Consider the following 72089-nt stretch of genomic DNA (forward strand, 5'->3'; position numbering starts at 1 on the left):
CCACATGAATTGGAAGACTCTTTGAGTTATCAATTACCTTGCACCCAAAATGAATCTATAAATTCAATGTAATCCCTACCAAAATCCAAATAGGCTTTTTTTGCAAAAATTGATAAGGTAGTACTGAAATTTGTACAAAATATGAAAGATCTAGCCTACCTATAAAAACCTTAAGGAAAAACAAATGTAAACATACACGACTAAATTTCAAGAGCTTCTATAATGTTATAGCCATTAAGACAGTGTGACAGTGTGGTAATGGGAACAATAATAGACAACTAGATCAGTGGGACAGACTATAGAGTCTGGAAGTAGATTTATACACAAATGGCTGCTTTATTTTGCAAAGCAATTCAACTGCGAAAGGAAGGTCTATTCAATAAATGATGTTAAACATCTGAGGAAAAAAAAACACTGACCTCTACTTTATACTGTACATAAAAGTTAATTTGAAGTAGATTGTGAATTTAAAGAAACCTATAAGGCCTCTAAAATAAAACTTGGAATATCTTCATTTACTGAAGTAAATTTCTTAAACAAGACACAAAGAATACAAATCATAATCTTAAAAAAAAATCACTTCAATAAAACTAAGATCCTTTAAAACTCCTAAAAGGAAACATACGCACTGATCTCCTAGACATTGCCCTTTGCAACGTTTTTCTGGGTAGGGCTCCTCAGACAATGGAAATAAAAGCAAAAATGAACTATTGAGATTATATCAAGCCAAAAAGCTTTTGCACAACAAAGAAAACCATCAACAAAATGAAAAGACAACCTCCTAACAGGAAGAAAACATATGCCCATGATAGAGCTAATTAGGGGTTAATATCCAAAACATGTAAAGAACCCCTGCAACTAAACATGAAAAATCCCCAAATAATCTGATTTAAAAATGGTTAGAGGACCTGAATGGACGTTTTTCTACTGGAGGCCACAGCATGGTTGGAGTCGTGGATCAAACCAGGCCCTGACTTGTGTCCCCTTTAAAGTCCGGACGCCTTGATAAGGGGTTAAGGACAGGAAAGTTGAGTAACACTGAGGAAGGGTCTGTGCTATGTGTCGTGCGCTCGCCTACGTGACTTCCCACACACTCTCCCTACAGAAGGGAACAATGTGGTCAGGGTCATGAATTCTTAGTTGGTCCTTGTTGTTCCTGTACCTCCCATAACCCACTCCCTGGTTGATTGTCTTGCATCAGTAGTAGCTAATAGCATTAGCTGGGACCACCTGGCATCAGGAGATTTGTTTGTAGTTAATGTCAACTTGTTATAGGAACTTGCGGTCATCTGACTACATACTGATGTATTACTCCTCCTATTGTGGTCTGCCTTATAAATGATTATAAGATGTGGAATAAAATCAGCACTGTTGGACATCATCCTCAGTGCTCCTCCTGCCCCCATCTCTTTGTCTCTTAATTTCTTTTCACCCTCCTCTTTACCCTCACATTCCTGGTCGATTTGTCGCGCTGGCCACGACATTTTTCCAAAGAAGACATACAGATGGCCACCAGACACATGAAAACGTGTACCAATCATCAAGGATATGTAAATCGAAATCAAAACCACAATGAGATATCATCCCCCACTTGTCAGAACGGCTACGATCAAAAAGAGAAAAAATAAGTGTTGATGACCATGTGGAGAAAAAGGAACCCTCATGCACTGTCAGTGGGACTGTAAATTGTGCAGCCACTACAGTAAATAGTATGGAGATTCCTCAAAATGTTAAAAATAGAAATACTGTAAGACCTAATAATTCCACAGCTGATTATTTTCCAAAGAAAGCAAAACCATTAATTTGAAAAGGTATGAACGCTTATGTTTAATGCAGCATTATTTATAATAGCCAAGAAATGAAGCAATCTAAGTGTCCACTGATAGATAAATGGATAAAGAAGATGTGGTATATATATAATAAAATATTACTCAGCCATAAAAAAGAATGAGATTTTGCCATTTGTAACAACATGGATGGATTTAGAGGTATTATGCAAAGTGAAATAAATCAGACAGAGAAAGACAAATACTATATCATTTCACTTATGTGGAATCTAAAAAAAAAAAAACAAATGAGCAAACAAACAGAAATACTCATAAATACAAAGAATAAACTGGCAGTTACCAGAGGGGAGTGAAGGGATAAACAAAATAGATGAAAGGGACTAAGAGGTATAAACTTCCATTTATAAAATAAATAAGTCATGGAGATGAAAAGTACAGCATAGGGAATATAGCCAATAATACTGCAATAACTTTGCATGGTGACAGATGGTAAATACACTTATTATGCTGAGCATTCCCTAATCATAGGATTGTCAAATCACTGCATTGTATACCTGAAACCAATATAACATTTTACATCAACTATACTTCGAAAAAGGAAAGAAAAAAACTTCAAGCTTCTGCCCATCAAAAGATATCTTTATCTTTAAAATGGCAAACTACAGACAAGAAACTATCATATAGAGATATATAGATATGTGACAACAGACTCATATCTACAGTGTGCCACAATTCTTACAAATCACTAAGAAAAGGTAAATAGCCCAGCCTTTGTGAAATGAGTAAATGACTTGATACGTCACCTTTTGATACAAGGTATTCAAAAGGCCAAAAATACAAGAAGGATTCCCAACAGGTAACTCAACAGGGAAATTCAAATCAAAACAACTAAGAGATATCATTACATACTCACTAGTACTAAGGCTGACGTTAAAAAGGCTGACAAAAGCAAACAGTGGAGGGAGTGTGGAGCAGGTATAAACATTGTACATTACTGATAGGATGAAAAACGGTTCAACTACTTTTGACAACTTGCTTGATAGTTTCTCATGATGTTACATCTGTATCCTACCCTATGGACTACCAATTCCATGCCTACATATATACCAAAAAGAAATGAATACATAGGTCTACAAAAATACTTGTATAAGAAGGTTCATAGCAACTTTATTCCTAATAGCTTAAAATAAGAAAGGATTGGTCCATTAACACAAAAATGGATTAAAAATTGTGGTGAATTCATTTAATGGAATATCATAATGCAATAAAAATAAAGTCCACTACCAACAGACATAACACAGGTGACATCAAACACACTCAGCTAAAGAAACAAAACACAATGTATGTACTGTATGATTCTGCTTGTATGAAGTCCAAGAACAGATGCAACTAACCTACTGTGATATATACATCAGATCAGTGGTTACTTTGGGAGTGGGGGTTGTGAATATCCATTGGGAAGGAGTATAAAGGAACTTTCTGGGGGCACCTGGGTAGCTCAGTCAGTTAAGCAGCCAACTCCTGATTTCAGGTCAGATCATGATCTCAGGGTCATGAGATCAAGCCCTGCAAAAGGAAGTCTGCTTCTCCCTCTCCCTCTGTCCTTCCCCCCTACTTCCCCGCCACTTGTTCTCACTCTCTCTCTCTCTCTCTCAAATAAATAAATTCCTTTAAGTTAATTTAAAAAAAAAGAAAAAAGAAAAATAACACCACACAAATTGAACCAGGAAATGAAAAAAGGGAAACACTTTAAACTGGTTTTATAAAGTCATGCCAAAATATAAGGGCAATATCTCTCATGTTTAAGTTTTTAGTCATAGAAACCTTAACAAAATTTTTGCAAAATCATACTTACCAGTAAGTATATAGAAGATAATACAACATGACTAAGTTATATTTATTCCAGGAGTATAACTTTGGTTTAACATTTGACAACCAATCGAAATAATGGCCACATTAACAGAAAAAATACCTGACCAACTCAATAGCTGAGCAAAGCTTTTGATAAAATTCAATACCCATTCATCATTAAAAAAAAACAAAAACTTTATCAAACTAATAAAAGGCAACTTTCTTGAACTGGTATTATATCTATTATCTTAATTAATGACAAAATTCTGGAAGAATCTCCCTGCTATATAGAAAGGTACAAGGATACTGGCTATGACCCCTTCTATTAAACATTGTTTAGAAGTCCTAACGGAATAAGGCATAGAGAAGAATAAATAGCATGGGATTTAGAAATGGAGAACTAAAATTATTATGCCAAACATCATAGTTGTGTATATGGAAAATACAAGAGAGTCTATACACTAATAGAATTACTAAGTGGATTTAGCAAGATCACTCTATATGCGCTCACTATATAAAATTCAATTATAATTTTCATACAAGCAAAAAACAATAAGTTAAAATGTAAGTAGATAATTATACACTATTTATAACAACATCAGAAAATATCATTATTTAGGGGAAACTTGAACAGATATGCAAATTTTTTTACAGAGAAAACTATAAACATTATTAAGAAAAACTTCAGAAGATGTAAATGAGAGGATACAGCATATTCCTGGATTTCAAGCTTAAATGTAGATATGATACTTTCCCTCAAATTTATCTAGACTCAATGCAATCCCTATCAAAATGCCAGTGATTTTTTTGGAAAATTGACAGATGCTAAAGTGTGTGTGTGTGTCTGTGTGTGTGTGTGTGCCTGCACATGCACACAAATGCAAAGGTCCAAACTAAACTCAAAGAAAAAAGAACAAAGTTGAAAAATTTGTACTTACCTTACACTACAAGGTACCAAAATTTATTTAAAATTTCCTAATTAAAACAATGTAGAGTTGGCACAAGAATATACATGCAAATCAAAGAAAGAAAAGAATTCTTAAATAGACCCACTCATTTTGGCCACTTCATTTATGACAAAGATATCACTGCAATTCAAAGAAATTGATGGTCCTTTAATGAACTACACTGGATTAAATGGATATTCATATGAATAAAACTTGATTGTTGATATTCTTCCGCCCCATGTTATAGAGGAGGACAAGGAGACTCCAAGAGGTAAATGGTGTCACTAAGATCATGTAGCTAATAAACCAGAGCTACATAAGATGTTGTTGGTCCTGGTTATGAGCCAAGAGCATTAGATACATTGTTTAATTTGATTCCTCCAAATATTCTTTTTATGAAGATTTTGTAGATAAGGGAACATACTCCCAGAAATTAACTCCTCTAAGTCTACATGTGAAAAGCAGAGTAGTGACGCCCTCCTCCCAAAGATGTCTCCATCCTAATCTGCAGAACCTGTGGGTATGTTATTTTACATAGCTAAAGGACCTTGAAGATGTGTTAAGGATTTTGAGATGGGGAGATCATCCTGGATTACCTGGATAGGCAAAATGCTATCAAAAGGGACCTTACAAAAGGGAGGCAGATGGGTCAGAATCAGAAAGGAGATGTGATCATGGTAGTAGAGGTCAGAGAAAGAGGTTTGGTACATTGCTGGCTTTGAAGATAAGGAACTGGCCTTGAGCCAAGGAATATAAGTGATCTCTAGAAGGTGGAAAAGACAAGGAAATAGATTTTTCTTTAAAGCCTCTGGAAAGAGCACAGCCCTGCTGACACCTGGATTTCAGCCCACTGAAAACCATTGCAGATTCCTCACCTCCATACTTATAAGGTAACTAAATTGTGTTTTAAGTCACTAAGTCTGTGATAATTTGTTACAGCAGCAATAGGAAGCTAATACACATACCCAACTAAGATTTGATTCTAGTGTTTTGGTCTCCAGAGTCTCTGTAATTTAGTCACAAGATGAGCATAGTTACCATAATGAGCAAAGCTAAAACATCTGTCAGAATGGTTTTCCTTGGAGAACTCTTTAGTATGGCTTAATTGATCATGGTAGCTCTAAAACTGAAATAATACAGGCAAACTACTAAAGCCTTATTTGATTTGTGTAGGTATATAAACATACTTAGCAACTGGTAGAATCCTTTTGAAGTGAGAGCTCCCTGAAAAGTCTTGAACTCCCCCCCCAATATATGTATAAATTTAAGTATACAGACAAACATGTATAATGTATACATATATACATATACATACCTAGGTGTGCATCTATACACACAGTATAGACACATTCATGAGCATCTGTATAGATATGCATACAAATACACACATATATATGTGCATGTGTATGAATAAAATATCTTTGAAGGAATATATTAAGAAACTATTTTAAAAAGTTTGCTTCCAGGTGCCTGGGTGGCTCAGTTGGTTTAGCAACTCCTTTGGATCAGGTCATGATCCTGGAGTCCCGGGATCGAGTCCCGCATCAGGCTCCCAGCTCCACGGGGAGTCTGCTTCTCCCTCTGACCTTCTCCCCTTTCATGCTCTCTCTCACTGTCTCTCCCTCAAATAAATAAATAAATAGATAAAATCTTTAAAGAAAAAAAAAAGTTTGCTTCCAAGAAGGGGAACTGAGTTCCAGGAGGATATAAGTTTGGGAGGCTTTTCGTTAAAATTAATATCTTTTTATATATTTTAAATGTTGACCCAATAGAAGTGTTTGCCTGTTAAAAAATACACACTCAATAGAGACTTCATTTGTTTTTGTCTAGGATCCTCAACCATTTCTCCCACCCAATACTCACTGCCTTTTCTCCACTCTATCCTGAGACTGTGAGGCCTTGTCTGGCTATGGCCCTTATCCCTGTCCACCATGGAAAGCGAAGGCCTCCAGGTCAGCCCCCAGTCCCCATGGCCCCCCGCACAGATAGAGTTCCTCCTCCTGCCCTCTTAGCCTCCCATCATTGCTTTATGTCCATACCATCTACCAGTATCTGGTACAGTTTACATTTTACACCCTTATCCTGATGACTGTTTGTTTCCCCCCACTAGAATGTAAGCTCCGTTAGGGCATGGATTCTTGTCTCCCTTGTTCACTATAGTGACCTGGCACAGATAGGAATACCTGGACATAGTAGGCTTACAATAAATATTTAATACAGGAATGACAGAGGGAGTGAGTGAAGGAATGAGTGATCATTTGGTACTATGCTGGGAACTCCAGTTTCACCTATGTGAAAAGAAATGAGCAGAGGGAGGTGTGTTCCTTATAGCCAGGACTGGGTAGAAAGAACTTTCTATGGGGGCATGTCCCCTCTGGACGCAGGTCTCCTCCACTCACTTCTGCCCCCACGGAAACTGCTGCAGCAGGAGATCAGGAAAAAAAAATGCTAGAAGCCAACTAAGTAGGTATAGGGCCCCCATGGCTGGGAGACCGCTGGTGTGAGAAAGGGACAAAAAGACAATCACATTCACAACAGGTAGTAGAGCACCATGAACATCTTAATAATGAAATTTTACAGTTTCTTAAAGGGGCAGGAAAACCTACAGAAGGAATAACCAAGAAGGATACTCAGAACTTTGCTGTGTGATTTGTGTTAATCATGGAAAATTTTTCAGGGGATAAGGTCCTAGCCTTTTTTATATATAAGTGTATCCCTAGAATAGGTTTATAAGAATATCACCTATGAAAAATTACAAATCATTCAGTTAATACTTACCAAGCACTCATCTGTGCCCTGGCCATTGTGCTTGTCCCCGGGAAAACAGCACTAGATAAGGCAGATGAAGCCCTCACAGAGTTTACCTTTTTTTTTTTTTTTTTCCTTATTTGTCAGAGAGTGAGAGAAAGAGAGAGAGGACACCAGAGCTTCTCTCAGGCAGAATCTCAGACCTCCTCACAGAACTCCTGAATCAAGCCCTATGCTAACAAGATTTCAAAGATTTGTACACACACTCACGTGCACACTCTTCAGGACTGCTTCTCAATGCCAGTACTGCGTTATGTCCGTGCTCTGTTTGGAGCAAACCAGAAAGCAAACCAGAAGTGCCTTCCCCCCAACCCAGTGGTCCCCTACCCTGGCTGAGGGGAGCGGGTGGGTCCAGATCCCTCAAGGCTCAAGGGCACTGAGTCTGAGGTGTGTACTTAATGCTTTCCTAGGCCTTGTTGGGGAGAGGAGGGGGCAGTGGAAGGGGAGTAAGGGGTTCTTGGTTGCCCACTGTGGTAGAGGGCGCCCTCTATTGGCTGTCTCCCCTTTCCTGTGTCACAGTTCTACTTTTCCCACCCGCATTCCTTGGACCTCCCAAGTCAACTGCTGCTGTTTGCCTTACGTCTCAGGGTGCTCTGAAGGGACCCCAAGCTAAGACAGCAGACTCCTCTGAGTATGGGACATCTGAGTAGAGAATTGAAGAAGGATGAAAAAGAACAGGGAGAGGAGCTCTCCCAACAGAGAAAAGAATCAATAAAAGGCCCTGAGGCTGAGAAAAAAAAAAAAAGTGTGGCCCTGGAGGACCAGAACTGAGACCACTAAGGCGGGAGCATGGTGGGAAACTGTGTGGAGAATGGGTGTCACAAGAAGAATAGAAGGAGGAAGGGTTGAGATTGACACCAGTGCACTTATGCAGGTGCAGATGAGCATGGCTTCAATGGATCCAGGGCAGCAGTGTTAGTACAAGGTTGAAGGGGCAGATAGAAGAGTCTTGACTTCATTGCTAAGTGTAGCCTGAAGATATCCACCACTGTTTAGAAGTAGTCACATAACTACTAGTAGCCTACTGTTGACCAGAAGCCTTACCGCTCACCAACAGTCAATTAAAAATAGTTTGTATGTTGTATTACATAGCTTATTCTTAGAATAAAGCTAGAAAAAAAGATTTTAAGGAAGTCCTAAAAGACATGCAGTACTGTTCTGTATTTATAGAAAAAAAATCACATGAAGATGAACCTGCATGGTTCAAACCCATGTTGTTCAATGGTGAGTTGTTATTTTTCTGAGGAAAAGCACAACAGGGCTGGAGCAAAACCTGTAACCTGTATGAATTGATGGAAGGTAAGACGATGGCAGAGTAGTTTCCAAGCATGTTCTGCTGAGTGACTTAAACAGTTTTCTTAATTTCAGGATTTCTCAAAGCCTTTCATATGTGCTTAGTGATTCACCACAAGGAAGATATGATATCTCACACTTCCTAATCTTATTTGATAGAGATCATGCTTTTTGAGGTTTTCAATTTTTTAAAAAACTCTCAGATTACCCCCAGATAAGAAAAATTACCTTAGATCACATTATCAGTGTGTATCAAACCTAGGAAATGACAATAAAAAATAAGTTTTTAAGAAGGGACCATCAATATGGTCATATTGATGTTTTAGAAAGCTAATTCTAATAGTAGAGACTGTTTGCTCGAACTGATAGATACAATAATGGGATTTTAATTTTTTTTAAGATTTATTTATTTATTTATTTATATGACAGACAGAGATCACAAGTAGGCAGAGAGGCAGGCAGAGAGATAAAGGGGGTGGGGAAGCAGGCTCCCTGCAGAGCAGAGAGCCCGGTGCGGGGCTCGATCCCAGGACCCTGAGATCATGACCTTGAGCCAAAGGCAGAGGCTTTAACCCACTGAGCCACCCAGGCACCCCAATAATAGGATTTTGAAATGATCACATAACCTCTGCTAAGAACACATTCTATTCTTAAAAAATTCTTGTCAAGTTCTCCAGTGCATCTAACCCAAGTCTTTCTTGCTGCAGATTAAGTGCACATATCATTCTTGAATTCTTTATCACTCATATTCTTTTTTCGGATTATAATGGAGTGTTTTCTTCTTTTGCTGACTGCAGCAAAACTTATTAAATAACAATACACCAGAGAAGCTCAGGTGGTGAACACTAAAATAAGATGATTTCCAAATTCAGTTTTTTTTTAAAAAAAGAATGAACAATTCAGCTTCCTGTGCATTTGCTCAAGTCTATTCCTTTCTAGATACAAATACTCTATCTGAATACAGATAGACTCTTTCTTGCACAAACCATTCTATTTTGCCTCCTGGACACTATTACTTGTTAATATTTGCACAGAACACTGTGTTATCCAATGACTGGGTTCATGTTTCTCGTCAACCCCCAATGAGAATCCCAGACAAAGATTGAGGAGAGCTGGAGTCAGGAGTCCGCGGCCACCAGCTAGGCCACCAGCTCGGTGACCTTGAGTAGGACACTGTCCCTTCTGAATATATGAAATGCAACTGTTTAGAGTAGGTGGTCTCTAAAGCCTATGGCTTCTTTGTGAGTCTGAGAACGGCTCTCTTATTCTCTTGGCTCTTCTGTCTACAAAAGAAGCAAATTCCCAGGACTGTGGAGACCTATAGATGATTGCTCCTTCAAGGCTCTGGCTCCAGCACACTCACAACAGACATTACTCAGCACTGAAAATTTAGTAATGATCAATTTTCCCCAATCTCTTTTAGATCAAGTGGAGTCTAAATATGGAACCCTTCTGGTCTATACCATTCCTCAAATGGCTGCACAAAACATTTCCCTTTCCTTGGAATAAAAAGGTGACACAGTTTCTTAAATTCCACTTGTGAGTGAAATACATGTAAATCCGATGCATCTCCCCAGGGCCCTTCCCTCTAGTTTGAGCCAATCAGCCCAAACTAGAAAATGCCAACAGAAGAATCCAAGTCTGAGAAGAAAACTTTTGAATTTTAGTACAATGATTATAACTTGTTAAACTAGAAATCCCCTATCTAGCCCACAGGTGAGGTTGGTTTTTGTTTTTGTTTTTGTTTTTTTGAAATTTGAGCAAACTTATGAAAGTAAGAATTCACATAAATACCCAGATTTCCCATTGCTCTTGAAAAAGTCTAAAAAATCCACCAATGCTAGGACCCCATCACCTTGCTAGCATGTAACTCAGCTGGTCCCTTATCATTCTCATTGTTTCCCTGACATGTGGCCAAGGGCTTTCATCATGCTTTTGTGGTCTTGTGGCTGTTGTTTAAAAACAGAAGAAATTTTCTCCATATTGGTATTGGGGAAACAAGAGATATACCAAGAGGATTGATCAAGAAAAATGAAAAACAGCTTATTTCTACGGGGATGAAGGGGACATAGCTTTTTGTTGAGACAGATGTGAGCCCACTTGACTCTTTCATCTGCTTGGCCCTAAGGGCATTTAAGTTTAAGATAGTTTGGGAAGCCTGGGGTCGGGTAACCAGCTGTCCCTTCTCCATGAATCAGTCTTTCCATCTGTGAATTAAGCTGGTTGGACTAGATGGCCCACCCTGGCTTTGATAGAAAGTGTAACATCCTGTATTCCAACAAAGTCAAGAAGCTTCTGATCAGGACAAGACAACCCAATTTGTGTTCTGCTAGGGTAAGAAAAGGCAATACTGACACCCAGTGGTCCATTAACCAGCTCTCATCTGATGCCCCAAAGTTCCTGAGGACTGCTTTCAGAGCTTAGTCTCAGACAGAACCTTCTTCATGCCCTGGAGGCATAGGAAACAAAGGACTGCCTAAAGCCAAAGACAGGAAAACAAAACAAACAAACAAACAAAAAGCAGGCGCTGTCTTATTTTCTAAACCCTTCTGATGGGGATCTGGCTAAATCCTGGTTTGGCTTCAAGATATCCATTATATCACAAGCATTTGTATTCAACAAGATATTTGTCTTACATAATGGAAACAAATATGCTTTTGAAAATGCAAGACATATTTCCCAAGAGGTAAAAGCCCAAACACCCTGAACTAGTCTATAATGATTTCTTTGATTTATTAATTAGTCTCCTGAGCCCTGAAAAGTAAATGATAAATATCTGGAATGAGGAGGACAAGGACTCTGTTTGACTAGTTTGTGAACCTCTCAGCAAGACCTCAAATCCTTCAATTTGGAATAATAATGAGGTTACTGCAAGTGTGAGGGCTGAGGCAGAATTGGCTGGGAAAACACATTTTGAGAGCTTCTGTCACTTTCAATGGGCTAATAGTTACCAGAGTTTTAAAACTAGCAAGGTCTAAAATGTAACCTTTGATGACATTTAGTCTGACTGCTGAACAAAAGAAAATAAGTGAAAAATATATTTTAATAATTATTACTTCCCATCTAAAGCCCTTGATTTTGGAGGGAAAAAAAGCGGGGGGGAGATCAGCAACCTGGCCTTCCAATCATAATGTAAGCCGCCATCTCCATGCAATCCTCTAAATTAAACTTCAGAGCATTAGCACTGGCAGGAAGGGAGGGAAAAGTAATGCTGTTACAAAAATATCTACAGATCTTGTCTTTTTATTAGTGGAGAAACCGCCAGCTGGCATCATGGCACAACTGAAAGGCTCAAAATGCACATTGAAGAACACATAGGGTAAACCGGTTCATAGATTCTCTCCTCCTCTCATAAACAACAAAATCAAGGAAAAAAAAAAATACCGGAAAAAGAAAAGATGTGTCACAACCAAACAAGGGAATCTAATGTTATAATCTCTAAAAGGCAAAAGAAAGAAGATGACTCCTTTCTTATTCCCAGAGGATACAAAAAGTCCTGAGAATGTCCCCCCTGCCCAATCCTCAAATTAGCAAGAAATACAAGAAGAATGCTATCCTTTTTGTCTCTTTTGACCCCAAGGTCTGGGGGGTGAGGAGAAATGAAAAAGTGAAGAGTTGCCTTTATGCACTTGTGCTGAAGCATAGGCTGCTGGACTCCATGCTGAATTGGGAGAACCATCTAGAAGATATTACCCTGTGCTTCATTAAGTGGAACAGTCCCAGGCACAAGAAAAACAAAATTTAAGGAACAGAAACCAGTTCCTCTAAGAAAGAGGGTACACTGCCCTGGTGGAACTCTCTCTTCCCCTGACCATGCCTGCAGACTAAAAAGAGGGGGCTGGAACACAACACCTGGGCCTTCTAGCAGTAGCTACAGGGTAAGACAAGTCTCGGGTGAAGGTGGAAAGAGGGCTGGGGAGAATTCTCTCCAACTGACCAACAAGTGTGGTATTCTAGAGAGCAGTCCTCTTAAGCAGGAGTAATGCAAAAAGGAACAAGGTGTTAACCTGAAAAAAAAAAAAAAATTCAGCGTGATAAAGCAGTTAAAAAGATTAATATCTTAGTTTCATAGAAAACATAGCCCAAGGATCATCCTAAAGAGCTTTGTCCAATAGAATATATTAATAAGATTACTTAAAAGCAATAAACAATAAAGTAAACCTCTCAAAGTCTAGCCAATAAAACTACAGAATCAAATACAAAGAGATATGGTAAAACTAAGGAAGTGAATAAGAACCAAACTAAAATAATACCATTTAAAAACTAATGAATAAATTAGAAGCAGCAAGAAAGAGAATAAATACAATTGAAAATGAAATTCAGGACAGAAGACTCGAGATAATCACAGTAGATAAGGAGGGGGAAGCTAATGAGAAGCAAATAATAGATATAAAACAGAAAGTTATTATATTCTAAAAAGAGAATAATCTCTGAAGTAGTGTTGTGAGTTAAATTGTGTCTCCCCCGCCCAAAAGATGGAAGCCCTAACCCCGGGTACCTGTGAACGTGAACTTACTTGTATATAGCATCTTTACAAATACAATAGACTTAAGATGAAGTCCTACTTACTAGGTGAACTCTAGTCTAATCTGAGTAATGTCCTTCTGAGAGAAAACAGAGATGTTAAAAAAAAGAAGATCATGTGAAGACACAGAGACACATAAAGAAGGATAGTCAAGCGAACACCAAAGCTGAGATCGGAGTGATGATTCTACAAATCAATGAAACTCAAGGATTGCCAGCCTTCATCAGGAGCTAGGAGAAGGGCATAGAACAGACTCTCCATTAGAGCCCTCAGGGAGAATTAACACTGCTGAAATCCTGATTTTGAACTAGTAGCTTGTGCAACTGTTAGAGAATAAATTTCTGTTGTTTGAAGTTATTGGGGTTGTGTGTTAGTTTGTTAATGCTGCACTAGAGAATGAAAACAAGTATCAAGTTCTACAAGTATTTTGTTCTACAAATAGAACAAAAGAACAAATCATTTAAAGTATTGGGGAGGGGGTGCCTGGGTGGCTCAGTGGGTTAAGCATCTGCCTTCAGCTCAGGTCATGACCCCAGGGTCTCGGGATGGATCCCAGCATCTGGCACCCTGCTCAGTGGGGAGTCTGTTTCTCCCTCTCCCTCTGTCCCTCCCCCACTGTTCATGTTCTCACTCTCACTCTCTCCCAAATAAATAACTCTTAAAACAAAACAAAACACTGGGAACTAAGATTGAGAAATGGAATAGAAATATTGTCAATCTTAGAGAAAGAGGACTTCTACTACCCCCATTTTGACCACTAAGTTTCTAAATGATTAAGTTCTTCTTTCCAGCTTACCTCTTAACTTAGGCAAAAGACCTCGTGGGCAAAACATCCCCTGATGGGAACGGAAACTATCCCAGGGAGTAGTAAGGATTGCCCTGAGCCAGGAAGAGCCTGCCCATGCTTGATTCCAAGACAATGATCACCTGACTTTTACTGCCCACCCGCAGGAACCCACCGACCTTAGTCCCACATTTTCCTTATATAAACCTGGAAGTATCTTCAGCACTTTGGAGACAGTCTTCAAGACACTATTCTGCTGTCTTCCTGGTGATGGCCTCATGGAAATAAATTCCTTTTTCATCACCATGGGTTTCTCTGCCTTCGGATTTTGTCAGTGGCGACTGGCTGAACCTGATCTGTGTGGGACCCCCAGACCCCAGGTGCCCTTGCATGCTGTGCCCTGACTACGTTAGCAGAAGTATTTAAGTATAATAAGATATGTAACAAGTAGCTACTAATAGTTTGAGAGAAGGACACAATACTGCTTATAATTTAAATATGTTTAAAAAAATCATGAGTCCAAACTGTTCAATGTTTTACCTCATTTTTCTTCACATTCAACATTCTTAAGGATGATAAAGATGGAAATGGGAGCCACTGTCCTAGATATCAGGAATTCAGCAGGAAGAAGACATGGTCCCTGCCTTCCAAGATTTATAACCTTGCCATGAAAATAATAAATCTAATATTTGCACACTTCATTAGGTTTTTACATTGGCATCATCCTAGATAGCTCATATCCTTTCCTGAAGTAAGCATTGACCAAGCTGCTTTAGACATGTCATGGATTCCATGTAGCAGAGCTACGAGAAAGGTCCATTATTACCCTCATTATACATTTTATGAGGAAGAAATATTTATCTAAAAGTTATTAACTTCAGTTTTACTTTCATCTCTTTTTGCCTGTTAAATTCTAGTAAAATTCAAATTAATAGGTTTTTGTGTGGGAAAAAAAGGGTGAGGGAATAGAATCCAGTTTTAGCTCAACTGTTAATTAGCTGTGTGTGAGAGTTAATTTTATGTGTCAGCTTCACTGGGGATGCCCACATGATACAATGTTATTTCTGCGCATGTCTGCAAAGATGTCTCTGGAACAGTTTAGGGTTTGAATCAGTAGACTAAGTAAAGAAAATCACCCTCACCAATGCGGGTGAGTGCCATCCAAATTTGTTGCTGACCTGAATAAAGTCAAAGAAAACCAAAGGGGGCAGTTGCTCTCTCTGCTTGAGCTGAGACATCTGTCTTTTCAGGCTCGCAGACATCTGCATTCCTGGTTCTCAGGTTTTTGGACTCAGATCAGCCCCCTTTGGCCCCTCAATTCTCATATGTTTCTACTCAGACTGAATTACCCCACTGGGTTCCATGGTCTCCATCTTACAGAGGCAGATCATGGGACTTCTCAACCTCCCAGGACCCAATTCCTGTAACAAATCAGTGAATCTCTCCTCCCTCTTTCAGTATGTGTGTCCATGTATGGATATAGATATATCCTATTGGTTCTATGTCTTTGGAGAACCCTAATACACTGTGTGACCTTAGACATAAGACTACTGTTGTTGTTGTTGTTTTAATATTTTATTTATTTGAGATAGAGGGAATGGCAAGGGGGGTGGGGTGGGGAGATGGCAGTGGGAGAGGAAGAAGCAGATTCCCCGCCAAGCAGGGAGCCCTGACACGGGGCTCCATCCCCGGACCCTGAGATCATGACCTGAGCTGAAGGCAGATGCTTAACTGACTGAGCCACGCAGGCGCCCCCACAGGGCTGCTGCTCTGCATCTTGTACCAGAGGGATAGTGCTATTTGTCCCCCTATCAGTTCCCCTTTCCTTCCTTTCATTATGGAATTCCTGGGTTTTAGGTGGGCACATACAGATGAGAACTTGGATTCCCAGCCTCTTCAGCAACCGAGTGTGACTACATGACTATGTCACAACACAATTAGTTTAAGTCGATTTGTGGCACTTTCTGGATAGTAACCTTAAAGAGAAAGGGTGTGTTCCCCCCACCCCGCTCCCAGCCCCTGCTACTGCTCCCAGTATCAGTGTGATAACTGTAGCTTTTTGCATCAGTCATCTGATGCAGATCAGTCATCTGATCCTGAGGTTGGGGCTCCTTTCTAAGGAGACAGGAACAGAAAGCTGGAAGAAGCTTAGACCTCTATATGATCCTGGAGCCACCACCTCATCTCTGGGTCTGTCTGGATCTGAACTTTACAGAAGAGAAAAACAGATGTCTATCTGATTTAAGCCACTACTTTTGCATTTCAGTTACAGCTCATCTAATCTCACAGATGCAAATGACTTTCCTTTATATTTTTTAAAGCAGTAAGAGCCCTTTACTGTATTAAAGCAACTACGATGCAATTCTCTGTAGCAGGGGTAGGGAACAGAGTCACATTTTACCAGTGAGTAAGGAGAAGTTTGGAGAAGAAAAATAACTTAAATGCAAAGAGCAAAGCTTGGATCCAAACCTGAATTAACATCTGCAGGTGATGGCTGGCAAAAACAAAACCATCATTTTGGGCATTTTTCTCTGTTGACCCCATATACGCTGTTCCCCCAAATCCTCCTCAACATGAGAAGAAAAGCAGTTTTATCCCTCATCAAGTGTGGGAAAATGCCCAAATGTTTTAATCATGCAAAAATAGAGAAAAAGCCAAAAAGACAATGGATGTCTCTCTCAAAAGCTGATGTATAATTTTTGACCAAGAGAGAAAAGAAGTGATGAAGGAGAGAAGTCAGAAAAGAGTTGCTGGCTAATTCTGAGGACTCTCTACCTAGAGAATGACTTCTGATTGCCTCCCCAGCTTTTGTTTCCAGCCCCATCTCTCTCCCTAGCTCCAAGGGTATGCCAGCAATTCATAAGCATCCATAAAAGTCATAAAGATCTACACGGGAGCCACAGTGCTAGGTACCAGGGAATCCCATATGCATAAGATCTCGTTCTTGCCTTCCAAATTTGTATTCAGACAAAAACAGTAACTATGATATTTGACCACCTTATCAGCTGTGGTGCATTAGTTTTATCATAGCAGCTCACATCCTAGTATGAAATAGGCATTGTTCAAGATGCTTAGCATGTACATTACATTATGTACATTATAGGTACAGCGTGTACATCATGGGTTTCATGCAATAAATCTATAAGAAATCTGTATTATTATCTTCATTTTACAGATGAGAAGGTGAGGCACAGAGCTATTAAATAATTTTACCCAAGATTACATAGCAAGTTGCAAATGCTACCTCATTAAAGACTCCCAACTGCCCTAGTTATCAGTACCTGTATAATACCTTAAGTATCATGCTTATTGTTGGCAAAGGTGTAGGGAAATGGATGGATGTGGCCAAGTGCTGGGAGTGTTAGTGAATATAGTTCTAGTGAAAGAAATACAAAACAAGATATAAAGAGATAGAATTCACTTGATATGTTCCAGGTATTAAAATGAAGACATGAGCCCAGGCAAACTAAACTTCAAATTGAACAACTTCTAACACCACACAATGTAACTCATGCTATGCTTGGGGTAAGCATAGCATCCCATGGATACAGCCCCCACTAAGGGCATCTGAGGAAGGGAGCAGAAGAGCATTCATGAGTCGCTTCCTAATGGAAAGAGACATCCAAGCGAAGCCCAAAAGAGTGTTTAGGTCCAAGTAGGGGAAAGGCTTTCCTTTCCTTTCCTTTCCTTTCCTTTCCTTTCCTTTCCTTGGGAAAGTTAAGTGCAAAATCCTGAAGACAGTTGAGGACTTGCCTCCTTGGGGGACATACCCGTCCTGTAATTGGAGATGGGAATGGTAAGGATGACATGGAGAAAGATGTGACAGGAAATGGCATCCTAGTGGCCAAGTGTCCACAGCTAAAGCCAATCTTTCTCTAAACGTTGCTTTTCCCCTGGCTCCTCTGACTCAATTACTCTCTGAATAATAAGCTTTGAATTTTTCCAATCACCTCTGACATGTCCCCCTCCCTTGCCTCTGCATTTGAATTCTTGTGACCTCTTGTTACATTATCTGATACACATGCCTTTTTGTTACTCCCATAACCATATACCCCAATTCCCCAAGCCTAGACAAAAGCAATTACCCAGCCGCCTACAATTTTCAGCCCAACTTGTTAAAACCCACCTGCCACCCAAGATCTTGGGATCTCATGAGCACAGAGCAAAATCTGCTATTTCCCTCCTACACATAAATACAAACACACGAGACATGTGGAAAGACACTCAGGCTTACTGCAACCAAAATAAGTGCAGAAGCTTGAAAGATAAAAAAGATTGTCAGTTGGTGTCACAGGTGTGAGGAAATGGGCACACGGGGATTGCTTCCAGAGTATGAAGTTGTTCTGGAACACAGACTTGATCCTGGCCAAAAAAAACAAGCAGCACTCAGAGACCTTGGAGGATCGGAGGTTTGTATCACACTGGGGGGCCCAGAAGAGAGTAATCTCTTAAGATCTGAGCCCCAAGCACAAACAAAGCGGGTATTTTATACACTTGTATTTCTGTATCTGTGCTGCTCTTGGTGGCTGCCACTGGTGGGGCTAGGGAAAAGTCTGGAATGGCCCTGGGCCGGGGACTGGGATTCCCCCGCTGGATTGGTCAGCCACCTCAGAACACAGATTTTCCTTATCAAAGTGATACAACTGTCCTGACAAGTGATTTAGCAATGACTATCAACATCCTTAAAAATGTGCACCTCTCCCAGTAAGTCCACGTCTAAGTATTTACCCACAAGAGATCATTGCACCAGAATCTCATTAAGTATGTATCAGGAGGCTTATTCAAGACTGAAAACAATGTATTATTAATTTATTTTTTAAAAAACTATGGGGGAGATATATATATATATATATATATATATATATATATATATTTATAAAAATATATATATATATATTTATATATATATATATATAAATAAAAAATATCGTATATATACATATTATCTATCCACCAGATAAAGATAATAATGTAGACCTACATTTGTTGACATGGAAGAGTAGCAATATCAATATATATGCTCATGTATACAGATATGAACTGGGGGGGAACCCCTAGATGATGAAAAGACATTTTTATAAATATCTCCCTGTGAGAGACCCGAGTAAAATTCCATAACCAAATCTTGCCATAATATCTTAACTAAAGAAAACCGGAAGAAAAAGGAAAGGCTGAAATCAAAGAGATGCAGTTCTGAAACTAGGAGTTAAATCTTAATTGGGTCAAGGACAAGCCAGTCTATCATGCCAAATAATACTTTTTATACCTTTTTTCCCCTCCTTTTCTCTCCGGTCTCATTATGCACAGAATGCTTCCTCTCCCTCCATTACTCACTTCCTACCATCTACCAAAATATCTGTGACACATGCTGTGATATTGCATGTATATTAACAAATGTATATTTGGTATTCATCTGTTTTTTCACCCTTGGAATTTCCTGAGTGATAAGAGGACAAAGGTGTCTTTTGTTAATGACAATGTTTGGACCACATCTAAGGATGGGGGCTGGTTGCCAGGAAAACCAACCAAGGGATTGGAAGGTTGGAATTTGCAGTCACATGCCCCTGACCTCCAGGGAGGGGAGAAGGGATGCAGGTTGAATCAATGCCAATATCTAATGATTTAATTAATCATGCCTCTATAATGAAGCCTCCATTAAAAAACAAACCAAAAAACCCCACAAAAAAACAAAAAACAGGATTCAGAGATTCCAAGTTGCTGAACACACAGAGATTCAAAGACAGTGGCTTGCCCAGAGAGCATGGAGTAGTTAGAATTCCTATTGGAGAAATACTGGTGATGGTTGCACAATATTATGAGTGCTATTAATGCCACAGAATTGTATACTTAAAGATGGTTTCAATGGATTCTATGTTATATGGCTTTCATCACAATAAAAACAGAAGGGAGTGGCATGGCCCCAGCTCTTTTTGCCTCCTTGTCCCCTTCTTTATGCCCAGAGAAGAAATAACAACGATATTGGTACAGGATTCAACTAGACACCATGAGGATGAAAGCCAACATTTTCAAGAAGGTGGAGCAGAAACAGTATCAAGGTCCCTGCAGACATGAGCAGCCTCACCATCCAGAACTGAGTACCTCCAGATATCTCATGAGAAAACTGAAAGTCCTTTTTGTTCAAGGTATTTAAGTTTTCAGGGGTGCCTAGAGGGCTCAGTCTGTTAAGTGTCTACCTTTGGCTCAGGTCATGATCCTGGGATTGAGTCCAGCCCTGGGATCCCTGCTCAGCGGGGAGTCTGCTTCTCCCAACCTCTGCTCACGCAGTGCTCTCTTGAAGATAAATAAATAAATAAATAAAATCTAAAAAAAAAAAGTTTCTTAAGTTTTCAGTTACTTGCCACTATATGCACTCCTGACGGACACAACTCCCCATTGTAGCATCAATACACTAGGAAATGAGGTCATCAGAACATGGTTCTTAAGACCCTTCTAGCCTACCCCTTCATGTGTGTGTCAGACTCCAACTTCGCCTTTTTCTAAACATGTTCACCTTTCTGCTTCCTGCCTTTGCTCATCATAGTTCCCAACCTAGAACGTCCTCCCCTGCCAACTCCCCTTAGGAGCACATCAACCCTACCTCTCCCAGAAAGACTTCACTCCAGCAAGAAGTAAAGACTCTCCTTCTGAAATCCCAAAACCCTGTGAATCCCCTTTATCACCAGTATCCAATCCACTGGAGGTCTTTTTAGATCTACTTTTTTTTTTTTAATTTAAGATTTTATTTATTTGAGAGAGAATGCGATAGAGAGAGCACAAGCTGGTGAAGGGGCAGAGGGAGAGGGAGAAGCCAACTACCTGCTGTGCAGGGTGCCCAACGCTGGGCTCAATCCTAGGGCCCCAGGATCATGACCTGAGCCCCAGGCAGATGCTTAATGGACTGAGTCCCCCAGGCACCCCTAGATCACCTTTCATATTACATCCTACAGAAAACCACCTCCAACCACAACCACCGGTCCCATCCTCCAGCAGGCTGTGCTCAGCTCTCATCTGGACAGTCCAAATTGCCGCTAGCTAGCCTCCTTATTCAGTTCTTGCCTCCTATCCTCCAGTCAATTTCTAGCAGACACCAGAGTAAGCTTTTGAAAAATGTAATTTGGATCATATCATCCCCCTGTCCCAATCCTCCAGGTGTCTTCCTAACACATTAAAATGAAATCCAAGTTCTTTTCCTTGCTTGGCCTAGCAGCCTTTTCCACAACCTGGTCCCTGTCTGCTCCTTCAGACTCAGTTTTTATCCCTCTCTGCTTGTTTACTCTAACCACACTGACCTTATTCAGATCCTTGAACCTGCCAGCCTGATTCCAGCCTCCAGACATTTGCACTAATGTTCCATCTACCTGGGACGACCCCCTTCCAAATCTACAGAGCTGGTTCCCTCATTACGAAGAAACCTCTACTCAAATGGGATCACCCCAGAGAGGCCTGCTCTGACCACTTTATCTAAAGGAAACACCACTCTCTTAACATGTATGCTTCTTCTTCGTAGCATTTTCCCCACCACCCCTTCCAAGTGTAAATCTATTTTCATTTTCTTATTGATTCTAGGGCTCCCCATTAGAATGCTGGCTCACTAGGGCAGGGGCTGGGTTCTGTCCGTTACCGCATCTCTGGCATCCACCGCAGTGCCGGACCCAGAGCAGGCCTGACTACGGTGAGGTGTCCCGTTTGTGCACAGTTCCTGTACCTGCTCCATTATCACTACCTGCTGGGTATTTGCCACCCAAGTCACCTGCAACATTATCTTCCACTGAGCCTCCCCTTCCTTCCTAGTGCCCAATTCCCGTATCTCCCACAAATCCCAGACCATCCAAATACTGGTATAATGAATGAATCTTTCAGTATCTGGTTTTTTAATTTTTTTTAAAGATTTATTTTTATTTACTTGAAAGAGAAAGAAAATGAGGAGAGGAGCAGAGGGAGAGAATCTTCAAGCACATTCCCCACTGAGCACAGAGCCTGACGCGGGCTCTATCCCACAACCCGTGATATAGTGACCTGAGCCGAAACCAAGAGTTGGACACTCAACTGACTGAGCCACCCAGGCGCCCCTAGTTTCAGGTTTTATTTTCAGTCTGTCAGCAATCTCTTGCTTAATCTGTAATCTTACTGAAACTAACAACATTTGTCCTTCACAAAGTTAACTACTATGAGATAGTATCAATGTGAAAGATTATATCATTTAGTTTTTTCTATTTCCACTTTGAATCCTTCTTGGAAACAGACAAATATATTTTAGTATATGTGCTGCTGAAGTGAGCACCAAATATTTTTTAAATAAAAAGGATGAAATAAAGTTTAAAACCTGAGAAAACAGAAATAATGTTACGCTGTTTAAAAAGAATCACTAGCAACCACAAGCCTGCACATGGAAATAGCAGTGAGCCACTCTGTCTCTTCCTGCTCTAAGTCAGACAGCTAAATGCCAGCCATTGGAGTCCACGTTTCCCAGTTTCTTGAGAATGGGTGGGTACCCAGTGCCAGTCTCCTTTGGACAGCAGATCTCATGGGATCAGGTCCATGACCAAAGTTCTGATGATTTAAGTCGTCAGCAACAATACTGCTTCAGATAAAATTATTAAAACTACAGTCTCCCTTAAATGCATAATTGGTCAGTGAAAGAGGCCAGTCTGAAAAGGCTAAATGCTGTAGGATTCCAATTATATGACATTCTAGAAAAGTCAGAAGTATAGAGACAGTAACAAGATCAGTGATTGAATGTAGTCAGTCAACTAAATTGTACACTTAATAATGATTAAAGTAATGTGTTCCTTGTGGCGTATATTTTACCATAATAAAAAAAGGCAAAAAAAAAAAAAAATCAGCGGTTGCCAGAGGTTCATTGGGGAGTTAAGAATGAGCAGATGAAGCACAGAGGATTTTTAGGTCCATGAAACTATTCTATAGGATACTAATAGTGGATGCACATGACTACACATTTACCAAAACCCATAGAGCATATATCAGTAAGACTGAACTCCAATATCAACTATGGACTTTAATTAATAATCATGTATCAATATTGGTTCTTCAATTATCAAAAATGTGTTTACCCCACTGATGTAAGATGTCATGAACAGAGGGAACTGAGGGGAGGCAGGGAAAGGGGATGTATGGGAATTCTGCCTTTCTGCTCAGATCTCTCCAAGACTAAAACTGCTCTGGAGAATGAAGTCTATTCATATATATTTTTTTAAAGTTCTTTTTCTGGTCACCAGAGTCTATTCAAATAGAAATGTAAAGAAAGTTCTTAGGGATAAATCATAGATTGAGATTGCCATTATTTTAATTACATGTCCATATTTCTCCTCAATGACTCAATGAGTTTTCTGTTTAATACATATTCTTACATATCAAGCAACTTATTTGGGTAGATGTTTATTAAATGCCTACTATTTTCACGGCTCTGTGGTAGGCATTCATATACTTTTAAATAAACCAAAATATTTTTTCAAAAATCACCCTAAGAGAGGGAAAAGAAAGATTTCTGTAGGATTTCCCAGAAGCTTTTTTCTGGGTGCACAGGTCACCTTGCTCCTTAAGCATTCACCCCAGCAAGCTCAGAGGAACCAAGACTGTCTCTCCTATCTTCTGCACCTTTTTATGGATTCCTCACCTCCTCTCAACAGAAAGAAGATAATTTCTCAGAGCAAACGGTCACATTGATATTCATGGGATAAACGGTTTGTAACTGAACAGCAACACCCTGCTAATGTAAATTTCATACACAGCTTCCAAAAGGTTAAACAATGCTGCTTCGCTCTACTGTGCCCGGAAAGCAAATGACAGCAAGAGGCTCAACCCTGGCGCCAGGCTGGGCGAAGTCCTTATACAGAAAGTTCTCCCAGCAACAAGGTCTTGCTCTCTGCTTAGGAGAGGTGTTTGACATCCTTTAACAGTCAGAGTTCCCTGGAAACTAATGACTCAGCACACACACATATAATACCTACTTTCTGGACTCAGAAGTGAAAGACTTTTTTAGAGGAAAGACTTTTTAGAGGATGGGGGGGGTGGGGAAGGGAAGCGGAGATGGAATTATTTTCAAGTTTACTTTATGAATATGGATTTTTAAACAAGTTTCCCAACTATGCTTGCTGCATATCATTATCCTCTCCCACAGGTCCCTAACTTAGCACTCTGACTCCACCTTCTCTCATTCTATTTCTTCAGTGCCTACTGTGTGACGAGCACCCTTAAAGTGAGAGTATAACAAGGAAGAATTCAGACAACTTCTTGGCCCCCAAGAAGTTTAGAATCTGGGAGAAGCTGATGCTAAGCTGATTTCAGACTGTGTTAAATGCTATGGAGAAAAATAAAATGGGGTGATGGTGTAACAAGGAAGGAGGTGGGGGTAGGGCATTTGGTGTATAAACTTTAGAAAACTGGGTCATGGATGACCTTCATAAAGAGGTGATATTTGAATGAGAATAGGACAACCACCCAAAGATGTATAAAGGCCCTAGGCAGGACTAACCTTGTATGTTCAAGATTAGGAAGGAGGCTAATGTGTCCAGAAAAAGTGAGACGGGGAACAGTGGTGATCAGGAGCTGGGTGGTGGAGGGCCTTGTAACCATTAGGGGTTCTTTGCTACAGACAATAGGGAAGTTAAGAGGGATTTTAATCAGGAAAACACAATGATCTGATGTATACTTTGAAAAGATCAATTTTACCATAGTGTGTAGAAAGGATTATAGAAAAGTAAGATTAGAGATAGGGAGATGCATCAGGAGAGGACTAGAACAGATCGGAAAAGAGACCATGGTAGCTTGGACCAGTAGGCTATAGTGTGCTGTTGCACAGACTCTACTACAAATATGTCCAAGCCAGGGGACAAATGGGAATCAAAATCTAGCTCTTACCCATCTTGCCAAGCCCTGGAATCCAGCAAGGCAAGGGCTGGAAAGGAGACCCTTTGTCCATTCCAAGGTTTGTCCATTTCAATGATTTGTCCGTTCCAAGGGAACACCTTTTCCCCTATACATGCAGTTGATTTATCTGCTTGGGGAGACCCCTGAACCAGGATAGGCCCAGGATAATGGAGAGAAGAGTTTCAGTGAAGGAAATACCACAGAAGGTGACTTGAACAGAATGTAGTGATGAATTCAACTAGAGGTGACTGGAAAGAGAAAAATGTAAAGTGACTCCTAGTTTTGGGGCTTGAATATCACAGTGGATTGTCCCCCTTGCTGAGATGGGGAAGTCTGAAAAAGAAGAACTTTGTAGTGCCAGAAAACCAAAAGTTTTATTTCAAACATATTCATTGAACTTCCCATTAGACATCAGATGGGCAATCAGGTAGAGAGTGAGTTTGGAAAGAGGACATAAGGAGAGGGCTAAACCCAGTTGGAGGGCAGTAACAATTAGAGGTCAGACACAGGAAAGGAGCCAGCAAGTTCCATGCTCAACTCATTTAGCCTCTAACATGCACTTACGCAATGAAACAGGACACAGAGACCATTTGTTCCAGAAACAGCTCCCTGGCAGGTGGAGGCTGGGTGTACTCACTCAACATGGGTTTTATAGCTCATTTTCAATCAAGGGCTCCTATATAAATCCAGACAGTAGATCATCTACAAATTTAATTAACTGTATTTTTGCAGAATCTCAATTTGACCATAAAAATTTAATGCTTAATATAGTTTAAGGTTCAATGGCCTTTCTTTTTAAAAGGAGACAAATGAAACGGCCACAGATTAATTTTTCCGGTCATCCCCAATATATCAGAGTTATGAAGACAACTGAGAAGAGTGGGCATTCCAAGTTCAAGTCTGAATATTTGAATAAAATCTAGGATTTAACTATCTCCTACCGAATTCTCCTTAAACAAGATTTACTTAATTGTTTGCTCATAGTAATATCTCTCTAGGACTTGCTGAAGCTAATCTCAGAAGCCAAGTAGCTCATACCCAGGTGAAACAACCGTATCACCTTCTAATACCCTTTGCCTTTGGGTACAGATAGGAGCTATGTGCAGTTGCTATTAATAATGAAAACAAAACACCCTGCAGTAATTTTGGCCAGAGTCATAAATATTTATAAAGCCTAGGGTGAATTCATTCACATTTTTACGTCTGCTAATTTAAGGAGAGTTGTCATAAAAAACAGTAGACCTGGATTTTAGTCTTGGCTCTGTCGTTCGCTAGTTATGACTGTGGGCAAATCAGTTACCATCAGTTTCCTCAGCTGTAGAAAGGGGGATAGGAATGCCTACTCTGACTCCTTCACAGGGGAATTGAGGAAATTCAATGAAATGAGGGTATGTAAAGTTACCTGACATTTTTATTGCCAGGAAGAGTAAACTTGGGTACATTACAAACTCATTGTCATTCTGAATCTGACCTTATAATTGCTGGAATAATCAGAAATCATATACAGCTGGCATATCTGATACAAACACAAAACAAAGTTTAGCACGTAGTAGCTGATCAGCAGATACTAGTTTCTTTCTGTCCATGTTGCCTTCAATGTTCACTGGAAGGGCATGGAGTAGACCCTCATTAGCTCAAGTTTGCTTCTAACAGGAGGAAAACAAAGCCCAGATTGGTGAAATGACATACTTTTGGTTTTACACTAAATGTCTAACTTTTCCCATCTGTTAAATAAGAGATTAGACTAGACAGATCATTTAAAAACTATTTCACAGCAGAGCCCACCCACAGCAGTGAAGAAAGGAACAGAATATGGCTTCATTCACCCAGGGCAGATCTGCTTTTAGGGTGCTATATACTCTAGTTTTGCATAATATTAGTTAGAAAAGAGGGTTGCTTTTAACAACAACAAAAAACTTTAAGGCAACTCTTGGTTTATGAGAATTAGACACACTGACTTGGTGACTGCAGATCCTTTGGGTCTAGAATATAGTTGAAATGTTAGTATCTCCAGGCAGCGCACAGCTCTACAATTCATCTGGTCCCCTCAGCCTCCTTCTGTCTTTTACCAGCCTACTTCATTTAATTAAGTTACTTGTCTAGTCCCAGAATCGCTCTCACCTCCCCACCATCATTCATATTTCGGGAAAACTCTGTGATTCATTTGTGTAAGTTCTCAATTCCATCCTTAGGCTGCCAATATGGCTGTTATAAAATACAAGGGCAGCTTCAACAGATGGTTCACTTTTCTCTCATGTAGCAGTGTAAGTAATCCAGGGCTGATGTGGGCATTCCATGGGGTCTGGGGATCATATACCCCTGTCTTGTTGTCCTGCCATCCTTAACCTGCTGCTATGCAGCCATGAGTCCAGAAAAAGCTTAGGACTGTTAAAGGGAAAGGAGGAGAATGAGTGCTAGAAGACAATTGTGGGTTTATGCCACATCTTTCCTATTAAATTTTAAACTCTGAGGGCAGAGACCATGAGATAAGCATTGGCATACCCTCCGTGATGCCCAGTTATGTGCAAAATCTGTTCAAGTAGCAGCATAACACTCATCTATAGTAAGAAGGAAATCAACAGGGAATGAAAAGTTCTTGGTAGGAAAAGCAGGTTGAGTATAAAGAAGAAATTCAATTTTAGACATGTTTAACTTGAATACTTACTAGGCATCAAAGGGAGAGGTCAAGCTGACAACTGTATAGACCAATATTCAGTATGAGGCAAAGACTGAACTTGGATTGTAAACTGAGAGCAATCAACATGTGGGTAACATCTAGAGATTTAGATGAGATTCCGGGGGAATGGGTGTAGATAGAGTAGAAGAAAGATTTAAGAACTGGAAGCATGCACATTTAGAGGTTGAGGAGATAAGAAGAAACAAATAAGACTGAGAAATAGCCCTTGAGGGTGGTAGAGATATAGGGTATTTCAGAAACTGAGTGAAAGGTTTTAAGAAGGTGGGGTGATCAATTGAGCCAAATGCTGCTAATAGGTAGAAAATAAGGAATCAAACAATGAGCATTAGATTTCGCAAGAAGTCGTCATCAATCGTTGATCACTGATTGAACAGAATGTTACAAGCAAAAGCATGACTGGAACATGCTCAGGAAAAAAAAATCAAAGAATTTTGCTGTAAAGGGAGGGGGGATGGAGTGTCAGCTAAAAGGAAAAGGGGAGGTCAAGAAAACTTTTGGTAAGGTGTGAGAAAGAATAACCTATTTCATTTCTAATAGGAATGATCTATTAGAAAGATAAAATGTAATGATGTGGGTGAGAGGGAATATTATAGCAATGTCTTGAGCAGATGAGAGGTGACTGGATCTCATCTAGAAGTGAAAGGGCAAATGCTAGAAAGGGGCCTAGGCACTTCATCCTCAGTCACAGTTGGGAAGGCCCAGTACATTGGTGTCCATGCTGGTAAATGGGTAGATATGATGGAGGAATGAGTGGAAGATCTTTGCTCTTACTTCAGTTCTTTTTTCCCCTCAGTGGAATAGGAACTAGATCATCATTGAGAATGAGGATGGTGGAGGAGGGGTTATTGGAGCTTTTAAAGAAGAAAATGAGATATAAAATGGTTATCTAAACTGAGAGAGTGAATGGACTGAGATTGTATAGTATGCTTGCCTGGCAGCATCAAGAATCCCCTAAAGATTTATGGTCATGAGTTTAAAATGAACCAGATCAGACCAGTTATGTGTTTTATTCAAGCCACATTCAACTGTACAGATGCAGGCACAAGGTAATGAAAGTGAGTCAAGGGTAATGTGAAATGTAATGACTCATCTTGAAATTTAGGAGGGAAAGTGAGATCATTTTAGTGATAAAGTATAGTGAAAGGCAGTACGATTAATAAATTGAATGTCCGGGGCGCCTGGGTGGCTCAGTGGGTTAAGCCTCTACCTTCAGCTCAGATCATGATCCCAGGGTCCTGGGATCCAGTGTTGGGGGCCTCGCGCCTAGAAGGGGTTAACCCAATAGAGCAACAGTTCTTGGGAACCTCTTCAACCGAGGACCTTCACAGGTGGCGAGCTATCTCTAGAGTACCACCGTGTCTCCCTGGTGATTTTTATGAGAATATTATAAGGTTTGGCTTGTTGCCATTGCAGCTGCTGTCTCAAGACTAAGCTAATAAGGCTCCTATGTTTTGTGAATATTGAGTTATGGCCTAATTGTCCAAACCACGAAGGTCAAAGCTGTCTGATATCTCTGCATGACCAACTATTCTCAGGCCAAAATAGAAACTAGCACCAGATGCACAGGAGGGGATTCCCTTACTGTGTGGTATAAATCAGAACTCTGTAAAATAAACTTTGGCACTATTGTACATCCTCCTTGGTGCTCCTCCTGCCCCCATCTCTTTGTCTCTTAATTTCTTTTCACCATCCTCTTACCCTCACGTTCCTGGTCGATTTGTCGCGCCGGCCACGACAATCCAGCCCCGCATTAGGCTCTCTGCTCAGCAAGGAGCCTGCTTCCCCCTCTCTCTCTGCCTGACTCTCTGCCTACTTGTGATCTCTCTCTGTCAAATAAATAAATAAAATTTTTAAAAATTAAATAAATAAATAAATAGAATGTCCAATTGGGTTGGAAGGACTTTTGGGGTTGAAAGGTTCAGGTAGTGAGTGGAAGATGGAAGTGGTGGTCAGTGAGTCAGTTAAGTGAAATTAGGATTCTTGGGACTAAAGTTACAGGAAATTAGAAAGGAGTAGAGCCAATTGTAATGGTATAGGATGGAGTAAGACCAAGAGTAAGACCAGCAGATGAAAAGGAAGCCCAGAACCAGGACAAAGATCACACTTCTCTTAGGGCTTCATCCCCATCATCAAAGCTGAAGATGGGTCTCTGCTCTTGGACTAACACCCAGCTCCTCTACCAGTCAATCAACATGGGTCAAGAAAAGTATGCACATTCAAAGACTGAATTTTCCCTAGCAGGGATTAAGAAACCAGTGTGTAAGGATTAAAATCCCCTTAAACCATCTATCTCCATTGGAAGGGTTAAAGATGGAGCTCCAAACCCTCTGATACACATGGCTTCACCAGTGTTACATGTTTTGAGTCAACTTGAATCTCACTATGCTGTTCATTAGACCATCACTGCACAGAGCCCTGGATCATCCCTCATCTCCCATACTCTAATCTTCTTGGAGTTCTGCACATCCCCCTTTTTCTTGTCCTGAACATCCCATTTTGTCTTCATCCCATATTACTCTATGCATGAAATCTGACTCTTTCCTAAGAACGCAGATGCCCTTGTAGACTTCTCAAATGGTGGCTCTTTTTTTTCTCCCACATTTCTTGCCCACTGGCATGGAGGTAGGGCTGGTTTTCTGTTTGCTTCTTATTGTGGCTTCCAAACAATTTCCCTTCCTTACTCTGCTGAAAAAAAATATACACAAAAAATGAGTTTTGAACCTCATATAATCAGATGATATCACATATTATCTCTCCTTGATGTTGTCATCAAACAACCCCTACCTTACTTTCCTAAATTCTCCAACACTTCCAGTTCCTGGCTCATGGTCATTGTCTTCGTTGCTATTCCTGCCTTTGCTCATGTAATTTTAATATAAGTATGAATAAATTATGTCTCACTGAACCGCCTTAGTTTCTTGGTCTTATTCTCTCCATTTTGTATATTCATTCACAAGATTAAGCCATTCACTCCCATGAGTTTAGCTACATATGGTCACTACCTCTATTAGATGAGAGAAGTGGAGTCTGTAAGTTTCTTAGGGAGTATACTCTGCTGCCTTCCCATTGATATTCATGAATGTGATATGCACCTATGAATTTGATCCATGTTCTAATTTAGACTCTTCTATTTACTGTCTGACCTCAAGCAAGCTCAAATTTTGATTCAATTTTCTTATTGGAAAAGAGAAAATAATATCTTCCTCACAAGGTGGTTGTAAGGATTAAGTGAAATTATGTATGGTAAAGCATGAACTATGACTGTTTTGCTACCTTTGGAACTGAAGAGGCAATGTGATTCACTGCTTAAGAATATAGATTCTACAGGTTGACTGCTAGAGTTCAAAAGCCAAGTTCTACTACCCTTGTCATGTGATCTTGAGCAAATGTCTTAGCTATTCAATGCTCCAGTATCCATATCTGTAAAATGAGGATAATAACCGTACCTGCCTTGTTAAGTTGTTGGGAACATTAAGAGAGTGTTCCAGAAAATTAAAACACTAACTGGAAAAGATACCTGAACCCCTCTGCTCATTGCAGCTTTCCAGTAGCCAAGACACAGAAACAAACTAAGTACCAGTCTATGGAAGAGTGAATAAGATGAATAAAGCACACGCACACGTAATGGAATATTACTCAGTCATAAAAAAGAATGAAGTCTTGTCATTTGCACAGAGTAGATCGACCTTGAGGCCATTATGCCAAGTGAAGTCATACCGAGAAAGACAAATACCATATGATCTCACCTATATGTTGAATCTAAAAATAAGAACCCAAAAACTGAGCTTATAGATACAGAGAACACGTTGGTGGATGCCAGAGATAGGCAGTAGGGAGGTAGGTAAATGGTTAAATGGGGCCAAAAGGTACAAACATCCACTTACAAATTAAGTCATGGGGATGTGAAGTACAGCCTGGTGACTACAATTAATAGTGTTTTGCATATTTGAAAGTTGCTAAGAGAGTAGATTTTAAAAGTTCTCATCACAGAAAAAATTTTGTGATGTTAGAGATGTTAGTGAGAGATGTTAACTAGACTCATTTTGGTGATTATTTCACAGTATATACAAATATCAAATCATTATGTTGTACACCTGAAACTAATATCATATTATATAGGTCAATTATCCCCCAATTTTGGGCTGGAAAAAAAGAGTATATGCCAAAGTTTGGTAAACCACAGCCACAGGTGAAATGTCTGCTTTTGTAAGTACAGTTTTTTTGGTAATACAAGCACATTAATTTAAGTACTATTTGTTGCTTTCCAGTTGCAGTTATGGAGTTGAGTCATTGCAACAGATACACATGGAATGCTAATTCTAGAACACGGACTATCTTGCTCTTTAGGGAACTTTGCAGACCCCTGGTATATGCAATCATTCAAATGGTCTAATGCATGGGGCACCTGGATGGCTCAGTTGGCTGAGCAGCTGACTCTTGATTTTGGCCCATGATCTCAGGTTCATGAGGTCCAGTACTGTGTAGGGCTTCTCGCTCAGTGCAGAGTCTGCTTGGGATTCTCTCTCCTGCTCTTCCTCTGCTCCTACCCCTACTCGTACTCTCTCTCTATAAAATAAATACATAGAATCTTTTTAACAGTCTAGTACAGTGTAAGCTCTCAATAAACAATAATGTATTTATTCTCTATAAAAGCCTACTTCAAGTTGTTCAACAAATTATGGAAGAAATTGAGTGTGGGAGGGCAAGTAGGAATAAACCACTTGCACTGTGGCAGCCTGTAGTAAAATTCTATTCCACATAGCCCAGTACAGAAGCTTGGATTTCCCTGGGGACCGTGGCAGAGTTTTTACATTGGGCATAAGGCTGAGTTGGACTTTTACTGGATTTTCTTGTCACTGCTGATGCTGTGACCAGCGTACCTCATGCCAAGCATAAAATAAGCTTCCAAAGCTATCATCTACATAAGGTGCCTAACTGAACTCAAGATTTGCACAGCAAGTCAGAAAGGACAAGCCTAAGAGTTAAACTAAGAAGTTCTCACAGAATACAGTCACTCAAAAATAGAGTTTTATTATGTATCTCTTGCAGCTTTAGAAACTGAATAATGGATTAAGAGAATAATAAAGAATGTCTAACTGATATCTTATACTTTATTGGGTAAAATGCATAGAAATAGCTTTTTGTCAGGAGTTGTACAAGGAAATAAAAGCCCTTTATAAAAACGTGCTCATAGGCCACACATCGAAACACTTAAAACAAACAAAACATAAGATCTTCATATTCTTAATTGCTTCAATGCTTCTACTGGATAGAACACATGGTATTAAGCAGCACTTCCATGAAATGTATTCCTTTTCTCTGTGTATTAACTTATGACAAAAGGCCCAAAGGGTTTCTCACTAGTTGGGAAAGCAGAAGGCTGTGTTAGTTGTAGAGCTGTACTAGAGTGGTTACCGGCCAGATTTCACTGAACACCTCAGCCTTTGCATTGCTGGAGGTGGCCACCTACCAGCCTAAAAAAGAAATAAAATTATTTTAATATCTTTACCCCCCCCTATAAAGTAGTCATGAGGACTCCATGAGATACTGAATTTAAAGCCTTAGCACAGGGTACTATGTACTATACTAAGTACAATAAGTCAGACAGAGGAAAACAGATAACCATATGATTTCACTTATATGTAGAATCTAAACAAATCAAACAAAAACCAGAAACAGACTCATAAATATACTGGTGATTGCCAGAGGGAAGGAATAGGGGGATAGACAAAGTGGGTAAAGGCAATTAAGAAGAGTAAACTTACAGTATACAATAAAGGCATCATAGGGATGAAAATTACAGTACCAGAATATAGTATGTTTACAGTAAGCTCATATGGTGACAGATGGTAACTATACTTATCACGGTGAGCGCCTGTATAATGTATAGAATTGCTGAATCACTGTAGTACATCTGAAACTAATATAACATTGTATGTCAATTCTATTTTATTTTTTTTAAGATTTTATTTATTTGACAGAGACACAGTAAGAAGGAACACAAGTAGGGGGAGTGGGAGAGAGAGAAGCAGGCTTCCCACCTAGCAGGGAGCCCAATACAGGGCTTGATCTCAGGACCCTGGAATCATGACCTGAGCCAAAGGCAAACACTTAACAACTCAGCTACCCAGGGGCCCTTCAATTCTATTTTAATAATTAAAACTAACTAAATAAATAAAAATGGATAGGGTACTCTGTACCTGTTACATAAGTTATCAAGTGTTACCTAGTGATAGTAGCTCTTGTCATTGCCATTTATATTGTAAAAACTGTAAAATACAGAATTACAGACTCCTGGAAACCAATTTCAGTTGTGGATGGCTTCATTTCTAGTATGGCTGAGGATTCTAAATCCATAGCCAGTACTGTCTGATAAACTGGAAAGTAAAAGAATTAACACCTAATAGGTCTTAGAATTCCTGAAAACTAGATTTATATCAAAGTTTAGGTACTTTGTGTTGAAGCTCATCTTGTAAGAATTTGTATCTATTTATTAAAAAAAAAAAACACCCTTCTCAAAAGCCTACATAAAAAACTTTAGTCATTTTTTAATGAAATATTGGCTTTCTTAAAGGTAACCTCATCAATGGATTCTAGACATTCTCTGAATAAACTCCATATAGAAGAACGTTATTAAGGATATAAAATAAGAATTGAAAGATCTAACTTAAAATTTCATATCTGATGCTAAAGAATTACTTTTGATTTTTGTTTTGAGATATAATCCACATATAAAATTTATCCTTTTACTGTGTACAATTCAGTTGTTTTTAATATATTCACAAATTTGTGCAACCATCAACCACTCTGTAATTCCAGAATATTTCTATCACTCCACAGAGAATCTCCATACTCATAAAGAACCATTCTCCATAATGTACCTGAAGACTCTGGTGTTTATTTTTTAAGGCATGATAATAGTATTATGTCTAGTTCTAAAGTGTTCTTATATTTTGTGATATATCCTAAAATAAAGATAAAATCACATGATACCTAGGAATTGTGCAAAATAACCCACAGGTGAGGATACAGCTAAGACAAAGTTAGCCATGTACTAACAATTGTGATTCAAGATCATTCTTTCTATTCTTGTATTTGAAATTCTCCATTAAAAAAGCTTAAACAAATATAAATACATGAAATTCCAGGGAAGTGTATTAGCCAAATCAAGACACGTTTCTTTGATAAGAGCCTTTAACCCTAAAAATAATTAGAAAAAGCAGAACTCTCAACTACAAAATATGGGATAGAAATATCACATTCCTCTATGTCATGGAAACATGAAACATTTTTTTCTTTCTCCAGTCTCTTATTCAATCTTTGTGCAACCTTATATCCATGTCTTTAAATCACATGTAGTTTTGTAAGTAGCATAGTAATATAGCGTGCTCTAAGTAGCATAAAGTTTCCCCATTCAGAGAAGTATTGACTTCTGATTGGAGGTATTTAGTCCATTTACATTTAATTACTGAGATTGGATTTAAATATACAACTTTCCTAATTGTTTCTTATTTCACCTGTTTTATGTTCCCCTTTTCTCTTTTCTTATCTTCTTTTAATCCAATATATTTTTAAGATTCCATTTCTTATTTGTTAGTTTTCATTATCTGTTTAGAACTTACCTTAGAGATTCATCATTAACTTATTAAGTCTAATGTAAATTAATTCATTTTACCACATCCAAAATAATACAGAACTTTTGAATGCTTTATCTCTAGGTCCTTCTCATATTTTATACAAATGTTGACATATACTTTACTTATATTTCAAACCCCATGAGGCATTATTCTTGATATAATCAGTGTTTCTCTAGATTTACCCAGGTATTTACCATTTCTGCTCTTAATTTTTTCTTGTATTTCTAGGCTTCTAAGATTATACTCCATCTTCCTAAAGTTTTTTTAATGTCTCTTTTAGTGTGGGTTTCCTAGTGATGAACTCTCCTGTTTTTTGTTTGAAATGTCTTTATATTTAATTTTATATCTGAAGGATATCTTTGATTCTTCAATGGCTTGTTAATATTTTAGCAATTTAAAGATGTCATTTTAGGGGCACCTGGGTGGCTCAGTCAGTTAAGCATCTGCCTTGGATTCAGGTCATGATGTCAGGGTCATGGGATCAAGCCCCACATTGAGCTCTCTGCTCAGTAATAAGTCTGTTTGTCCCTCTCCCACTACCTCTCCTCCTCACTCATTCTCTTTCTTTCAAATAAATAAATCTTTAAAAAAAAATAAAGCTGATATTTTTTGTCTTTTGTATTTGTTTACTTATCTGGGTCTCTGGATGCTTTTGTGATTTTCTCTGCATCATTGGCTTTTAGCAATTTTATGTGATGTGTCTAAGCATTGTTTTCTTTATATTTATCCTGATTGTTCTTGAATCTGTGGTTTGACATGTTTAGTCACTTTGGGGAAATTATCAACCAATATTTTTCAAATATTTCTTCACTCCCTTTCTCGCTTTCCCCCTTTTCATCACAAGTATGTGAGACTTTCCACATATCCTATATAACTCTTCTCTAACTTCTGTCCTTTTTTCTCACATAGCTGAGTATGGATATATTTAATATCTTCCAGATGAGTTATGTCTAATCTGGTATTAAAATTATCAGCTGTGTTCTTAATTATTTCTATATAAGATAAAAATGAATAAATTCCTAGTTTATGGTAAAATTATTTTAAAGTCTGCACCTGATAATACCCATTATCTGGGTCACCAGTCTGTTTCTACTGTCTATTTTCTCATTTGAACCTTTGGATAATGTTTTAATTCTCCAAAGAAGAATTTTTCTTAAAGAATCTGGCAGATAATTAAAGCAGAGTCTGCCCACCTTCACCCAGTCAAGAACGAAGAAAACAAGGCTGAATTTCAGTCTTTGTGAAGCTGATATATTTCTGCTTCACTTTATTCCTGGGGAATAGTCCTTCAGGGGTCCCAACTGAAAGTCCTGAGTGTTTACCATAGCACCTTTACCTTGGCAGGTCCTGAGCCACAGATTTTATTCTCTCCAAAATAAAGAGAATGCTGACAAATCTGCTTGCTTTTTAGTTTCTTGCAGCTATACCTCGCAAGCTGGAGAATGCTCCAAGGAGAAAACTGATGCAGAACATTGGATTCATGATATTTCCCCCAATTTCTCTGAGATCTTGGCCTCTCAACTCATAGCTGACTTATCAGCCTCAAAATCCAATTTTGTCTCACCATGCCCCTAAGGTTGTTAAAAGCTCTACTCAGTTTCCCAGCCTCTCTACTCATGCCAACTATGAATCAGCAGATGCCTTGAGGAATAAAGCATCAGAGAATGTCAAAACCCACTCCACGTATTTTCTTTCTTTCTCGAATCCTGGCACCTCAATTCCTAGCTGACTTGATAGTGCTCAGATTCTTTCGGACCTTTTACTGTTTTTGTATTTTGTTGAGTTTTCTAGTTGTTCTAGGCTTGAGAAGTACTTTGCGACAAACTATTCCATTCAATCTAGAGATGGATATTACATATTTGGATATATAAAGTATATATATGTACATACACACACACATACATATGTGTGTATATATGTATATAACACTGGCTCTTAATTCTTGGTTTTAGAGCTTTTTTACTTTCTTCTTTTTTTAAAAGACTTTATTTATTTATTTGATAGACAGAGATCACAAGTAGGCAGAGAGACAGGCAGAGAGAGAAAGAAGGGGAAGCAGGCTCCCTGCTGAGCAGAGAGCCCAATGTGGGGCTCCATGCGGGGCTCGGTCCCAGGACCCTGAAATCATGACCTGAGCTGAAGGCAGAGGCTTTAACCCACTGAGCCACCCAGGTGCCCCTACTTTCTTAATTCTTAAAGACTACAAAGGACATTTGTTTAGGTGGGTTACATATATTAATATTGACCATATTTGAAATTAAAATTATACTTCTAAAACATTTAAAATATTCTAAATCTTTATTAATTTTAAATAGCAATAATAAACCCATTACAGACTAACAAATATTTTTAGGAGAAGAATCATAATGTCTGCCTTAAAATATATCTGCATTTCCCTGGTATTCTGTGTATAAATTTTGTTGTTGTTACTTTTTATGCATTCATGGAAATAGTATTTCCAAATGCTTTCAACATTGTAAATTCCTCAGGATTATAACAAAAACTGGTAGAAGAGTGGCATTGTTTTACATTTTTGCATGTCTCTTTAAAATGTCCATCTTATCAGAATAGGACTGGATTCTCTGTTATAGGATTCTGTGTTCAATCTATTGCCATATATTGTTTTGGTTAAAATATATGAAGAAAATCTAGCGTCACATAAAATACATAGATACAAAATGGAAGAGTGTTTTAATGGTTTTCAGATAATTATGGATTTCCATCTTTGATATTACACCTAAACTTAAAGAGGAATGGTTTCTTAAACATTAGTTACAATGTAAAATCTGAAACTGTATCAATGAACATTTTTTCACTTGTTACATTTAAATTTAGTGCACTTTTAATTTTTTTATTCATGAAAAATTTGTAGCATTATACACTGGTCATTTGGAAAATATTGACTGATCAAGTTATACAGACCATTTCAATGTTGAAATAGTTCATTATATAATGTTAAAAAAAATTCATTAATATCACCACCATTCTCATCCTAGAAGTCAAACAATCGAGAAGGTATCAAATTCATGGCGGCAGAAACACGCTTGCCAAAACTTGGATTTTATCAATGGCAACAAATATTGTCAATTTGTTTGAGTAACAGGCTGACTTTTTTCATTTTCAAGTTAATATTTACCAAATAATCATGACTGAAAAACAATAGCTGTAAGGTATTGTCTAAAATAATTATGGTGTCCACGAAATCCACTGAAAACCAACTGAACCACCCAGGTACCCTAACATCTTAGTATTATGAAATTATTATGATGTTCCCCAAGGGATCAAAAAGCTTTCATTTTCAAACAGAGTTATTTAAAATATTAATGTCTGCTTTAAAATACATCTGCATTTCCCTGGTACCTTGTGTATAAATTTCACTATTGTTTCTTTTTACACATTCATGGAAATAGTATTTCCGAATATTTTTAACATTGTAAATTCCTCAGAATTGTAGTAAGTCTTGACAACAAATACTTAAAAAGAAGAGGGACATCTGGGTGGCCCAGGCAGCTAAGTGTCTGCCTTTTTGGCTCATGTTATGATCCTAGGGTCCTGGGATCGAGTCCACCATTGAGTTCCCAGCTCATTGGGGAGCCTGCTTCTCCCTCTGTGTGCCTCTTCCCCTGCCTGGGTGTGCTCCCTCTCTCTGACAAATAAATCTTTTTTCCAAATAAATCTTTTTTAAAAAAGAAAAATTCATGCCTTGTTTTTTTGTTAGTGAATTTTTTGGCTAATTCCCTTAACATAATTAACTGCTCTTTTAGTGACACTAAATTAAGTCCATTGAGATATATATTAAATAATTTTCCCATTTACACATCTTAAGTCAAAAGATGACTCTATCCAGGGCATGACTTGAGGGAGTTATAAATGGAAGAGATAAACTTGGTTTGAGGTGATAGCAAAATAAAATTATTAAAGGGAAGAGAGACATTTTTTATTTTTAAATTACAGATATTATTGCCCAAAGGGAAGAATAGACGAATAGATCATATATTGCCATCATGTCTAAAGTATAATTTGATAGGAGAAAAAGAAAAAGGATTATGATTTATAAACAAAAAGGAAAGGATAGGCAATATGAGTGAATAAAAGAAAAGATAAATTGGAAATAAAGATTAAAAGTGAAGAAAGACTGAGGAATTATTAGTCACAGACACATGTTTAGGAGGCAATTTGTATAGGAGACCATCTTTCAATAAATCCTATCATTCCAGCCTGATGGGGCCTCTCCTTTCACTCTCTTCCTCATGTTTTTGTCACTCTATAAGCCTATTAGGGATGAGATTTGAAGCTTTGATGAAATGAGTCTGCAAAAAAACTGGACTGAGCTAGTGTTGCCCCTCCTAGGGCTCACAGGTACTCTTTAAGACTATGTGAAAGGTACTTACAACCTTGAAGGGAATGGATGTTCATTCTGTCAATTATCCTGTAAAAATATTAAATATAGGGCAATAATTAAGGAAATTTCCTCTTCTCTCTTTGAAGTATAAGGCGAGAAAAAAAAAGGAACAGTGGGGTATCAATTTGGTCTTGACTCTGAAGCACAAAGTTTCAGAGTTTTTAATCATGGAAAACAAACTTGTTCTGGCCACATGGACTTGAGCCAAGAACAAGTCAAGGACACATGCTGGCTAATGGTAGACCAATTCATTGTTACTCTGAGTATTTTCCAAATTCATTCAGTTACTGCTAAAAGTTGGGTAAAAATCTGCCTTACTTGTACTGGTGGCCGGGGAGCGGGGAGGGAGTTAAGAGGGTCTAAGCCCACAGTTAAGGCAGAAGAGTAGTAGCCCCTCTCTTGAGCCTGAGCAGTGATAGCAGCAAGCAGTCACTGGTAGAAGAAAGGAGACCCAGTAGAACAATGATGGCTTGAGGGCCACCTGCATTACAGCCAGTAATGTAGCTCTCGAGGGAGGAGGACAGTAGGGCAGAAGCTCATGACTTATTTCTGAGTCAATACAAAACAAGATGCAGGCTCTTTGAGAAATAATTTTTAGTAGTGAAGCAAAGGAGGGGATCATGTTACATAAAAGCTATTAATTTCTTTGGTGGCTCTAGGGTCAACAGATTAAAAGACAAGCTTGGGCTAAGTTTTAATGTTTGCATTTCTGACAAATTATCTTTTAATTAGTGTTTTCCAGGTTTTACTTTGAAAACAAGGAAGAAACATGAAAGAAAGTCAAGACTTTCATTTGTTATAAAAACACTTCCCCTTGCTTGGTTTATTATTCTACCCCTCTGTGGGATTTTCCCTATAGGATGCTTCCCATTAATATCTTGGCTTTGTCCTTTACTAGTTTTACTAAAGACAGGATCAGTTTAGCCCAGTATAACACAGCCTTGTGTGTAATGGTAACTTTATTTCTCAACTTTGGAACTGGTTAACAGCCTTTATCAGCACATAAAAGTCTTCTGCTATAGACAAGTAAAGTGATTGAGAAACCATAAAAAGCTGAGGAAAGAAAGCCTGATGAAGTCAAAACAAATTTCAGCTCTGGGTCTCCATTGATCTCAACAGTAAATATAAAAAACTAACATGTTTATTGGCCTTCTTTTGATTATAATTCATTATTATTGCACTCTTTTCACATCTAATAGTAACCTCTTAGTTGGAATCTTCCAGTAAAACACTCAAAATGAGCAGTTTTTAAAGATAGAGAGGTACAACTATTCAGATTCTAACTCCTAAAGTTGTGGGTTTTCTAGGGCTTACTTGAAATTATACCATACACATAAATAATGAAAGTTCTAAAAACCAAACTTCAGTTTTAGAAAACATCTGTTTAAATTTTGTTGGATAAAGAAAATAGGCATATCCAAATTAAGAGAGGATTTACAGAATGCTCTTTCAGGAGCTAAGAATCTAGTTAAATATAACTAATGAAATAAGCACAAAGACTCACTGCTATAATGGGATCATATATTATACTGCATTTCTGTACATAACAGCAACAAATAGGTTGAATTAAAATAATTAACTCTGAAAAAGGGAACACTTGTGATCATGATTTTTAATCATCAAATGCTATAAATTCTAGTATCCAGGAAGTTTACACTTGCTCTATGTAACCCCAAAGGTCTGAATTTAGGTATTATAAGTAAAAACTATGGAGAGAAGTATTTCATCTAAGGACAAGTGAGGGTCCAAGTGTAGGAAGAGACTGAACTCACCTCCTCCCCAGAAAAACCAGATCTATACCCAGATATTGCACAATTCCTCCTGAAGAAGAACTGAGGATTGATTGAGCAAGTGCTGCACAATACACGCGAGAGGGACCACATAGAGAAGGAAGGAGAGAGACACATGGTAATGAAAGGAAATCCATTCCTCATGCAGGGACCTTAAGTAGGGAAGGATATCACTAAGCCCTGCAGGGACTCACTCACCCCGGGGGGAGAGTGAAAACAATAGTGGTTGAAAGAGCAACTAGACTGTAAAGAAGGAGATCCATTAGATCTAATCTTAGAATGCCTGCCAAATGAGTTGAGAACTGCTAGAACTCTCTCCAGGATCTGACGCCCCAGCCAGCACAATATTTTACATTTTCCCTCCACCCTGATAAGGCAGGCAAGAGCAGAGCCTGTATGTTCTAGCTGGCCTCATAGGGCCATCCAGGCATGCTCTAGGTCCCTCATCTGCCCCAACCCAGCTGTCCCATCAAGGAACCTCCAGCATGAAATGCTGCAAGACTCCCCTGCTTGCACTTGACCCAGTGCTGTGTTCCATGACTCCTCAGTCCATGCTGCTCCAACTCCAACTGTCCCACTATGGTGGCCCTTGCACAGCACACCCCTCAACTCCCTGGCCCACACCCATTCAGCGCCCCTATCACAATGGTCCTAGCACTGCCTGTCCTAAAGCACCCTGGCCAGCAACCACCGCAGCTCCAACCATCCTGCCAAGGCAGCCTGCATGGGTAATGCTCTGGGATCCCTACCAGCCCATACCTACACCAGCTCCAGCTTGTCTGCCAAAGCCTCCACGTACATGTAGTCTATACAGGGAACAGTCCTACACAAGGCTTCTCCTTCGAGACCAGAAGAGATCGCTCTCCCACCCAATTCATAGAAACAAACACAGGAAGTAAAACAAAATGAGGAGACAAAGAAATATGCTCCAAACAAAAGAATAAGATAAAATCCAAGGGGGGAAAAACCCTAATGAAATGGAGAAAAGTAATTTACCTGATAAAGAATTAAAATTAATGATCATAGAGATCCCATCAAACTCAGGAGAAGAATGGAGAAAAGAGTAAGAACTTCAACAGAGTTATAAAATGTAAGAAATAAACAATCAGAACTAAAGAACACAATAACAAAAATGAAAAACACACTAGAAGGAATGAATAGCACATTAGATGATTCAGGACAGATCAGCTATGTGGCAGAAAGAAGAGTGGAAATCACCCAATGAAAAGAACAAACCAAGACAAAATAAGAATGTTTTTAAATGAGGATCGTTTAAGGAACCTCTGGAACAACATGAAGTGTGCTAATATTCATATTACAGAGGTCCCAGAAGAAGAGAGAAAGGAACAAAAAAATCTATATGAAGAAGTAATGGCTGAAAATTCTCCTAACCTGGGGAAGGAAACACATAAGATTATTTTCTGAATCTTATGAAAGATTCAGAGAGTATTCAGAAAATACAGAGAGTATCAAATAAGATGAACTCAAAAAGATCCACACCAAGACATATGATAATTAAAACAACAAAATTTAAAGAGAGAATCTTAAAGGCAAGAGAAAAACCATCATATACATGGGAAACCCCATAAGACTAGCAGCTGATTTTTCAGAAGAAACTGTAGACCAGGAGGGAGTGACAAGATATATTTAAAGTATTGAAAAGGAAAAACTTATAAGCAAGAATACTCTACCTGTCAATGTTATCATTGGGAATTTAAGGAGAAATAAAGAGTTTCCCAGATAAGCAAAAACTAAAGGAGTTCATCACCAGTAAACTGGCCTTACAAGAAATGTTAAGGGGTTGGTCTTCTTTAAGAAGAAAAGGCCTTAACTAGAAATCAGAAAACATAGGAAAACAAGGAAAAAATTCTCACTGGTAAAGGCAAATATATAGTAAAGGCAGTAAACTAGCCACTTAAAAAGCTATTTGGAAAATAGTAAAATCAACCAAAACTACAATAAGTAGTTAAGAGATACACAAAATAAAAAGATGTAAAATGTGATCTCAAAATAAAATGTGGTGGTTGGAGGGCAGGAGGATGGTGAAGATAGAAGTGCTTTTAGAATGTATTTGAACTTAAACAACTATCAACTTAAAATATACTGCTAAAAATAGAGGTCAATATATATGAACCTCATGGTAACTAAAAAACAAAAACCTATAATAGATATAAGAAAAATAAAGAGAAAGGAACCCAAATCCTAAGGAAAACCATCAAACCACTAGAGATAAAGAAAACAGAAAAGAAGTTAAAAAAGAGCCAGAAAAAAAAACAATTAACAAAATGGCAATAAATACATCCATATCAATAATTACTTTAACTCTAAGTGGACTGTGTTCCAATGAAAAGACATAGGGTGGCTGAATTGATAAAAAATACAAGATCCATTTATACACTGACTACAAGAGACTCCAAATCTAAACACACACACAAACTAAAAGTGAAGGGATGGAGAAAGATATTCCATGTGAATGGAAACAAAAAGAAAGCTGGAGTAGAAATACCCACTTAAGACAAAATAGACTTCAAAAGAAGAACGTAACAAAAGACAAAGAAGGGCATTGCATAATAGTAAAAGGATCAGTCCAAGAATAAGATAAAACATTCATAAATATTTATGTACCCTACATAGGAGCATTTAAATATATAAAGCAAATATTAACAGACATAGAGGGAGACACTGATAGTAATATAATAATAGTAGAAGACTTTAATATTACACTTACATCAGTGGATAGATCATCCAGACAAAAAGACAATAATGAAATATTAATGCCTTAAGAGGCATTAGACCAGATGGACTTAAGAGACATATATAGACATTTTATCCCCAAACTGCACAATAAACTTTCTTTTCCAGTGCACATGAAACATTTTCTAGGAGAGATCACATGTTAGTCCATAAAACAAGTCTCAATAAATTCAAGAAGACAGGAGTCTTATCAAGCTTCTTTTCTGACAACAAGGTTATGATATTCAGACACAATCACAAGAAGAAAACTAGAATAACACAAACACAGGGAAAATAAATAACATCCTATTAAACAATCAATGGTTTGACAAAGAAATCAAAGAGGAAATAAAAAAAAATACCTAGCAAGAGATGAAAATGGAAACACAACTTTTCAAAAATCTAGGGGACATAGCAAAAGCACATCTAAGAGGAAAAGTTCATAGCAACATGGGCTTACTTGAAGAAACAAAATATATCTCAAATAAACAATCTTACTTTACACCTAAAGAAACTATAAGTAGAACAAACAAATTCCTAAGTTAGTAGAAGGAAGGAAATAATAAAGATCATTGTGGAAATAAATAATTAAATAAATTAAAAGAAACGATTGAAAAGATCAATGAATCTAAAGCTGGTTTGCTGAAAAGATAAAAATCAATAAACCTCTAGCCAGATTTGTTGAGGGGGGTGGCGGAAAAGGAGTGCCAAACAAAATTAGAAAATGAAGTTACAACTGACACCATAGACATACAAAGGATCCAAAAAACAGCTCTGAACAATCATTTGTCAACAAATTGGTAAGCCTAGAAAAAGTAAATAAGTTCCTAGAAATACATAACCTTCCAAGAGTGAATTACAAAGAAATAGAAAATCTGAATAGACTGATTACAAGTAAGAAAATTGAAACAGTAATTTTAAAACTTCCTAAAACCAAAAATTCAGGATGAAGTGGTTTGACAGTGAATTCTACCACACATGTAAAGAAAAGTTAGTACATATCATTCCCACATTATCCCACAAGACTGAAGAGGAAGGAATGCTTCTAAACTCATTTTATAAGGTCAGCCTTACCCTGACACCAAAACTAGCTATAGTACCTAAAAGAAGAAAGAAAGAAAGAAAGAAAGAAAGAAAGAAAGAAAGAAAGAAAGAAAGAAAGAGCCAATATCCCTGATGAACACAGATACAAAAATCCAGAAAAAAATTTAGCAAACTGAATTCAACAATACATTTAAAAAATTATACATGACAATCAAGTGGAATTCATTCCAAGGATGCAAAAATGCTTCAACATCCACAAATCAACCAGCATGATACAACATATTAACAGAAGATAAAGATAATATGATCATTTCACTAGTTACAAAAAATGTGTTAGACAAAATTCAATATCTGTTCATGATAAAAACTCAACAACATAGGTATAAAAGGTACATTTCTCAACATAATAAAAGCCATATGTGACAAACCCACAGCTTATATCATACTCAATGGTGAAAAGATGAAAGCTTTTCCTTTAAGATCAAAAACAAGACAAGGATGCTCACTCTCTCTTCTTTTATTCAACATAATCCTAGCCACAGCAATAAGGGGAAAAAAAGAAAATCTACATATAGAAAATCCTAAAGACTCCACCATAAAACATTTGAGTATTAGAATAAGTAAAATTCTGTAAAGTCATGGAATACAAAATTAACATATAGAAATTGATTGTGTTTCTATACACTATTGATAAGCAATTGGAAAGAAAAATTAAGAAAACAGTCCCATTTACAACTGTATCAAATAACATAAATAGGAATGAATTTAACCAAGGAAGTGAAAGACCTCTACTTTAAAACCATAAAACATTTATGGGGGGAAAAAAATGAAGACAACACAAATAAATGGAATGATATACCATGCTCTGGACTGGAAGAATTAATATCACTAAAATGTCCATGCTACCGATAGCAATCTACAGATTCAATGGAATCTTGATTAAAATTCCAATGGTATCGTTCACAGAACTAGAACAAAGAGTCCCAAAATTTGTAAAAGGTCTCAAACAGAAAAAGTAATCTCGTGCAAGAACAACAAAACTAGAGATATCATGCTCCTGGACTTCAAGCTACAATACAAAGCTATGGTGATCAAAACAGTATGGTACTGGAGCAAAAACGGACTGATAGATCAATGGAACAGAATAGAAAGCTCAGAAATAAACCCATGCATACATGGACAATTAATTTATTATAAAGGATCCAAGACTATGTGATGGAGAAAGACAGTCTTTTCAATAAATGGTTTTGTAAAAAACTGGATAGCCACATAGAAAACAAACAAACAAACAAAACAAAACTGGACTACTTATACCATATACAAAAATTAACTCACAAAATGGACTCAAGAGTTGAATGTAAGACCTGAAACCACAAAAATCCTATGGAAAAAACACAGGAAGTAAGCTTCTTGGCATGGCTCTTGGCAGTATTTTTTTGGATCTGACCCCATAGGCAATAGTAACAAAAGCTAAAATAAATAAATGGGAATAAATAAAAACTTTTGCACAGGGAAACAAATCATCAGCAAAATAAAATGGCAAACTTCTGAATGGGAAAAGATATTTACAAATTATATATCTTAAATATGTATCTTACATATCTTCCTTAGATATGTTGGATATTATATATATATATATATATATATATATATATATCTTAGACATATATATATATATATATATATATATATATATATAAAAAATATCCAACATATCTAAGGAATTCATCCAACTGAATAAAAATCAATTAGATTTAAAAATGAACAGAGAATCTGAATAGACTTTTTTTTTTTTCAGAGAAGACATACAGATGACCAATAGGATCAAGGAAAGGTGTTCAACATCACTAATCATTGGGTAAATGTAAATCAAAACCACAATCATGTGTAGTCTCACACTTGTCAGAATGGTTATTAGCAAAAGACAAGAAAATAACAAGTGTTGGCAAGAATGTGGAAAAGGGGAACCCTTATATACTGGTGGGGATGTAAATTAGTGTAGCCACTACAAGAACAGTATAGTGTTTATGCAAAAATTAAAAACAAAACTATAACAAAGCAATCTCACTTCTGGGGTATCTATTCAAAGAAGATGAAAAAAAACACCCATTTGAAGAGAGATATGGAACTTTATGTTCACTGCAGCATTATTTACAAAAGCCAAGATATGGAGGAAACCTACGTGTTACTGATGGAAGAATGGATAAAAAAAAGTGTAGTATGTGCCAGTGGAATACCACTCAGCCGTAAAAAAAAGAATAAAATATTTCTGTTTGAGATAACATAGATGGACTTAGAGGATGTTATACTAAGCGAAGTAAGCCAAACACAAAGACAAATACCACATAACTTAACTTATATGCGGAATCTGAAAATTAAAAAAAAAAAAAGAAAGCTGAAACGGGCTCACAGACACAGACACAAGAAATAAATTATTGGTTACCAGAGAGGGAAGGAGTTTGGGAATGGATAAATGGTTGAAATAAGTAAAGAGAACTAACGGTAGAGACTTCTAGTTATAAAATAAGTAAGTCATGGGAATGTAATGTGCAGCATAAGAAATATATTCAATAATATTCTGATAATTTCATATGGTAACAGATGATAACTAGACTTGCCATAAGGATCATTTCATAATGGATAAAAATATCAAATCATTATAATATATACCTGAAACTAATAGGATATTGCAGGTTCAATTATACCTACTTGTATATTGTATATAAAACTGTAAATACAGTTTATATACAATATTGTACATAATTATACTTAATAAAAATAAAATAAAGACAAGTTAGAACTGTATTACTAAAAAAAAGTTATTTTTGAATGGGTTAAAGCAGGAGTTAATGAACTTAACTTACTGGAGATATTCAAATATAAGCCATGGAAATGTTTTATTGGTCCCTCAAACATGGGTTGTTAAGTAAGTAATTTCAAGCTTACTTTGTATGTCTTAGCAGCAGAAAACCTTATTGAAAATGAAATCTTGATTTCTAGGTTTTCCATAGAAATGGTAGACGCTACAGAAATCACAATCTTTCTATGTATCCTTCAAAAACCATTCCAATAAACAGGGCAGAAATAAAAACCCTGTTTTGTTTTTACTAGGAAAGAGATAATGCTTTAAATATCAAGTTATGTGTACGTAGGGAAACAAACATTCTGAAGCCACCAGTGCCAAGTGAGATCTCATGTCAGAGAGCAGAATCGCACCCAGACTGAGTGGGAAATGAGAGAGAACAGCGGGACACTAAGAGGTGGAACATGGACAAAATTCCCTCTGTGGAAGGAGAGACTCACAGTTCTTAAAACAGGCCTAGGGTCTTGTGTATATCCAGAAGGAGTATGAAATTGCTCAGGACCATGGGTGGCAGATCTGGGAGACAATCCTGAGTATGTGTTTAGAGCGGGGAGGGAAGGTGGAGGTGACGTGATGGGTGAGGAAAGACCCAAAGAATGAAAAATAAAATAGGGGTACAATGAATCAAAGAAATAGTGATAGGCATTGAAGAGAAGCAAAGACCTAAAAACATAATTGGAGTCCCTGAAGATGAAACAAACAGACATATGGCCGGTGTGAAATGGGGGTGAAATGTGAAACAGAACTAAAATTTACAACTCTGAGTTAATAAAAGTTTCCCCGATATTAAACTACACCTCAATTTACATGTTAAAAAGGCCAATTCTCTATATGGGAAATTGACAAAGAATGATCAACGAAAGTGGATGAATTTAATCCCCAACATAAAAGACAAGTACAATAAAGGAAACAGAAGAAAGCAGAAGGAAAAGGAAAAGAAATAAAGTATGAATCAATGAAATTGAAATCTCAGAATGCTGGCTTACTGAAAACATCAACAAAATAGACAAACCACTAGCTTCTCAATCAAGAAATGAAAAGAAAGAGAGGGGGAAAACAAATACGACAAATTAGAAATCACAAGGGGGATGGCAAGCCCTGAAATAGAAGAAATTTTGAAAGATCCTCAAAAGTTACTTCACACAACTTTACAGAAAATTGAAAAATTACATTAACACAAAGGACTATACTTCTGCCCACAATCCTGAAATCCAAAAGACTCACTCAGTTTTATTTAGTGGCAAAACCTTGCTTTAATTGTGAAAGTTTAATTGTTATTATTCCACTTAAAGTGACTATTATTACTTTAAAAAACTTACATACAAATAGAAAACTTCCAAGGAAAATACAATTTGCCAAAATGGAACTAGTCAAGTTAAATATACTCAAATTTCCATAGAAGAAATTGGGAAAATTATTCAAGTCCTACCTTTGAAAAACACCAGGCAAAATGGTAGTCCAAGATGTCAGTGTAAAAAGATCCTGAACTCACCTCCTCCCACAGACACCAAATCTACAACCACATGTAGGGGTAATTCCCACTGAAAATATAAATAAAAACTAGCTGAACAGCTCCCTAGGAACATGGGTTAAAACAGCCACATCAAGATGGGTAGAAGAAGCAGAGACATAGTCCCACCAAAAACTCTACCCCCAGTGTACCAACACACGATAGGGAGGAATCTCAGAGGCTCAGAGCCTCATCCTAAATGGGCAGGGGTTTATTTGTGTCCTACATCAATTACCCCAACCCTTGGAATATGAACTAGTAAAATGAGGTCCCCAGAACACATGGCTTTAGAAATCAACAGGGCTTATGTCCAGGGCTGGGAAGAATTTGAGATACTCTTTCTGAGGGATTTTTGTCCTCTCAAACAAAACAAAACTCAGATAAAGAGATTGGTCGCTATTAGAGAGAAAGAATTGGGGGATAGACTAAAAACCTAGTCAGTTTTATGGCAATGGATTGTAAGTAGACTTACTGTGCTCATCACTTTTATAATGTACACAAATACTGGGGTATTTATGTTGCATATCTGAAACTAATACATACCATTTTTAAAGAATAAAACAAACTTAGATGTTTTCACAGGGAAATTTTATCAGAACTTCTACATCCAGATAATCTCATTGTCACATAAATCATTCCAGAAGAAAAGAAATGAAAACTTCCACTTTTTTAATTTAAATCAAGTAATGTTGATACCTAAATCTGATCATTACATCATAAGGGCACTACAACTATCACAATCTAATTTCACTTATACAAAAATAAAACAAAGTACTAGCAAGAAAATTCAATACTCGTTACAAAAATCTTCCAAGAATGAAGATTATTGCAATTTTGTTAATTCAGTAATGTAAATTGTCATATTAATAGAGCTAAGAAGGAAAAAAAATATAAACTGACTAGATACTGAATTTCAAAATAATCATTCAAGTAGAACAGGAATTGATATATACTTCCTTAACGTAGTAATACACATCAGAGCATAAAACCACATAGACACACACAGCTCTGTCATTAACCATGAACTTATTTAATGTGGAAATATTAGAGGCATTCATAGTAAAATCAAGAGGAAGGCAGGAATGCCCAATGTCTCCAATACTATTAATTTAGAGGTTTGAGTCAAGACAACTGATAAAAGAAAGTAATGAAAAGTATAAGAAATGGGTAAGAAGTATAATTACTTCAATTCACAGATGACATAATATGATAGTACAAATGGAAAGACCAAAGACTAAAAGATAAATTTAACATAAGCAATAAGATAGTATAGTAACATAGTAGGATATGAAATTGTCATGAAAAGATCAATAGCTTTATGTTTGCAAATGATGTACAGTTAGATGAAATAAGGGAAGATGTCAGAATAAGAAGGGACAGGAATCCTGTCTTCACTTAGACAACTGCAGATGCAGAATCTGTCTGATGTGACTGTTTGGGAACTCTGGAGTCTAGTAAAGGATTGCAACTTCCAGAGGAAGACTTAGACTATAAATTATGCCCAATTTCTGGTAATTTCAGTTATTAGCAGCTTACACATAGCTTGCATGAGCCAGGTAGGCATAAAGGACTTTGTCCTCCAAATATTTGAAATCTGTTCTCTGATTACTTATTGCTGCTTCTGACCACAGAAGTACAGACCAAGAGGCAGACACCCGTTCGTTTTGCACTTCCTCCGTGGTTTCAAGGACCTCTCCCTCTAGCTGAAATGGACTTCCAGGGAATTTAAGGAGCTAGTGTTCTTTCCCCAACACCCCCATTCATTTAAGTTTTCCTCTCCTTTTGGAAGCTAGACTTTAAAGACTACAACATTCAAAACAACTGCATATATGGGGAGAACCAGAAAGTGACTGCACATGTCCAGGGGAAAGCTCAGAAAAGATCAGAAAAGACCTTAAGTTTACACCTCAGGCTAATCCTGGCACAGAAACACCCTACAACAATCCACAATATCGACAACAACAACAAACAACAAACAAAACAGTAACACAGAACAGAAAACCCTGGGGAAGGGGGAGGCTCCGATTTCAGAGTTATAAATTCACGTTATAAATTCAAAAGTCCAGCTTTAACAAAAAAATCACAAGACATACAAAGAAACACATTCTCCATTTAAAGGACAAAATTATAGACAGAAGTTGTTCTTAAAAAAAATCTAATGGCAGATATATTAAATGAAGACTTTTAAAAAACTGACATGGGTGGAACTAGAAGGTATTTTGTTAAGCAAGATAAATCAATCAGAGAAAGACAACTATCATATGATCTCACTGATATGAGGAATTTGAGAAACAAGACAGAGGATTATATGGGAAGGGAGGGAAAAATGAAACAAGACAAAACCAGAGAGGTAGACAAACCATAAGAGATTCTTAATTGCAGGAAACAAACTGAGGGTTGCTGGAGTGGAGGGGGTTATGAGGGATAGGGTGGCTGAGTGATGGACATTGGGGAGGGTATGTGCTATGGTGAGTGCTGTGAATTGTGAAAGACTGATGAATCACAGACCTGTACCCTTGAAACAAATAACACATTATATGTTAATAAAAATCAATCAATCAATCAATCATCACTCACAAAAGAAAAAAAATACTGTCTGAAATATGCTCAAAGAACTAAAGAAAGATGTGGACAAAGTCAAGAAAATAATGTGTGAACAAAATGAAAACATCAACAAAGAGATAGAAAATCTAAGAAGAAACCAAAAAGAGATCTTGGAGCTGAAAGGTACAATAATTGAAATGAAAAATTCACTAGAGATATTCAAAGGCAAATTTGAATAGTCAGAAAAAGGTCAGAAAACTTGAAGATATGACAACTGAAATTATTGAAGCTGAGGAACAGAAAGAAAAAAGATTTCAGAAAAGCAAACAGTGTCTAAGGTTCCTGTGGCATGCCATTAAGTGGACCAACGTATGCACTGTAGGAGTTCCAGAAGGAAACACAGAAAATGGGACAGAGAGAATATTTCAAGAAATACTAGCTGAAAAATTCCCATATTTGATCAAAGGTATAGACACAAATATCCAAGAAGCTCAATGAACTCAAAGAGACTCACACTGAGACACATTATAATCAAACTATCGAAAGACAAAGGGAATCTTAAAAACAGAAGAGAAAACTGACTCATGACATACAAGGTAGTCTCAATAATATTATCAGATTGCTCTTTAGGAAATTTGGAGACCAGAGGGCAATAGACCCTCTCAAACTACTAAAACTACTAAAAAAAGAAAACTGTCAACCAAGCATCCTATCTCACAGAACTCATTTTCCAATGTCAGGGAGAAAATGAGAAATTTCCAGAAAAATAAAAGCTAAGGACTTAGTAACAACTTCACCTGTCCTGCAAGATATGCTTAAAGGAGTCTTGTGGGGTTGAATAAAAGAACTCTAGAGATAACATGAAGCTGTGTGAGGAAATAAAGATTTCAAAAAAGGCAAATGCATAGGCAATAACAATAGGCAGTATTATAATAATTGCATGTAACTACATTTTTTGTTTTCTATATGATTTAAGAGACTAATACATTCTAAAGAAATAATTAGTCTAAAAGCTAATATTATTGTACTAATGGTTTGTAACTCCAAATTTTGTTCTCTGCATAATTTAAGAGACTAATGCATTTAAAAGATCTATTCATTTATGTTTGGGGAGCACACATACATAAAGAAATAATTTTGTGACATCAGTAACCAAACGGATGGAGATGGAGATGTACAGGAGCACAGTTTTTCGATGTTATTGAAGTTAAACCGGTATAAATTCAAATTAGAGTGTTATAACTTGAGGATGTTAAATGTAATCTACATGATAATCACAATGAAAATAGCTATAAAACATATACCCCAAAAAAAGAAGAGAAAATTTTACTACAGATAATTAATCTCAAAAGTCAGCACTAATGCAGCAATATAGGGACAAAAAAACTACAAAGCTTACAGAAAACAAATAGCAAAATGAGAGAAGTAAACTCCTCTTTATCATTAGTTACTTCAATTGTAGATGGATTAAACTTTCAGAGAGAGAGAGACTGGCAGAGTGAATACAAACACAATATCCAACTATATGTTGTCTACAAGAGACTCACTTTATTTTTTTTAATTTTTCTTTAATTTTTATTGCAAAGTTTGAATTAGGTTGTAACTTTTCATTCTGTTTTCCATTTTTATTAAATTTGTATTAATATATATTATTTGCTTCAGGGGTACAGGTCTGGGAATCATCAGTCTTACACAGTTAACAGCACTCACCATAGCATAGAACCTCCCCAATGTCCATAACCCTAACCACCTTATCCCTCCCCCCACCCCCCAGTAACCTTGTTTGTTTCCCGAGATTAAGTGTCTCTTATGGTTTGTCTCCTTCTCTGGATTCATGTTGTTTTATTTTCCCCTCCCTTCCCCTATGATCCTTTGCCTTGTTTCTCAAATTCAAGAGACTCACTTTAGATCTAAAGACACAACTCAGTTGAAAGCAAAAGGCTGAAAAAAGACATTTCATGCAAATAGTAACTAACTGAACTAATATCAGACAAAATAGACTTTACCAACAAGTTTAAAAGAGACAAGAATAAAAAGTTCAACACAGCAAGACGATAGAACTATAAGATTTTACATACTTAATGACCAACCATCAAAATATATGATGCAAAAACTGACAAAATTGAAGGGAGAAACCGTTCTAAAATTACAGTTGGAGACTTCAATGCCCCACTCTCAATATAGTTAAAACAACCAGACAGAAGATAAAGAAGTAGAGGACTTAACATATCAAACCAACTAGCTCCAACAGGCATATACAGTACACTGTACAGAATAATAGCACACACATTCTTTCCAACTGCTCAGGAAACATTCTCCAGGATAGACCATATGCTAGGCTACAAATTAAGTCTCAATTCTAAAAGTTAGATATCATACAAATTACCTTCTCCAATCACAGTGGGATGAAGTCAAAAATCAATCACAGAAATAAAACGGAGAAATTCACAAACTTGTGGAAATTAAGAAAGGCACTCTTTAACAACCAATGGGACAAAAAAGAAATCACAAGGAAAATTAGAAAAATACTTGGAGATGAATGAAAATGGAAACACAAGATATCAAAACTTATGAGACACAATGAAAGCATGTGAAGAAGGAAATTTATAGCTGAAGATGCTGACATTAAAAAAACAAAGATCTCAAATTAACCTAACTTTACAGTTTAAGGAAGTAGAAAAAGATGAATAAATTAAACACAAAACTAGCAAAAGGAAGGAAATAATAGAGAATGGAGCAGAAATAAACAAAGTAGAAACTAGAGGAAAAACACAGAAATAATAAAACCAAAAGTTAGTTGTCCGAAAAGATTTTTAAAAATTGACAAATATTTACCTAAGACTAAAGGAAAAAAAAAAAAGGTAATACTCAAAATACTAAAACCATAAACAAAAGTGGGGACAATGATTCTATAATACAAAGAATGTGAGTATTCTGAACAACTGTGTGCCAACAAATTGGATAACCTAGAAACAGACGTATTTCTAGAAACATAAAACCTAGCAAGACTAAATCACCAGGGAATAGAAAATCTGAGTAGACTTATTACCAGTAAAGAGATTGAATAAGCGGGGAGCCTGGGTGGCTCAGTGGGTTAAAGCCTCTGCCTTCAGCTCAGGTCATGATCCCAGGGTCCTGGGATCAAGCCCCGTATCGGGCTCTCTGCTCAGCAGGGAGCCTGCTTTCTCCTCTCTCTCTCTGCCTGCCTCTCTGCCTACTTGTGATCTCTGTCTGTCAAATAAACAAATAAAATCTTTAAAAAAAAAAAAAAGAGATTGAATAAGCAATAAATAATCTCCTGTGGGGAAAAGCCCTGGACCTGATGGCTTCACTGGTGAATTTTACCAAATATTTAAAAAAGAACTAATTCCAGTCCTTCTCAAACTTCTCCAAAAAATTGAAAAGGAATAAGGTTTCCTAAATACATTGTTTGAGGCCAGCATTTCTCTGATACTAAGCCAGAAAAAGACACCACTTTGTAACAACTTCCTTTATCCCTTATGAACACTCATGCAAACCTCAACAAAAGAGTAGCAAACCAAATTCAGCAGCATATTAAAAGATTATACACCATGACCAATGTGATTTCTTCCTAGAATGCAAGGGTATTTCAATATATGAAACTTGATTAATGTAACACACCACATTAACCAAATAAAGAAAAAACCTATATGATCATCTCAAATGATGCAGAAAAAAACATTTAACAAAATTCAACAGCCTTTAGGATAGAAACACTAAAAAAAAAACTAGAAGTAAAAAGAAACTATCTCAACATAATAAAAATTGTTTATGAAAAACACAGCAAACTTCATACTTAATGGTGAAAGACTGAAAGCTTTTCCTCTAGTACTAGGAGCAAGATAAAGATGCCTATTTTTGCCACTTCTATTTAACATTGTACTGCAAGTTCTAGTAAGAACAAATTAGGCAAGATTATGCCTCCATCAAAAAGGATGAATGTTGTATCAACATGGACAGGACTGGAAGAGATTATGCTGAGTGAAATAAGTCAAGCAGAATGAGTCAATTGTCATATGGTTTCACTTACTTGTGGAGCATAAGGAATAACATGAAGGACATGGGGAGATGGGAAGGAGAAGGGAGTTGGGAGAAATCAGAGGGGGACACAAACCATAAGAGACTGTGGACTCTGAGAAACAAACTGAGGGTTTTGGAGGGCAGGGGGGGTGGGAGGTTGGGTAAGCCTGGTGGTTGGTATTATGGAGGGCACAGATTGCATGGAGCACTGGGTATGGTGCATAAACAATGAATCCTGGAACACTGAAAAGAAATTTAAAATAAATAAATAAATAATTTTAAAAAAAGAAATGGATACAAAAAGAATCCAAAGTGGAAAGAAATAAGTAAAATTTTGTCTGCTCACAGACAATATGATATTACATATAGACAACTCTAGACATTACACACACACACACACACACACACACAAAATTATAGCTGATAAATGAATTCAGCAAAGTAGCATGATACCATCACAGTCACTAGGGAAATGCAGATCAAAACTATAATGGAATTCCACTTCACACCTATTAAGTTTGCTACCATCAAAGAAAAACCAAAAATGGCAAAAGTGTCCATGAGGATGGGGGGAAACTGGAACTTTTGTGCACTGCTGGTGGGACTATAAAATGGTAGAGTCTCAATGAAAAACAGTGTATCAGTTCCTTAAATGATTTAAAAAAAAAAAAAAAAGAACTGGCATATGATCCAGCAATCATCCTTCTGGGAATATACCCAAAAGAACTGAAAACAGGGTCTTGAAGAAATACTTACGCACCATAGTCATAGTCATATTGTTCACAACCTTAAAAATATGGCAACAACTCAAGTGTCCACTGATGGATAACTGAACTTGGTATATACATACAATGGAATATTATTCAGCCTTAAAAAGGAAGAAAATTATCATCTATTCTACAACATAGATGAACCCTGAGGACATTATATGAAATAAGCCAGTCACAAAAAGACAAATACTGTATGATTCCACTTTTATGAGCTACTTAGGATAGCCAAAATCAGAGAGATGGAAGGTGGAATGGCAGTTGACAGGGGTTGGGGAGAGGGAGAAATGGAAAGTTATTGTTAAATGCATATAGATTTTCAGTTTTCAAGAGCTAGGGAGATGGATGACAGTAATGGTTGTTCAACATCAGGAATATATTTTTAATACCTCTAAACTGTACACTTAAAAATGATTAAGATAAAAGCAAACTTTATGCATATTGTATCTTGGTAAAAACATTTTGGAAAAAAATAAGAGAGAGAAAACCCCTTTTACAATAGTACTAGGTGCATAAAATTCTTAGAAACTACATTAAAATAAATGCAAGAAACTTGTAGGAGGAGAATTTTAATACATTTTTGAAAAAGACAAACGTAAACTTGAACAAATGCAAAGACATCCCGTTATAGGATAAGATTAGCCAAATTCATAAACTTTGGATGGCAATTCTCCAACTTCATTTTATAAATGCAAATGTGATCCCAATTTTAAACCAACAAGTTTGTTTCTGGAGCCACACAGGCCGAATTTAGCTTTAATGTTCATATGGAAAAAAATGATCATATAAAATTTTTAAAGACTTGGGCAAAAGATGGGGATTAACCCTCTCAGATATGAAAACACATTATTAAACATCTATAACCAAAAGAATATGTTTTAAGTACCTGAATTAGTAGTGACACAACGGTACAGAATAAAATCCAGAACATGGGGCAGGTGGGTGCCTCAGTCGTTAAGCATCTCCCTTTAGCTCAGGTCATAATCTCAGAGTCCTGGGATTGAGCCCCGCATTGGGCTCCCTGCTTGGCGGGAAGCCTGCTTCTCCCTCTCCCACTCCCCCTGCTTGTACTCCCTCTCTCACTGTGTCTTTCTCTGTGAAATAAACAAACAAAATCTTTTAAAAAAAAGGGGGGGGGGGGGGGGGAGGCTTATTTAAAAAAAAAAAAATCCAGAACAGACCAAGATAGATACGGACCTCTACCATCTCAAATCACTAGGAAAAGAAAAACAGCTGTTCTTAATCAATGAATACCCATCAGGGAGAGAGAACCATCTCTCACAAATATACCAAGATACACCTCAAATATATTAGAGATCTACACCAGAATAATATAACTATATAAATATATAAATATTAGAAGAAAACCTGGTGAATTCCTTCATAATCTGGCTGGGGGAAAAATTCAGACACAATGAAAGAAAATATTATTAAACTTAACTCCATAAAAATAAGAATTGTTAAATAGCAAAAATTATAATAATAAGAGTAAAAAGCAAATACCATGTCAGGAGGAAATACCTGTGGGATCTATCACAGTTAGCAGCTTAATCTCCAATGATCTAAGGAACTCTTGAGGGAGAGAGAGAGAAACCTAACTTGATAGAAAAATGGACAGAATACCTAAATAGACAAAGAGAAAAACAATGTGCCTAAGTGGCCTTCAAATCTATAACATTTATGCCTTTGACTATGGTAACGTATGTTAAGGTATACAACATTGCCAATTACTGTTCTTATGAAAAATATTTCACTTGAATTTATCATGAGGAAAGAATACATTCAGAAGAAATACACAAGACAACCGACTTAGTTATTAAAGTTCCAGGTGAAAGGAAGGTTCAGAAACATTCTGGAATAAAGGACAGGGAAGAGAAAGGACAAAGGTGGTAAGAGCTTCTGAAATGACTCCCAGGGACCTTCTCTCATCCTCGTCACACCTTCCTGTAATCTACTCAGTGTGTGTTGGAGCTCAAGATGCCGCCTGCGTGTGCATTCAAGTGTGTATGGGAGGTTGGACTTGGAGGCTTGCCCCTGATGAACAGAGTACAGCAATGGATAAAGAAGATGTGGTATATATACACAATGGAATACTATGCAGCCATCAAAAGAAATGAAATCTTGACATTTGCGACAACGTGGATGGAACTAGAGGGTATTATGCTTAGCGAAATAAGTCAATCGGAGAAAGACAATTATCATATGATCTCCCTGATATGAGGAAGTGGAGATGCAATGTGGGGGGTTTAGGGGGTAGGAGAAGAAAAAATGAAAGAAGATGGGATCGGGAAGAGACAAACCATAAAAGACCCAATCTCAAAAAACAGACTGAGGGTTGCTGGGGGGAGGGGGTACGGGAGAGGGTGGTGGGGATATGGACATTGGGGAGGGTGTGTGCTATGATGAGTGCTGTGAAATGTGTAAACCTGGTGATTCACAGACCTGTACCCCTGGGGATAAAAATACATTATATGTTTATTAAAAAATTTAAAAATTAAATTAAAAAAAAAAGTGATGGGCTGTCACTCTCAAGATGAGGCTGTGAATGATGGGGACTTCCTTCTTGCTGCCATCTGGCTCCTCTCTCTTCCCGCTCTGAAGAAGCAGGCTGCCATGATCATAGCGTGATCTCGATGCAGAGGCCCACATGGCAAGGAACTTGAGGCAGTGTCATAGTTTCCTACCCCCGGGCAAAGAACCACCACAAATTTTGTGACTTTAAAAAGGCACACATTTAAGATTTCACAGTTTCTGTAGATCAGAAGTCCAGGCATGGCTTGGTGGGATCCCCACTTCAGGGTCTTCCAGGACTGTCCCCCAGGATTCAGCCAGGCTGTTTTCCTTTCTGAAGTTCAGGGTCCTCTTCCACGTTCAGGTGGTATTGGCAAAATTCAGTTTCTTGCAGTTGTAGAAAGGAGGTCCCCACTCTTAGTTCCTAAGATACCCATGCAGTTTTTTGGGAGGTGGCCCTCTACAAGATGCAGCTTACTTCTTCAAAGCCTGAAGAATCTCTGGATCCCATCCGCTAAGATAGTCTTAGGTACCAAAACCTAAAGGAGGGCACAGCTATCTCATCACGTTTGCCATATTGAATTGGCTAGAGGCCAGTCACAGATTCCACCTATATTAAACGGGAGAGATTGCACAAGGATGTGACCCACTGGGGACCCTTTAGAATTTTGCCAACCACAGACAGCCTCTAGCCAGGGAGCTGAATCCTGCCAAAACCACTTGAATGACCTGAGCCCTGGGATCATTAGAGCCCCACGTGAAAACTTGACTGTGGCGTGTACAAGCCCCTGAGCCAAAAGATCCAGCTTAGCCGTGCCCAGATTGCCTGACCCTGAGACATTGTGAAATCATAAATTTGGGGCTAAACCCCTCAGTTTTGTGATAACATGTTACACAGCAATAGACAGTGAATGAATAAATATAACTGTAAGTCTTATTTGGATCTGGGGGAAACACAGATACAGAAGACATTACTGGGTCAATTAGAGAATTATGAATATGTAGTAACAACATGAAATTTGAGGTAATTCTACTGTTGGAGCTTATAAGAAAGGGTAGTTTTAGGAGACCCGCGCTTAAGTATACAGGGGTTAAATGGCAAGTTATCTGCCCTTTACTTTCAAGTAGTTCAACAACAACAACAACAAAAACACAATCATGTGTTTAACATGTGTATGGCTGAGTGTGTGTGTGTGTGTGTATGTGTGCGTGTGTGGAATGAGAGAGAGGTAGTGAAATGCTAATTTATAAATGTACACGAAATGTATATGTTCATTTTATTAATGGATGTAAATGGTCATTTTAAAATGTCATTGTATAAATTAAGACTGTCAACTCTTCTGTAGGTTTTTGATTCTTCAAACTAAAAAGTGACATTTTTAAGATGAATATTGTTAGAAATGTAGGAAGAAAATTTTTAAGTATATTAATAGTTTTTATAATTTAAATGCATATAAAAGGTATAGAAATGGAATTTTTTTTTAAATGACTCCATGGTGGTAGAGAGCCCTGCCCACTCAGCCCTCAGCCCGGCCACGGGACTCTTCTTGGAATAGGCTTCAGGAGGAACACAGAGAATCGCTAAAATAAATCAATGTGAAGGTCTCATCCCATTCTGAGCATCTACAGTTTTATGCTTCTTGGTTCATCCTAAAATTCGATCATGAGCCCGTTGTTTTGCCTTTCTGTAGGAACCAGCCTCAACCATTGGAAAGTCTACAATTTCCAGGAAAAGTTACTAGAGAATTAAATGTTTTGAGTTAAAATAAAGCTCTCCTGCCTCCAATTTTATTGCCTTAGAGAGGGCATAGGAATCACCTGAGAATCCTGTTAAAATGCAGAATTCTGATTCATTATGTCTGGAGTGGGGCTTAAGAGTGTGCATTTCTAATAAACTCCCAGGTAATGTTGCTGCTGATCCAAGGACCATATTGAGTTGCAAGGCCTTGGAGCAACTTCCCAGCAGATCATAATTTTTTTTTATTTATTCATTTTTATTATGTTATGTTAGTCACCATATAGTAAGTCATTAGTTTTTGATGTAGTGATCCATGATTCATTGTTTGCGTAAAACACCCAGTGCTCTGTGCAGTATGTGCCCCATCGCCAGGCTAGTAAGGAATGGCATGGAGGACATTAGAAGAAGGAAGGGAAAAAACAAAGGCAGGGGGGCAGGGGAGCAGGCCATAATTTAAAGTAAAGCCCAATCCTGACGCAGTCAGCCCAGTGATAGAAATTTACCCACAGGTTCGCTTTCTCAGGAAAGCAAAAATACACATAAAAAGAGGTTTGCTCTAACAAACTTATGATTCCAAAAAGAATCATCTAATGTCTATCAACAGGAAATGATTAGAGTTTATTTATATGAGGCCATGGGCACCTCTTTTGAAAAGCTGCCTACCCTATGACTCAGCACTCTCAATTTTATGTATTTTCACAAGGGAAATGAAATAGGTCCCCCAAAAGGCCTATACGCATATGTTTATGGAAGATTTCTCATAATTGCCAAAAACTGGTAACAGCCTGAGTGCCTGGACGGGAAAGGTATAAACAGACCATAGTATATTCATACAATGTAATACTGTTCAGCATAAATAAAGGAACATATTATTGCAATCATTGACAACATGGGTGAATCTCAAAAATGCCACATGAACTGAAAGAAGCCTTACACAAAGGAGTACTTCTTTTTTTTTTTTAAGATTTTATTTAATTGACAGAAAGAGTGTTCACGCACAAATGGGAGAGGGAAAAGCAGGCTCCCCACTGAGCAGGAAGCCCAATGCGGGGCTCAATCCCAGGAATCTGGGATCATGACCTACACCAAAGGCAGGTGCTTAACCATCTGAGCCACCCAGACGACCCAAGATTATGTCCTTTCTGAGGCTAAGATAATTTTCTGTTTCTTAATGGAGCTTTGAGCTATATAGGTGGATACATTTGCAAAAACTCCGTAAATCTTAAGATTTATTAATTTCTTTGCATTTATTGCCCAAGGGGAAAAATGTAAGCAAACCCTGAACTCTTGGTTAAGGATATGAAGTATTTAAGGGAATGTGCACCAGTATCTGCAACTTACTTTGAATGCCTCAGACACATGAGATGGAAAGAGAAAATGGGTAGGGAAACAAACATGATAATGCAAGTATGGTAAAATGTTAATGGTGAAATTTCTTTAACCTATCTTCATGCTTAAATCTTTTTCCTTTTGAACCGTGGGGGAAAAGTGAGGTAGATGTATGTGTTGGCACAGAAAGATGAGCAAGCCATATCATTACATGCAGAAAAATACATTACACAGATAAATCCGATTGGACATGAGTTAGATTTCTGGCCAGATAGGGAACTTACTCGCTGTATGTCTGCAGAATAGAAAAAGATGCTGATAGCAAAGACTGGGACACTGTCACTTTCTGAAAGTGAAGAAATGGCAATACTGCCAAAAATAAAATGACACAAGCTGAGGAAGTAATGACCCAAAGCAACCAGAAGTGAGCTCAGTGTTGAAAGTAAGGATATGTGTGTTGGAACACAAAACAAGCATAGATGTCTCCTCTAGCCTTTGCAACTCAAACAGAAACATTAAGCTCCTCCCTTGGTCCTGTTGCTCTATGTAGTTGACTTTTATGATATTGAGAAGAATCTATATTTCTCAATTAGAATCAATATTTTACTAAGTGCTAGGATATAATAATGAAAAAAAATTCAGTCTCTTTCCTTCTAATACTTCTGAGAGAGTGAATGTTCTGATACCTAAACAGGCCAGAGTATCATCTGCAGTGTTAGTTGTAAGGGGCAGCTTCAGGCGGTCCCCCTTCCCTGAGGGGGCTTTACACAGGCGTATAAGCCCAAGTGTGTACTTCTTCCATTTGACCCCCAACCTCCAGCATGGCTAACTGGACTAGGACGAACACCTGTACCCAAGATGGTCTCATCAGACTCTTCCACCCAAGAGGTCAGAATTAGATGAATATCTGTTCACTTTTGCTAGTGCTGGATCTGGAAGGACACACAAGCCCAGGAACTATAGAGATGCTATTTTCCACCATGTACAGCTGAGGAGCAAAGCTTGTCTCCTGAAAGAGAAAGGATAAGGGTCGTGCAGAGAGAAGTAAAGATCAGAGTCCATGAAGGCCCCAGAGTTCTAAAGAGCACAGCTATGCCTGATTGGTATTCACGCCCTGGCACTTCTATTTCAGAGACCCTGTAAAGCATACTCACAGGTCATTGCCCTGAAGTTCCCTGAGACAACCCTGAAGCTGTTCATAAAATTTCTTATTTTCTTAAACCAGTGTGAACAATTTCTTTTGTAGCCAAGAAAGCCATAGCTAAGGCAATTATCCCAGAAGAATGGGCAAGTGAAATTCAGGAGGCCAGAGGAGATACCACCCAAGAGCTCTGAGAATTCAGAAAACTTCATACTAAACAGGAAATCACCAGGAACCAGACTACTCCATGGGCCATGGTGCTCGAAACATTGAGACCTCCTTTTTTGTGACTCCCCTCATCCATCATTCCTAGCTGGAGGTCCAGAGGTAGAATGTGGCTAGGAGATGATAAAATTCTTATTAGGCATCACTCCTAAATTAATTTTCAATCTCACTTTGCAAACACAGCCTCAAGATAATCTCTTAATCCCCACTTACCATTTTTACCCCAAATCCTTCCTACATAGAATCATCCATGGTTGCAGAAATTCTATGTCATTAACAAGCGATCTAAAAGTATTATCCAAGAAAATTGTTTTTTATTTCTCATCTTTCTATACTGTATCAATGGAAGAATAACAAATGGTTTGGTTTAGATACCGAGAGACTTAGGGTTTTGTGACATAGGTTTCCTCAAGAATTAAGAACAACATGCCAGTTCCTGCATACATTTTCAGACATGCACTCATGACAACCGAGAGCGGGCTGTCACCTGCTGGTTTTTCAGCTCTTGGTTGGTATCCTGCCTTCTGTGCTTTCTAGTCCAGCATTCCCTCCACTCTGGAGATAACAACATCTCTTAGATATAAACACCTACCAAAGCCAAGTTAACTTTCTCGGGACTCCTACTTTCCTAAAGACAGAGGAAAGCAAATAAACAGATAAATAAATAAATAAAATTCAGTATTTTGGTTTAAAATGAAGAAATTTCAAACCCTCTTCTATTTCTGCAAATTCTAAGTTGTCCCCTGGTAATAAGCCGTCAAGATAAGAAGATGGCAGTGTGTTTATTCATTCAACAAATAATTGAATGTCTGTTGGTTAGGCTATAATCTATGTGCTATGCATGTAGAGCTCAAGGAAGGTCAGAATAAGTATATGCCAGGGAGTACTGTGTTCTCTGATGAAAAGTAACACAAAGTAAGAGTACATGTTAGCTAGATTGGTCAGGAGAGACCACTGTGATGGGGGATATCTGCTCAGAAGCCCGAAGAACACGAGGGAGCAGATATCACAGAAAAGAGCAGCATAGGTAGTTGTAAACCATACGTGCAAAGGCCCTGAGGAATGCCAGTGCCAACAGAGCAGTCTCTAAGAAGGGAAGATAATGTCACAGAGTGAAAATAGGCCTTGATCTGTATAAGCAAAGCATACTGTGAATGATGAAGAACTGCTTTAAGTTCTTAACTCTTCACTGATCCTCATCAATCCCCTCACTGTCTATATGCCCCATCATTTTTTCATCAAATCTCCAAGGTAATTTATTAGCATACAACAGTTAATGGTTACTTGGAAATAAATTTATTCTTTTCCCCCATTTTACCCACTTTATATCATCTGCCAGGTCAAACGTTAAATTGGTGCCATAAACACATTACTTACTGATTTGATACATAACAACCAGAGGCTAGCAAAAAATAACAAAGCAGCCTTAACATCTTTTATTCGATTCAGACTATCAATAAAATTAAGGTGTAAATTTGGATCAAGATCAACCAGTACATGTAACTTTCAAATTTGGTTTTGCAGAAAAAGAAATGAAAGTCCAAGATATGCCAACCCCCCTCTACCTCCTCACATACACAAAAGATTTCTGACAAGATAAAAATGTAGCATTTATAAGCAATGGGATAATGCGGATTGTTCAATTAATGGTAATGGGACAAGTGACCAGACAATGGGGGGGGGTGGAATACAGATTTATCATCACTATTTACACCAAGATAGAGTCCAGTGTATCAAAAGGCAAAAAAACAAAAATAAAATTGTAAAAGTTGTCAAAGAAAACATTGCAATTTAAAAAAATAATATCGGAGTGGAAAAAGCTAAAGCCAGACACATAATCCAAGAGCCTCAAAAGATCCTATTACTACATTAAAATTTCAAAATCTTAAGATAGCAAAAAGACAAATATGTTAGGAAAATGTAACATGATGCAACAGGTAAATTCCTCCATGCATAAAAAATCCTGACAATATTAAAAGCTATCTCTTTCTCCCCCAAAAGTATAATAATATGGGTAGATACTTGGCAGGAAGAAAAATGCAAATGGCTTTTAAACATATGTGCAAATGCACATTCAAAATTAAACTTAAAACCCTTAAATAACACTTTATCATATTAAAGATTAAAATGTTTGAAACCAGAAGTGTTGGTGAGCTTGTAAGGAATAGCCTGTCCTACTTGACCTGGCAGAAGTGGAAACTGGTACCAACTTTCTGGAGGACGAGTTGCCTATATCCACAATGATTTAAAACACACATGCCCTTTGACTTAGCAATTACACTTCAAGAAACTTATTCTAATAAATATGTTCTCATATACATGTAAAAAGGAATATCTAAGGCTGCAGTATAATTCCTAACTGTAGGAATTTGGAAGTCTAAACATTCGCTGATGAGAAATGAGCTAAATAAAGGACAGCACAATCACGTATTGTAATACTAAGCTGCCGTTAAAGAGATTGAAACTGACTTACTTGGACTGATAAGAAAGGACTTTCAAGATATAATGGTAAGTAATAAAAGCAGGACAAAGGTATTACAGATATTAATATATACATACCCACACACATAAGAAAAATGTACTGGTAAAGACTAACCCTGGAAAATATCTATCATACCCAGTGTGGCCAAAGTTCATTGGCTTTATTAGCTCATGATCATACAGCCAGTGAATACCAAAGCGAGAACTCAAACCCAGATCTGTCAGATTTCACAGCTCATGCTGTTCATCATGAGGCTATGTACCATCTGATGATGCTTAAAGGAGAAAAGTAGCAAGAAAACAAATGACAAGACATTTCCTACTTTCCACCTTCCCAAACAACAAGGTATAAAAATCAGTAGACCCATAATAGAGGAAATAATGGGATTCTACAAAAGAAAGGCATATTCATCTTTAAGTCCTTGAAGGGAGAGGCTGATATGGTAGAAGAGAATTCAGTTCTGTCTCCCTTTCCCAGGGATAATCCAGAAAGACAGTAGAACTCCATAACGTTAAGAACATTTCATCACTTACAGGAGTTTCAGGTACAAAACCCATCAGGCTGAAATCCTTACCTTCTAGCCATCCATGAGACCTGGTGATTTCCTTACTGGCTTCAACTAAATTCTACCCAGTTTAAAAAGTAGATAAACCCCCAATTTGTTTGACAGCACTGAGTGTCAAACAAACCTACATATCTACAGCCAGACATATAGACATCCTTCCAACATGCTGCCTACTCATTGGGAAGGAGTGAAAAGTCCCAGATGAGTTCTGAAATCTGCGGTGCTACAATCTGGCAAAACTGAGTTCCAGCCCTTGTGTTAATTTTTTCTATGCCAAGACCAATCATAATAGCTGTCTAGCCCTCAAGAACTGCCTTTTCTTTGGGAACAAATCCTCATACCCAGGGGTAAGTCAGAGCCTGGGGCTGTCTCTATGCATCATGGCCCTGTCACCTAAATGAAGCCCAGTGAGCCAGGGAGACCAGAAGCCTCAGCTGGCTAATCATATTCTCTATCCCAAGTATCAGAAGTTCACAACCAAGCGACCAGGAACCTGTTTTATTACTGAGTCAGATAAACGGCAGTGCCCCAGAAAGTTCATGTTTCCTGCTGCTGGGGTTCCCAGGGTTCCCCTGCCATCTACCTCCTTCAGCCTTCAACCACGTTTCTTCTATTCAAGCCAGGTCCGTGTTCTTTTCCCTTGGGCTGCCCAGAGTCAATCTCAGTTGTTTTCAAGAACAACAAAACCACATGAACAATGCTCCTCTACTTGCTGCCTGCCCACCATCAATTTCCCATTTCCTTGACTAACATGATCCTGATTTCATTCGGCACAACAGCATATCTAGTTAAACACTCTTTCGTCCTTCCTTGCAGCTCCAGGTGGTCCTGTGAGCCAGTGTTGGCCAGTGAAGCAAGCAGAAGTCACTGGCGAAGCTTCCTGAGAGCTTCCTCAAAAGTGATGGGATGGGGGCGCCTGGGTGGCTCAGTGGGTTAAGCTGCTGCCTTCGGCTCAGGTCATGATCTCAGGGTCCTGGGATCGAGTCCTGCATCGGGCTCTCTGCTCAGCAGGGATCCTGCTTCCCTTCCTCTCTCTCTGCCTGCCTCTCTGCCTACTTGTGATCTCTCTCTGTCAAATAAAGAAATAAAATCTTTAAAATAAAATAAAATAAAATTTGGATTGCACACAATCAATAATGATAGGATGGTTCATTAAAAAAAAAAAGTGATGGGATGTTGGGGACTTCCATCTTTTGTCCTTTGTGCTCACACTTTCTTGGCTAGAAAGCAGGTGTGATGCTCAGAGACGGACCACCATCTTGTAACCCTGAGGGTGGGAGCCACACACTGAAGATGACAGCACAGGAATAGAGAAGGAGCCCGTGTTCCTGTAGACACCTTCAAACAGTGGTACCAGGCCCACCTCATGATTTTTTTTTATATTTATTTATTTGACAGACAGAGATCACGAGTAGGCAGAGAGGCAGGCAGAGAGAGAGGAGGAAGCAGGCTCCCTGGTGAGCAGAGAGCCCGACGTGGGGCTTGATCCCAGGACCCTGAGACCATGACCCAAGCCAAAGGCGGAGGCCTCAACCCACTGAGCCACCCAGGTGCCCCACCTCATGACTTCTTATGTGAGAAAAATAAAGCTTCATTCAGTTAAGCATTTTGGACAGGTTTCTGAAACAGACAGTCAAATACAATCCCAAGGGACACAGCATCTGTCCTTTTGTGAAGTCGTCTCCTGTAAGAGTTCAAGTCAATGAAAATATTAGGAGAGGAACTACTAGCACAAATAGAGGGAAGAAAGATAATAATGACAAATAAGGACAGGTCAGCCCTCTCTTAGGTAAAACACATGGTCACATGACTCACCCTAATAAAAACCTAAGTTACGTAAGTGATGAATGGACTTATGAGCTATTGCTGTGGAAACAGGTAAAAATACAGCACACTGAGAGAAGAGGAGAAGTTTAATAGTAGATATAGTAATTCATCTGAGTCTTGAAAAACAGAATCTTGATAGGCAAGGGCTGACAGGGTACAGAGCATAAACAGGGGCTTGTAGGTATGTCTAAAGAATTAAAGAATTCATCCAGTATGAACATCGAAACGCTTACTAATACTGACGATTGTCAATTATTGAGGACTTACCCCACATTAGTTGTTTTATGTCCATTTTCTCACTAAATCCTCCCTACAAACCACAACAAATAATTATTACTATTATTATTACTTAATTACTATTAAATGATATTATTAACTACTGATAATTATTATTACTAATTATTATTAATACTAATAATACTTTTAGTATTATTAATATCCCCATTTTACAAATGAAGAAATTAAAGCAACAAAAAAGTTAAATAATGTCTTCAGGATAACAGAGCTAGCAAGTGGCAGAGAAGAGATACTGGCCTGAATCAGTCTGGCTCTGGAGCCCAGGCTCTAAAGTCTCTTTACCTGAATGTTAGGTGATAACATTCTTATGAAGGACACAGAAAAGCCAAGAGCGGCTACTGGCACATGGAACTGAGTGGATTCCAGTAGCTAAGACTACTAAGTTTTGTAAGAGCTTTCTATTGTCAAGATCCTGGACTAAAAGTAACAGACTATTTAAGACTTAAAACCACACTCAGGCCCCCAAACATCACTTGTCAAGAAAGCTGAGTCAGCTCCCATGTAAGTATATACCACCTATGCTCACAATACTGCTGGCCAAGGAGAATAAAGAAAACAGAAGATTGTCCTAAAGAGCAGAGTCAAAAGCCAGGAAAGATAATTTACAAGAGAAATACTCTCAGGGAGCAGAATGGAAGCCTCATGAAGGAACATCTACCAACAAACCAATGCTGAGGCCAAGGGGGCTTTAGAATTTCTCCAAACCAGTGATTGCTCTGTAACTCCATTCTTTTTCAGTCTAAATGGGAATAATTATTAAAATTATCCTGATACTCCCTCTTTCATAACTGTATGTTGTTGTCTTAGATGAAGTGGAAATTTTAAGTCCGCAAAACAGAATCAAGAATTACTCTCTTCAGTTTCCAGCAGTATTATGGAAAGGCCCGGCCCCTCAAAACAGCTAGATTCCACATAAAGCATACTTTTAATTTCATTGCTGGACTCACAGAGGAAAGTGTAATTCACAGAGAGAAGGTAACACACATGTGTACCCCCCTCAAAAAGCCGAGCTTGAATTAGAGCCATGAACAGGAAACACATAGGAACAGTAATGGCTACACTCAGGGTGAAATGTTTTACACGGTTTCATTTCTAAGACTAAGTTAATAATTAAGACCTTAAGTTAATAGCAATTTGAGGTGGAAGATAAATCTGAGTTTCATAAAATAAGCTAAGGAATCTGAAATGAAGTTAAGTGGTCTCCATATTGATAGTGTTTCATTGTATAGCACACACAGAACAATTGCAAGTCATCTCTGGATGAAATTATGTTCAAATAAAAATCAGCCTCATATGCTCTTTTAACCAAAGATTACCAGGCATGCAAGAAAATGAACCACCATGAAGTGGCAACTGGCCACCTGGCAACTGGCAAAATTGGAACATGAGTTTTAAAGTATGGTATCAATGTTAAATTCACTGATGTTGATAATTATATTGCAATCAGGTAAGAGAACATATGTATTCTTCAGAAATATCACCGAAGTATTGAGGGAGAATGGAGAGGAGCACACAAATGATAAAGCAAACAGGGTAGGACGTTAACAACAGAGGAATCTGGGTAACAGGTATTGAAAGGTAATTCTGACACTATCCACCCAGAATTAACAGCACAGTCCTCCACAAGACTGGCCACAATTCAGACACCATCTATGAGTTTTCAGGTCCCAAGCCACCTATATTTCCTGCACACCTGCCTATAAATTGAGAAATTCTCAGTATCCCTTCAGGTTTGATAATTTGCCAAACAACTCATAGAACTCCGGAAAACTCTATACTTATAATTGCAATTGTGTCATAAAGGACACACGTTAGGACCAGCCAGTTGAAGAAATGCATAGGGAGATGTTTGGGAGGACACCAAATGTTAAGTTCCAGGTCCTTAGGACATGTCACCTTGCTAGTATTGATTTATAATTACAATCAGGGAGGTTCTCCTGAGACCGTTTTATTGGGACTTCATGGCATAGACATGATTGACCTCAATCTCCAGGCTTCCTCACCTCCCCAGAAGTCAGGCTGATGTTACCTGACTCAAAAGCCCCATCTAGTCACATAATTGGCATTTGCAGCCTGGCAGCCCCCATCCTGACTCATTATCTTTACCTTAAACTTGGGAATGGTCCAATGAATAGTGAAGAGCCTCTTATTGCTCAGAAAATGCCATGGATTTAAAGATCACTTCCTAGGAACCAGGGAAAAAAGCCATATTCTTTTTTTATTCCAATTTTACTAAGATATAATTGACATATAACTTTGTATAATTTTTTATTAACATTATGCATTATTTGTTTCAGGGGTACACGTCTGTGATTCATGAGTCTTATAATACCAGTGGTCATTACAACATATAGCCTCCCCAATGTCCCTCACTCAGTTGCCCCATCCCTTTAACCCCCCTCCAGCAATGCTGTTTCCTAAGATTAAAAGTTTTAAGTATACAACGTGACAATTTGATGCATGTATATATTGCAAAATGTTTAGCCGAATAAGGTTAACACATCCTTCACTTCACATGTTTACCATCTTTTTAAAATTAACTTATTTAATTTCAATTAACATATAGTGTATCAGTTTCAGATGTAGAGTTCAGTAATTCATCTGTTGCATTTAACACTCAAGGCTCATGACATCCTTAATCTCCTTAATGCCCACCACCCTTAACCCCATTCCCCCACACACCTCCCCTCTAGCAACCCTCAGTTTGTTTCCTAGCATTAAGGTTTATGGTTTATGGTTTAAGGTTTATGGTTTAAGGTTTATGTTTTATCTCCTTCTCTGATTTCATCTTATTTTTCCCTCTTTCCCCCCTATCATCCTCTGTTTTGTTTTTTAAATTTCACAAGAGTGAAACCATATGATAATTGTCTTTCTCTGATTTATTTTGCTCAGCACAATACCCTCCAGTTTCATCCATGTCAATGTAAATGGCAAGATTTCATCCTTCTGATGGCTGAGTAGTATTCCATTGTAATATATACACCACATCTTCTTTATCCATTCATCTGTTGGGGGACATCTAGGCTCTTTCCATAGTTTGGCTATTGTAGACATTGCTGCTAA

Source organism: Lontra canadensis, unplaced genomic scaffold (assembly GCF_010015895.1).
Source record: "Lontra canadensis isolate GAN:19392208 unplaced genomic scaffold, GSC_riverotter_1.0 scaffold5, whole genome shotgun sequence".
Classification (NCBI taxonomy): Eukaryota; Metazoa; Chordata; class Mammalia; order Carnivora; family Mustelidae; genus Lontra; species Lontra canadensis.